Source organism: Anarrhichthys ocellatus, unplaced genomic scaffold (assembly GCF_004355925.1).
Source record: "Anarrhichthys ocellatus isolate YVR2014 unplaced genomic scaffold, GSC_Weel_1.0 scaffold36, whole genome shotgun sequence".
In the NCBI taxonomy this organism is placed as follows: Eukaryota; Metazoa; Chordata; class Actinopteri; order Perciformes; family Anarhichadidae; genus Anarrhichthys; species Anarrhichthys ocellatus.
Window position 1 is genome coordinate 1,110,007 of NW_022280066.1, and position 63,845 is coordinate 1,173,851.

The following is a 63,845-nucleotide window of genomic DNA, read 5'->3' on the forward strand; positions in this document are numbered from 1 at the left end:
AATTGAAATAAATCCATCTCCTTCATGGATGTCTAGTGCAGAAAGTCAAGTACATGTCAAAAAGGTCAAAGTTTCTCCCACAATCACATCAAGACAATTAAAGTGCATTCCTCTTCCTTCATGTCTCTTTTTGACTTCCTATGAATTGGCCAATGACAAACGAGGCCTATTAAAGCGTGTTTGCCCTAACGTGGCACAGCAAAGCCCCATCAATCCGTCTAATGGCCGACTCTTCTTTGGAGGCTTGTGAGCTTCTATACAGGCCGTTTTTCTGCCTTCAAACCTGTATTAAAATTCATCCTAACACTGTCCTTGAGGCTAATTTCTATTTTTATGGAGGTGTGTTTACCCGGGGTCGAGTAAAGGGCAGGTGAACGAGGTAGGGCGGAGGAGTAGCCGCTCCTCAGAAAAGGCAGCCTTTTCTCAGGGATTACAGGGTCGAGTGATGTGAACTGTGGTGTGTTCCAACAACTTTAATGCTGTCTGAGAATAACTTACTCTGGCTTTTGTCTGTTTCTATCCAACTCACTCCCAACTTGTTTAATACGGCAGCTTGGTCCGGACCTTGACATCACTTTTCAACACACTGGTCCCCCTTTAGCACTTTGACCTCCTCAATAAAGAGGCAGCTGCCCCGCCTCCTGAAGACCAGCTACTGCTGGGCCTAATAGCATCACTGACATTTTCAACATAGTACTGTGACAAGAGGGTGTTCCCACCTGCCTCAGACAGCCAACATTGTTCCTGTACCTAAAACGTCTGCTGTGTCCGGTCTAAATGTCTACCGCCCGGTGGCACTCACCCCATCTTTGAGAAACTGGTTCTCCAGCACATCATAAACAACATCCCAGCCAGCCTGGACCCTCACCAGTTTGCATACAGAGCCAAGTGTGCTCAGCCCCCTCCTGTACAGTCGCAGTACACCCACGACTGCTTCCCCTGACACGAAGAGAACTCTGTGCCAAGTTTTTGTTAACTTCTACAGAGGAGCAATAGAAAGCATCTTGACTACAAACCTTACAAACTGTCAAGGGATGTGCATTGCCCAAGACAATAGGGGCTCTACATCATTAGCACCCATCTATTGAGAATCAGTGATGTTGGTGTGATATTATATTGTTTTAATATTCCTTATAAAAGACAATACCTACCCCCGTTCACCATGCTGCCGTCTGGCGAGATGTAGAGAAGAATCAGCTGCAGTACCACCGGACTACAGAGCAGCATCTTCCCTCCAGTCACACTGATAAATTCATCCTCCACCCTCCACCACATGATATAGGTTTTGTTTGTGTTTATATTTCTTACATAGCAAAATGTGACAACAAAACGCATTTTGTATGAGAACAAATGAACCTTGTAACTTGTAACCTTGTATTACCTGATTAGGTTTAGGCAACAAAATGATTTGCTTAGGTTAGAGAAAAGATGGTGGTTTGGGTTAAAGGAAGTTAACTTACGTACTCGAGTCAACATTGACTTTTCATTTCACACGGAGCTCCTCCCTACAAGGACTTCTTTGCTGTTAATACGATGTCACCTGACTTCTTCCTTTACTACAGTCATAATTACAGGCAGTCAAGCCTGCTAGATGAATACGGGGAGTGTCATCGTTTGATGCATTGTGCCACTGACCAAGCTCCCGATTTTGACAAGTTGGTGAGAAAGACCCTGATGCATCTGTTTTTTTGGGCCATTTTTGTTGGGGGGGGTATTGTATTACCTCTTTCGTTACTTCATTTGACAACAGGCTTGGTACTCGCATTGGAAGTTGAAGCCACCTGAAAAGAAGCACTGTGCCGAGGAGAGCCGGGTAGTTTCATGCAACCTGGGATGTTAAAATAGACTGGTTATAGAGATTGTTCCTTAAAGTGCTGCAATGAAATGGGTCTTTAAACTGCAGTTAAAATTTGCTGTAAATAAGGTCTGTGAGTCAAATAATATTGTTTTAATAACAGCCTGCTCTCACATCACTGGGCTGTATGTACAATAGCACTGTGTCCTTCCCTAAAGCCCTCAGCCAGCAGTCGGTGATCGCTCCTGCTGCATTTCAAGGCTCGTACTTGCCTACAAGCAAAAGCAAATCATTTGCATGAATTCTACCAAGCCACTAAACAAGGACTGATTGGATTTAGCTCCAGCACCTCATGAGAAAGGAACTTGTGTTTGTGTACACGCCTGCTGATTGTATGCTATAATATATATTATTCCATGGACTGATTCATACACTACTTTTCCTTCAATAACAATGTGTTATGTGATACCACAATGTAGTAAAATCTCAGTAGCTACCGACACTCGTTTAACTGCTTCAGTCTAAATTGGGCGGGGTAGCAAATGGAAGCCCTACACACAATGTTGTTCTTTTATTTCATACTAAATAACTTCATATCAAGCTTGAAGTAGTGCTATCATATTATAAGTGGAATAGTTGCAAACACTTCTGGCACATAGAAGTGGGGCAGCCATGCATAGTGTAGTCCCCGTGTTAAACGGCCCTCAGTTTAAATCAGTCTGAACTATTACTTTATCCTCATTGTGTCATTTCACATCCATGTTCATCAGAGTGTGGAGGTCAAACATCACACAATGTGTTGCTGTTTACACACTCAGCTTGTTTCACTGCTAGTTTCTCATTTCCAGCGCTGCCCTGTCTCATGATCCAGTTTGAGCACAGTGTCACATGATGTTATTTTGATGTTGAATTCTGGGTATTTATTGTCCCTCGTGTGCACTTGTCTCTAGTGTGATGATGAGCAGTGTGCTCACGACGTCAATTCTTAGGATGTTGAGAAAGTTAGACGCCTGGGGAGCAGAATAGAGCGTGTGGGCTGGGAGAGGAGATTGCTGTGTGAACTACTGCAATTTCTCAAACACTAACCAAACCAGTACAGTGCAAATATGAAAGTTATGAATGTTCTCTTCTAACCCACTCTGTCTGCCATTACTGTGGAACATTTCAATCTTGTCCCTTGATGTGCCATGTGGACAGAGCTATAAAGGCACCGTAGGAAACGATACACTTTAGCAGCTTGCCCAGGGCAACTTAGTTACACTGAACTCCAGATGCAATAGGGGAGCGTCTGTAGGTGTTTCATCCATGGAGCTCTCTTATAGATGTGAATATATGACGCTAGTGAAGAGACGAGGCATGAGCAGAGCTGTGTGAATGTCAATGCTCAGTATTATATACGGTACACTTTATGGCTATGTATGAACCTGTAGACCTGACCGTCTGTATGCGTTTGTTTTTCTGCTCATCTTTCAGGGACATTGCAGCTCGGAATTGCCTCCTGACCTGCAAAGGGCCGGGCCGCGTCGCCAAGATTGGGGATTTTGGGATGGCTCGAGACATTTACAGGTACGACTGAATGACTGATGTAAGACAGCAGGCTAGATCACCTGAGTCTAAATAAGGTCTAAAGTGGGTTTAGGGCCAAGGCAGCTCGCATCAAACTGAGAAATAAGAAAATGTATCTTTGAAAAACAAACATGTGGAGGAACATCTAGTGAGCATGCACTAGATGCCAGTCCTAGGGACGGCTGGGCTGAACGATGGCAGTTGTATTCGAACATAGCATTTAAAGGTAAATATCAGAATCAAATTAGTTGTATTCAACATTTACACTGAATAAATACCCAGAATTTATTATCTTGATTGTGTTGCGGTGATGTCTCACCACCTAATGGGCCTCATCGCTGCACATAGGAAGATTTCATTGCCGTTACAATAATTGGCCGCAACAGAGAAAACTATCCTAGCCCTCCTAACCAACAACTATCAATCACTGCGTGCAAAAAACACTCATAGGAATATTCAACAAGTGTTATCTAATCTGGAAATCTTGTGGTTAAAGTGCAACTTAATGACGAGCTTTCACTGCCCTCTCTTGGTATGTTTCTATTGAAAACAGCCAGCAGCGGATGTGGTCTGTGTGAGGTCAGGTGTGTGTGCTTGGTTACAGCTATGATGAGATCTCCTTATTGGTCACAAGGAGCAAATGATGACCGTTGGTGTGAGATATAAAGTCTCCAGTAACAGTCAAGTTGTTTGCTCCCCTCATATTTCCTGCATTAGCACAAAACAACTTTGTTTTCTCAACAGTCACACCTTAACTGAGACGAACAGTTTTGAGTGTGACATTTTTCAACCACAAAATGCAAGAGCAAAACCACACCTGTTTCCCTAAACAGCAGGGAGAGAACTGTGATAGAGAGTGTTCCCTGTGCTAGTACAGTGATTTAGTTTATGTGCCTTACTCACTCACAAAACTATATATGTGACATATGATTGTTACCTAGGAGAGTGGTAACAGGACCATATGGGGTATCTTGGGCTGTTGCTTTGATAAGAGGGAGTGACTCAATGGGGGTGCAGTTTAACCAGAGAATGTTGAGGTGTGAAGATTCTCAGAGATAGGCGAGAGTAATAAAGACATGTCTTTGTGTGACAAGGCTCAGAAGATGAAGGGGGTGACTGGAGGGGTCAATGGGGAGCTTGAAACTGCTGATCAGTTGTTATAATGTAAATACCTGATGTTCCCCCCCTGTGTGCTGAGATGCTTATAAGCATGTCAGGAACTGAACTCTTGGCTCATCCTCTGCAGACTGCGCTGCAGTCAGCATGACGATGAAAGCCTTCTCTGGCCAATAAATAATTACTTTAAAGACAAACTTCTTTCCTCAATGTTTCAGTATTCAGTATTATAGGACTCACTCTGTACTATTGAATCGTTTTTTTCCCACCACAGAACTCAGTCCAGTGAGACATTAGTGCATATAGACTGCTTGGACATATAACATACAATATATAAGAAAGAAGAACTATCTCGGTGAAGTAGCAGCTCTGTTCTCTCTGTTAGTGCAAGGAACTAATTCATGACGACTTCTAAACTGGTAAATGCTGAATCACAGCTGTGAAGGTGTTTCTATTCTCCATCACAATGTCATCCCGGTGCCTTCATTTAAAACTACATCAGCTCACCTGAAGCCCCGACAGCATCTTATTATTCTTAGCTCAAACTTTTTAATGTAGCTACCACAATGTCACGTGACACCATCTAAATGGATGCAAAATCCAGCAGGGAAATCTCCCAAACCCTTTCATCTGGTAAGAAATTAGAGCAGGGGAGATATGTCACAACATCCAGCTGTGTCAACGCAGCACTTTCGAATCATCCGATGGAAAGTCACACGAGAGCAAAGTCACTCTCCGAGCATCCGGAAAAGGCTGTTGTGCAATACCCCTAGGGAGCCGCATTAGGAGCGCTTGATTTAATTGCTGATGTCAGTTTTCCAGGTGCCTGGATGTGATTTTCTTTTCATCTCTCGGCCCGGAGCCGCGGCGTCGTTACTATAGGGAGGGGTGGTTGTTTGGTGCGCGATGCCGTCGGTGTGTGTTATTTTTGCTCTTTCATGATGTGGCCCTCCTGCTACGTGACGTGGGACACGGGAGTTGTTTTGATGCCGTCGTGGGGGACGGGCGTCACAGTGAGGGACCAGGACCAGGCTTAATGTCATCTTTTTATATTCTGGGAGCAGAGCCACAGGCAGACTTGCACGTGGTATCCCACGGACTCCCTCTCTCGCGCACAAACGCCCTCATAAAGCCTCACACGCATGCTTGCACACCGGGGATGCAGCTGTAAATAAAAAGCTGGGTAAACAAAAGCTGCCGGTGAGTAATCATCCTGAGGTAAACAGCCGCCACTATGAAGAGAAATGCACTGGGCTTTGAGAAAAGAGTTGCATCAAATGACCATATCCTCAGAGGAGCTATTAACAACAAAGCATGACTTTAGGTTTAATTTATTAAGGCCGGCCTGGTGCGCACACATGCACACAGTAAAGGTAGAACAGCAACATTCCAGTCAATGAACAGACATAAATATTGGGCTCCACATTGTGTCCTCGCAGGTGCATGTTTTCTATCTTACTCTCCGTTCAACAAAGCCTGCTCTGTCTCTTACTATTAGTTTCTGCCTCTAATGCATCTCTATCGTCCAGCGTCCCTTCTGCTCACACAAGAAAAAGCACACACACACACGTATATAAAACACCTCTATTTGTGCTACAGATTATAGGGACTCTATGTAGGCTTTCAGTCTGTGTTGGTGCTGTTAGCAGTAGTAATAAATATATCCTGAGACCTCATGCTAAAAAAAAATAAAAAAGAGGCCGATCCACTGATGGGGGGGATTATCAGTCTAATCCTCTACATTTTACCACCGTCAATCTTTTCAAAGAACTCCATCATTTTCTAATCAGAATTAATCAGATGACGTACTGTAGAGCAATGTGCACAGGTTTCATGTCATCTGGTTTCCTTGGGGGCCATATCATGAGAAACTGACTTTTTCAGTGCTTGTGCACATACGTTTTGGTATCTGGAGTCGTTACCAACCTGCAAACTGAAATAAGAAAACCCAGTCAGTTTATCAAAGTTCAATGTGTAATGTTGTAAGGAAGCAGTATGTCCCAATTAAATGATACTACATGCAACAGTATGTGCTTTGTAATGGCAGCTTGTTTTTTTTTAAAGTGGGCCATTTGGAATGCAGCTTGAGAAATGCCTTTGCAAAGGTGCACCATATTTTTCTCGCAAGCCAATCAGAGCAGACTGGGTTTTTTCAGGAGAGGGTCTTAAAGAGACAGGTGCTAAAACAGAGTGTTTCAGACGGAGGGTTAATACAGGTATATTCAGACAGAAAGTATGACAGACAATGTGTTGTTTAACATTAAAACATGTGAACATGTTCCAGTACAAACCTAAAGTACAAACCCAAAAAGATGAACCTGACAATGAGCATAATGTGTCCCCTTTAAAGTTGTGTTTGACTTGAGATTGTGGTCTGTTTTTGTAAACTCCTTATCACTGAAATCAGCCTCTTCACAGCAATGAAAGCAGGATCCACTAAGAGCCCACTGCCACGGCTGTTTGATCTAATCGCATCTTCAGTCCGCTTCACGTCCCTATTTCTTAATGAGGACAGACGGGAAAACTCGAGGAATACTGGTATTCGGGGCACTCGATGGTGGCAGGTTTCAATCCTGTCATAGTAGGCGTAAACATGGAGGAGGTAATTGATTTCCATCACTCAACTGATCGTGTCATTCTAAGTGATAGATTAAGGCGTTGGGGCGGGAATCTGTGTGACTGGCCTGCGGTGGTTCGCAGCTAATCTGTCAAGCAAACAAGCTCAACTAGTGAGTGTTTTCTCTGCTTCATTGAATATGTGTAATTTTCTTCAAGGCTAACTTCTTATGCCAATACTTTGCTATGTATATATACTTTCCTTTTAGCTAGCTTGACAGCATATCATCTCTAACAATCTCTACCTGCTGCTCCCCTGAAGCCACAGCTGTAGCGACGAGTTGAACCAAAAGATCAGCGCTGGCTCTTGTTATTGTGGGAAATGCAGTTGTTTCTTATCCTTTTAACCTTTAAACATTCATTTCCATCATATTAAATATCAAACCTAATTGATGGCTTAAGCAAGTAAACTAAATTAAGGTTATTTTGAACGAGGAAGACTTGCTTCACCTGGTTCGGTTAATAAGCTGAGGCTCAGCTACATCTGTCTTAGCATCCTGGCTCTAGTTGTGTGTTATTTATGGTTTCATGCATAGCTCTGGCTTTGTAACGGTAGTCCAGACATTTTGCCCCTGGTGAGCTGGAGCACAGCTTGAAAATCCTCCTAAAGTAGAAGCAAACTAATGACAAAATGTGATGGGTCATGCAGCCCAAGCCCAAAGGCTGTGGGTGCCATATCTAAGGAGCTCAAGCTGCCAAAAACACAAATCTGGGTTTTTTTCTGCTGGTTGTCTTATATTTTACCCAAGCTGCTCTAATCTCTGATGTGTTGGCCATTCTTTTCTTTTCTGTAGTTCTTTGCTTTGTTTCTAGCTTTCATTCGTCCAGTGAACGCCGACTGAGCGTAATGCTCATCCTGCGCATTCACACCTGGGAGCTGCCCACTGTAATTACCGTCCTTATTCCTGTGCAGCCATGTGCAGCGTCCTGGTGCTTCTGGTTGAGTTTTTGAAGGCGGCGAGAAAGGGACTGTTACTGCTACTTCTTTACTTCCCCAAAAGGGCCAGGGATTTGAACTGGCAACCTTCCAGTTACAAACCTGTGTCGATAGCCTATTAGATAGTCCTATTTATTATGAAGCACTTGCCATGTTTGCAAGCAACTGTTTAGGGAGAAAAAAAGTGTCACTTTTATGACAAAATCACTCGGGGCAAAGAGATTACCTCCTCCGCAGCAGCAGCAAGCGATGCCAAATGAGGCTTTTCCCAGCCAAACACAGCCGACACCGCTTAACTCGAAGCTTGATGTGCGTCCATTTTTATTGATGGATGGGGAGCCGAGCAGCGCCCGGCTCATGTCTGTCCTCGCTGTGTGCCAGGAGCGCTGCGAGGTGACCTCCATCACCATCAACGATCAGATAGAGCGCACATCGGATTGTTTCTTTTAACAACGCAGAGCTCAAGGCGCCGTTGGAAATGGCTCGGACTGGAGGAAAGTCTGCCTCGTCCCCCTCGGCACAGATAAGCAGCTCTTAAAGGGTCTCTCACACCAACGCGTTGGGAAGCTGGAAATGCGATTGAATCAGAGTGCTGATACAGCAACTGATAATCCCTGATTTAATTGCCGCATGTTAGATTTGTATATATTTTTTTTACCCTCTGCTTTTGAGGGCAGTGGTGTTGCCATGGTAACGGTGCTGCAAAGTGCAGATGCCCGCTTTCATTTTACAGTTTTTCCCTTTTTTAATTATCAGTGGGCAAACAAAAATAGCCATCACTATGAGACACGTGGATAGTCATCAAGCATTGTGCTATTGAAAATGTGTGTCTGTTTGCAGGGCAAGCTATTACAGGAAGGGTGGGCGCGCCATGCTGCCAGTGAAATGGATGCCACCAGAAGCCTTCATGGAGGGCATCTTCACATCTAAAACAGACACGTGGTGAGAATCCCAATTCAACAGGCCTCAGTGATAACTGAGCTCACCCTCACTGTGATTTCACACTCAGACATCCCAACCTGCCTCCTTTAACCCCTGATCCATATGCTATTTATTTTTTCCAAATTCCTCGTCTAGTCTCTATCTCATTCTCGTCCTCTGCACTCATCCTTCAAAGCTTCGGCTCTGATGATGTTTTTGAATTCATGGGCTGGTCGTCCTTAGTCTCGCCCTCCCGTCTCTCTCTCCCTGTAACTAATCTGTCCTCTCTCATCATCTGCAGGTCATTTGGGGTTCTGCTGTGGGAGATCTTCTCATTGGGCTACATGCCATATCCAAGTCGCAGTAACCAGGAAGTGTTGGAGTTCGTAACCAATGGTGGAAGAATGGACCCACCGAAAAACTGCCCTGGGCCGGTGTAAGTGCATAGCTGCACACAGATGCCCAATGCATTCATATGCTCCGCACGACCACAAGCAAAAATGTGATCCCATGAGGTCAAATTAAGCTTCTCCATAACATAGAAAAGATGCTCAGTTGCATGTGACGCATACACAGGATGGGCAAGAAACGCAAAGGCAAAGATGAAAGTGTCTGATGATTGGCTGATATTGACACATCAATGAGTCGTGACCTAGAAGGCATAAGAAAATGTTTTGGGCGATGGCTCTCAGTGCTGTCAATATGGAAACCACATTAACAGTTTTCTTTCATGTCCACCTCCCAATTTGGAAGAAGTCGTGGGAGGCTGATGGAGAGCTTAAAAAACATTTCCATATATCGTATTTCTCACTCACTGCCTTGCATGCCAACTCTATTTTAAAACATATATGGGCAGACGCACACGCACACTGTTCACACCTGTTGGCCACGGCTTTGCAGCTTACTCATCTCATTTAGCGTCCTGTGTATTTCTCTCTTTGAAATAAATAGGCATGGCCCTGTGGTTCAATTTGAAGTTGCGAATCAGCCTCACAACAGGTGACACTGAGTACTGAAAGCGTTAGCTACAGTTGGAATCATCCTCACAGTTTGTCATCTTCTCTGCATCACCTATTAAACACAATCAGTCAAACTGTTGGGAGCCAATTATTAAGAATATTTTGTCAAGAGAGATAAATCTGGCATTTTTTCATAAAGTATTTTCAGCTTGTGTTTGTCTACCCATTCATGTGTGTCTATAGGTACCGTATAATGACTCAGAGCTGGCAGCATCAGCCTGAAGACAGGCCCAACTTCTCAACTATCCTGGAGAGAATTGACTACTGCTTACAGGTAACTAAAGGAGGAGTCTGCAACAGTGTAAACACTGAACTAGGGCTGAGCTATTTGAAGGAAACTAATGCGCAATATTGCTAGATTTCTATGAATAAAACTCCATGCCTGTACTGGTTGTCTCTAAATGATAACACAAGTTTGTATTAAGCGTAATCACTTATTTATGCATGAACAAATTGTGTATCACTCCAGAGTTCAACTTTTAAGTACTAAATTTAGTTTTATATTGGTAAAAATATGTATATTTACAACTGAGAAGTTGTGTACAGCCACAAGCCACATGCGTCTGTTCTACCGCAGAAAAAAACCGTGTGGTAAATTACACTGGATTGTCAGACATTTATACAAAACAATACTGGGAAAAATGTCTCAAAAATAATGCCATGCTATCAGCTAATGCTAGATTTCTTTTGTTCTTTTTAGATTATTATATATATATTCAAATTGTGGATTTGATTTAATTTCTAACATGAATGACACTACTGATAACACTGAAAAATACAACTCTGAGCTCTTGATGGTCTACCCCATTTCAGGACCCTGATGTGGTGACCATGCCCTTGCCTATAGAGTATGGACCCGTCCCCGAAGAGGAGGAGCGAGTACCCATGCGCCCTGATGACCCCTCAGCTCCAACCGTGCAGATGAATGCCCAGGTGCCTGATGGGGAGGTTCTGCAGCCGCCCCCATCCTATCCTACTGAGGACAACCGGAGAGGTGGGGAGCACATGGTGGAGACCAGCACAGCATCCGAGGCCACAGCACAGACGTCGGCCCAGTCCCAGCCGTACCTCCACCAGCACCAGCACCAGCAGCCTCACACGCAGACCTCCATCACCATGACCACCACCAACACAGTCACCTCCACAGCCAACTCTACACTCACTGCCAAGGGATCTCACGTCGCCACTGAGCCCAGCCCTGAGGGGGGACACATCAACCTGGCGTTCACCCAGGGCCACGTGACAGAGAAGGAGGGCCACAACGGGAAGAGCAGCAGTCTCTGGAACCCAACATACGGCTCGTGGTTCCTGCAGCAGAGACAACAGCAGCAGCAGCAGCAGAGGCAGGGAGGGGTAGGGGGAGCAGGCGGGAGTGGGGGCAGGGTGCCTGGCGAGGGGCAGGAGCATGTTGGCCGGACTGTGGCTGAGGTGGCGGGGGCGCTGGGTCTCCAGCACCAGCACAAGCAGTTCCAGCAGCAGCAGCAGCAGCATCAGCTCCAGCAGCAGCATCAGCTCCAGCAGCAGCACCAGCTCCAGCTGCTGCACCATCAGCAGCAGCAGCAGGGTCTTTGCAGACCTCTGTTACCCCCACCCCCACCTCCCACTGCCCAATCGCCTCTGCTTTTAGATTCCGCTGCCCTGCCCCCTGTTCCCCTCTACAGACTGAGACGGTTCCCCTGTGGGAACATCGGCTATGGCTACCAAGAGCAGGGCATGCCCCTGGAGGCCGCTCACGGTAACCCCAACCCCCCTCCTCCACCCCCTCCGCCCCAGCAGGGCATCTCCATGTCCTCCTCAGCAGCCCACCAGAGGGGGGTCTCCATTCCCGCCTCAGTGACCCTGGGTCGGTCGGGTATGTCCGAGGACAGCCGTCCACTGCTAGTCACCATGGGGACCGTACAGGACCCCAGGCTGCCCAGGATGGAGGGCCACAACGCCACCGTGCTTTAGCCCGAACGCCTGTACCGCTGGTCTTTTAGTTTTTTCAGGCCCCGTCTTTGGCGACTGGGTGTTCGGGACACGTGAGGAAACACTGCGTCAGGACAGAGGCGGTTTTACACCACCCCTACCGTCCAGCCATTTTGGTTGCTTCCTCCATTTCTCACTGAAACAGAGCTGAATGAGTCCATCAGGCTTTTCCCACGAGAACCCTGGAGGTGTGTTAACAATCCCCAATGGATGCTGAAGCACATCAGAAAAAAAAGTTAAAATTAAAAAAAAAAAAAAAGCTTTTGGAGGAAAGATGTAGAGTAAAGGCTGGTTTCAAGAGTTTCAAAAAATGTATTTTTTCAATGCTGGAGGGATCATGAGAGTGAGAATCCGATGGAGAGTTTATGGCACAGGAGGACACAAGGACAACTTTCCATCTGCTCGTGACCAGGGGCGAGGACATTTGCCATGTGTTCATTGACAGCTGAGGATGTCTCTGGACTATCCTTATATTTTGCCAAACTTGAGTCACATACTATGGTGACCAGTTTGACTGTAGCAACTGAGAAGTTGTGTGCAGCCACATGTGTCAGTTCTACCACTGAGCCCTCACACACATCCTTTTGGAAAACAACCATGTGGTGATTAACTTGTATCACACTGATTTTACACTGGATTGCCAGAGATGTTTATACAAAAAAAATACTGGGAAAAATGTGTTTGTTGATGTTTGCTTGCCTGCTTGTTTATTTATTCTTTTGTTTATTTATTATTTGGAAGTGGCTCTATAAATTATTCATGAACATGCTTCTTCAAATCCAAACAAATTCATCTTACATCAACTGGGTTTCACTTTAGTTTGTTTTTTTAAGATGAATGAATTTGTTCATGGTAAAAAGAAAAATTGAAATGGGAGAGATTGAACAATCCCCCCCAAAATATGATCAACCCTAGTTATCATCACAACACTGATGCAGGAAATGAGTTGTGTCCTTTAAGGTGACCATTAAAGTAGAATAGTTGGATAAATAGAGCACTGACGCAGGCTGGGGAGATTATTCTGACGTTAGAATAGAACAGATCGAACACGAGTCACATGTTACTATTGCTGAAGATGTGTAATAGGTCCCTATTACACATACTATCACATACTGTCGAGTTCACTGCTCCATTCTGTTGAAAGAGTGCACTGTGACAGTGAAGTTGAGGCTTTTTTCTTTTCTTATGGCTTTTTCTGTAACCTTTTAATTCATTTCTTGTTTAAAAAAAAAAAAAACAGTTTCTTTCCTCTTTTTGTCTTGATACAGAGACATAGTGGATATTGCTGAATCAATCTTAACCTTCATCTCAAAGCACTCTACATGTTCTATTATAGGATGGCTGTGGAATACAGATGAGTCCGGGTAACAAGTTTGAACGCAAACTGCTTTTCCTCCACATGTGATTGAAGTTTGAGTCTCAGTCCGCTCATTTTCACACACACGGCGTTACCACTCTGGGTTTAACGTCTGCTTTTTTTCACTATGATGGACGGTTACACACCGTTCATCTTTCAGACAGTGGCACGAGTGGGCGGTGTTGATATTAAGGTTGAATGGCGACGTGTGTCAGGGTTTTTTTTAATGCTTTTTAATGTATTTGGCAATCCTGTCGGTGTTTCTGCTGTGAAGCGACGACGAGCTGCCGTGATGCTCAGTGACTGATTAAGAGGAATGCATTCCTGTGGGCCAAATCAATGAGCGAGTTAATACTGGCAAAAAGGATTTTGCTTCGTCGCCGGTGTGTTAAATGCATTCATTCTGTGTCCATCCCCTCCACAGCTCATCTCCATTGTTTGATGTAAAAAGACAACCTGAACTGCACCTGTAAATGTTGTAATTATAAAGTATTGTACTATGGCTCTGGTAAAAGCTGTAAATTGCCCTTCAGAAGGCATTCGCCAAAATTAATAAATTACTATATAATAACCGCTTTGCATTCGTCTGTCTGCTGAACTCTTTGGGATTGGGGCCAAGTTAATTCGATTAATTGAAATAGGACATAATTCGGTGATTACATTTTTAAAAAAAGCTCAAACAGACAGAGCGGCTTGTCTAGTATAACATCCCTTAACTGCACACATTAGTCATGTTCATCTTAAAACTAACATAATAGAACAGAAATAGGGCTGTAAAATGCAAGATCACATCTTTATTTGCCACGTCTGTATTACTTTGGGACCTGTAGTGTGACGGCGGTAGCTTTAAAGGTTATTGGCAGCACAAACTGTTGTTGACACAAAGTGGTATTGGTGAAAGCTGCTTTAATGGATTTGAGAGGTAGGGCTCATTTAAACAATGATTCTTCTGTGCACCAATTTAAACTAGAGGCATCGTGAACCTAATGTTATAGTAGACCTCGCAGACTAGCGGAGTGTGGTTTAAGATCAGTCAAGTCTCAGTTCATCATCGAGATCCATCTGTCTCTATTTAAGCTCAGCAGACGAACACTTTAAGAGAAGTCTCACACGATTACTAACCGTCTCCTTGTGCCAAAATAAAAACAATATGAAAAAACAAATGAGAAACGGTGACTTGACTAATCAGGATGATTGTAGTCCTCCTGATTTTACACTTTTTATTTTAGAGATGACCAACACCATTGGTGTTTCTCTTTACATAAGGGAGCTCACAGGTTACCCAGCATGCCTTCCTGTCCCCTGGGGTTACAGTGGTGTTTGTAAATGTATTCTCTCAGCATGTCTGTCTTCTTTTAGCTAGCCGTGTGTGGCAGATTAAATGGTTTTTGAGAAGCTACCCCGCCGTGCTGCACTGCAGATTTGATTTATTATAGCCTAAGTTTCCCTTTTTAACAGCATGTGTTTCTGCCCTCGACTCTTCCCCTACCAGAAATAAGGTAAGAAATAGCAATCTGTAATAGAAGAGACATGTATCCAACTCCGCAGACAGAACAAACATGATGAGAGAAGATGTATAAAATTAACTGTCGTGATCAATTCATTTTACTAATACAAACGCAGTGCCGTGGCTCAAGGAGAACCCGGATTTCTTTGAAAAAGAAAAAGAGAGATGCAAAAGGGGCAAGACGAGAGCACGTCTCTGTAGACATGAGAAAATCAAACTGTGAAATGTCCGGCATCTTTATAAGCACCGACATTCAGCCCGACTAGAGATGGGGCAATGATACCAAAGCCTGTCTCACTACTGTGAAGAGCAACGTTTGATAGGGAGTGTCAGAGCTTGTGTCGCATGAGGACTACCCCGGCTGTGTTCATAGTCGCATACCGACAGACAATTCATGTCGGACGTAACATTGAGTATTCAGTGCGTTCACATTGTATAGTATTGATTACGGGAACGCGAGAAAGGTCTTGATGCATACTACATTAGCAAGGATTTCTGAATGTGAGACGTGAGCTTACTGTACATACTCGACTGCCCCACAATGCATTGCGTCTGGGTGCCTCGAGACCGGCTGTCAATCGTGAGAATCTTAAAGCTTATCATTAGTCGCGTTTTTATACGTTTACAGGCAAGAAAGTATCCATTTAGATTCCGACTACGTGGTCAGCTTACCCAAAGCCCGTTTGGAGATTTGCCCCCATTGTTTTAGCACACTTGAGAGTGAACAGTCTGCTGCTATGCAGAAGCTGCTAATTGAGTATTTAGTATGCGATTTCTAACACAGCCCAAGTGTAGCTTACTGTATATCGTTACAACAGCTTGTTAAAGCAACAGTGAGAAACTGCACAGCGAAGCCAAACTAAATAACGAAATGCAACGAGTCCTGAACACCAACTCTCCAGAGAGACACACAGCACATAGCTTTTATCCAGTTCCTTACTTTATGTATTCTCACTCCTTACACACACACATCACCAGTTCATTTGATGAACGTATAACGTCCATCAAATTAACTGGCAAATAGACGATATTCCTTGAATCCAGAAGACTACAGACAGTAGAAATACCCTTAGTTAGGCTCCTCTTCATTTATTCTTTCTATAATCTGTATCTATAAACTAAGATCCGACCCACGCCGTAAGAATTTATCATTACAAACATTGCACATGCTTGTCAAATCTGTGTCCCGTCTCATAACTAAGAGTCACATTTGAACTTTAACAGTCACATCAAATCGGTCACTTTGTTTGCTTACTACTATCTAAAAAATATTGCAAGAATCAGGAGTATTGTCCAAGGACATCTGGAACTAGCTTGACCATCTGGGTGTCCCCAAAAGTTATAACAAAACACAATGAAGCAGCATTTAGAGATCATGCAATTATGTTTTGTGGACTTTAATGCAACTGTTTCCATTCTAATCTGCAAGCAGAGAGCTACTGCTCTCCAGCAATACAGTCTCAAACTGCCCTAAACATACAGATTAGTATTCTGGGGACGAGAAAGAGGAGCACACACTGGAGTCCATGTTCCTCACCGTAGGAGAGAGCGATCCGGCCCCTGGATTAGAGGCCGTGAACATCTTAACATGCAGTGTTTGTTTAGATTCTGGTACAGCCACGACAGCCATGTTTGGGATCTTGCTAATAAGCGGGAGAAGATTTGAACTGCGTTTTAATAATAAAATCATTTTAAATCAATATTTTGTGTCAAACCAGTACAGCTCACTTTGGTAAAGTAGTTGTGTAATAAGGAGGATTATGTACAGTGAGCTGGTCATTATTGCACATAAGCCCCGACAGGGTGAATGGAGACCCCAGCAGGATTATCCCTGTATTGTAAACATGTCTACATGCAGAGGCTTGTGCAGCTGCCAGGGTGGATTTGCTAGCGATAGCAAACTGTATTCCTTGGGTGCCGGCTGTGCCAGTGCTGCTCTCCATCATGTTAAAAAGCAGACGGGAGTCTTTCTACATGGTCTCACTAAGATCATTTGTCTCCCATCAGGGATCGGCAGTACACAGTGCTGATGGTGCAACTAAGCACTTACCACACTGTGACGCAGAATGTCTGAGCTTTGTTTCAGCTCGTGTCTTCAGCTCATTTAATACTACTGACAACAAACCATTTCAATAAAAGATATCGGGGTTTGGGAATCAAACAGCAAAATGTTATATTCCAAAAGCATTTTGTCCTGCTATGATATTCAGACAGCAAGCTGCTTTCAGTGTCTCCATTAACAGATACAAGTCATTAAATTAAATAGCACTATGCTTAAGAAATGATAAAACCACTACTCAAACTTCATCTCACCGATAACTCATGAACATGAGCTCAAGCTAGCTATTGGAGCTTTTTTTCCTCTTTTGGCAGCAGCTGCTTCATAACCCGGATGGGGCAATCCATCACTTTCCCCTACGACCACGATGGACTTAGAGGCGTTAACCCTCAATTCCAACATGAGGTTAATGGAGGTGACCAAACATGACCATCTAGTCATTCCACGTATATTAAAGACCAGGGTAAAGCTACAGGAAACAACCATCCAAGAACATAACTAGAGACCATCTAGTGGACCACACCAGCCGGGCCCCTTCCTACCTTTTGGTACTTTTGCAGCAACCACACTCCTCTTCCAACTCAGCCTTTATTTTGATCTCAGCTGCACACCTGTGAAGTTTCCTGACTGTATCTTGCACCATTGTGATGCTGTTGCTGTGACAAAATCTGTCTGCAGACACATGGTAAAGTACTCTTCTGTGGCAGTTCCTGCTCCAGTACTCGTCTCCAGGATCAGATTTTGCCATGACGACTCAGAAGATGAGAACAATACCAGCCCCACGCTGTCACAGCTGGTTATAAAATGAAAAAAAACAAAAACAAACGTACACTGATGCTAAAACAGATCTATGAGAAGCACAGCCACAGGAAAACAGCCAATCATCTATAAATAAGCAAAAATAAAACCCTTCATTTGTTTCCATCTTGATATATTTGATCTGCAACTGTTTAAAATATTTATTGAAGTACTGTGGGGATGAAAGCGTTTTCAGAACCATCCAATTGCTCTGAACCTCCTCACAGATGACAGCAGCTGGCACTCAGTGCTCAGCACCTGGGAGGGGTCACACAATGACACTGCAGGGATAAGAGTTGATCCACTGTTCCACGAGCACAAAGAGATCAGCAGCGCCCTCCCTCCTCAGCAGCAGGCACCTTGGTTGTGTTCAGGGGCGAGGTCTGCAGTTCCTCTCCGCTGCTGTGATCAAACCGGGCATACGCTGCGTTCACGTCAGACGGGGACGGACGGTAGCGACGGGAGGGCTTCCCATGCCGACAACTTGCCAGAGTTCATGTCAAGACGGTCGTATGATTACAGAGTTGTGTATATGAAGATTAAAATACTGTGTGATGATGACATAACTATATGCAATGAATGAGGTTTTAATAACATTAAACAACAGACTTTGGCTGATGGATGTTGACATACACAGCACTGTTTTAAAGTATAACATGATAAGACATTACCTTAGAAATACCGGTCTCCCCCCCACCCATTGCTTGAACCTCTTCACCGGGTCTCTTTTAACCAAACACAGTTGGACAAATTGTCAGAGAGAGACAAAGTGCTGGCAAACATCACTCAGGAAATAGATTGTGGAGAATGCTCTGCAGCGGTGCCCACCCTGTCCGTCAGCTGTGAAGCGTATGTTCAACTTTACAATCTGCTTCAGATCAGACGGGACCATTATTACTTTCAAGTTGGAAAAGAAAGTATAAGTGATATTTCTGAATAAAGAGATAATTTAGGTAAAGTTTGTCATCCATCTATTGTGTTATTGATGTGTGCTAAAATCATTTTTTAAGATGCTTGTGCATTCAATCAAATCACTTCCTAAAGGAAGCTCCTGGTGCTCAGTGTCGATTAACAGCATTTTGAATGGTTACTTCTTTTATGCCCGTTATTACTGCAGGATTTGTTTCCTCGTTTCCTTTGATGTTTAGTGTTCCATTTCATTCTCACCTCTGAATCAATCTCTAGTTTGGACAAACGCTGCTTCCCTGGATCATTTCCCTCGGTTTGCTTTCTCCTGTTTGGGCTACAAAAAGGAGTAACAATAAGCATAGAAAACAATTTAAAAGCACGCTCTCAAACAACCATTTATTCCACAATCACGGCATAATAGAGTACGTCACCCACACTCAACCCTGAATGTGTGCGCCCAGGCTGGCGGGAAGCAAACAAAGCCACTCCAGCAGCAGGCTTTGGCTGAGATGAGGCCCAGTGGAATCAGATGGTAAGTGAACAGACGTGTAACCATTTCAAAGTGCTTGTGCTATTTCATTGTCATTCCCTGAAGACAACACTCCTCTGCACTTTATGAACAGTCCAAGGAAGTTTTATATTAGTGCAACTACACTATCAAGGCACAGAGCCAAAGAAGCAATAGAGTCATGGAGAGAAGAGGTCAAATTAAAATAGAATCTTTTATTTGCTTTTTTTATTTTTATTTTTTTTACAAATGTTATTTTCCAGAACATGAAAATGCATTAAACCAAATCCCTTTGTCACGCACTCGTACTTCAAATATACAGCTCAGGGATTTTATGAAAATAACAAATCCATTACCCATCATACCCATCACCCATCACCATGCTGTAATACAACTGGGACTGCAGATACACCAAAATAAGTAAAGTTCATGTTAGAATGAGATTAGAAATATAGAACGCTAACAAATGCCGCAGAAATGATGACAGAGATGGACTGAATAAATGAGAAGCTATTTTTTTTTTTAAGAAGGAAGTGTGGATTCAAATGTTTTTGATCTGCACTTTTGGAAAGGAGCACTTATTTCATCCGTTAGATCTGTGGCAGACATTTCAGACAACCTTGGGCCCTGACCACCGCTGCTTTTCAATCACACCGGACCTGACCGGACAGATCAATGAGAGAAGGCCATTGGAGATTCTACGCCTCTTGTTGTGGCCGACACGCCTTAATTGGATGGTACACGAGTGTTTTGCTGAATAGCGGGTCTGTTTTCCACATGCAAGATCGATGGCCTGCTCTCGGCCGAGTTGCCCAGACGGCTCTAATCAAATAGCAAACTAGACCCTTGAAACTTCTGGACGACTGCATATTTCCTGTGTCAAGCTGCTTTACTTAAGCATCTAATACAATTACCACTGGTCTTCAACAGATGTACCGATACCGTTCTGTATCACTCACATTTAGAAACACATTATTATGACAACTCTGACTGGTCTGATGCTCCGTCAGAAGCAGAGGTTTGAATCCTCAACCACGACACAAGTCAGATGTATAATCAGGCAAATTCATTGTGTTGCCTAAGACTATCTAAATGCCTCAACCATAGTTGAGTTGTCTGGTGCCAATTACAACGGAATCATAGCCGAAGGATAAGTAGGTGCTTATGGCACAATATAACCATCATTTATCTGTGGAGGGCTAGTCTTGTAAAGTCAGACTTGTCTTCACAGCGCTGTGTCAGCGTTAAAGACTCTGGCTGCAGACATCATTATTCTGGTGTAGGGGGAAAATATGCTCTGGCTCGTCTGCATTTCTTTAAACCGATCACAATCGTCTTGGGCGGCGCTAAGCTCAGGATGCAGCAGCCGGTGCCCTCGCAAAGCAGATAGCAAACTGGGGAGAGAATGCTGGCTGAAACAGGCAGCCAATGGCAGGCTTACACCCACAGTCTGCATCCGGTGAGTCAGACTCCTTTAGGGTTCAATGACAGTCTGTGGCAGAGACCGATGTACGGAGGACGACAACTTCTCTTGACGCCGTTGCATTTGATTGAGGTTGACGGAGGTTTCGGTTTAATTAAATCCTGTTTAATTCAGGTTCATTCATAAAGTGAAAATACAGTTTCGACGACCCTGGAAGAATCAATCCATTCCTCTGGTTTCAAAGTGCTCTTAATTAATACACACATGGACACGCAGACACGCACACTTTTGGTTAGAGAGTAGGCTACATTACCGCCTAAATTATCTGATAAAAATCTCTACTGCATGTGATCAAAATTAGCTTTTGGTATGAGAAACTATCCAGTCTCTTATTCTGATACATCATATTGATCGATATCGTTTCTTAGTGCAATCAGATTCAAAGTAGTGCAGTGTCTTATAGCTTAAGACTTTTTCACACCTGTATGCTGCCAATATTACTGTTAATAACAATTTAAAGTTTATTCTATAAAGTGCTTTGCCTCCAACATTTTTCCCAAAAATAAATCTAGTAGTCTAAATTTGAACTATTTTACTTTTACTCACGACACCTCTGAAAGAGTAGAGAAATAATACGCAACGCAAAGAAGAATGAGAAGCTCAAACTTCAAGAATTGAACACAAACAGAAAGTCAAAACATCTCAAATGTCCCTCCCAGGCCCCGCCCACCCTTGTTCCGACAGTCCTTAGCGGTTTTCATTCACCAAGCGAGAACCGTTGATGCCACGGTAGGTGACGCGGCTGGGGCGGACCAGCACGCCGTGGCCCGGTCGACAGGTGAAGTAACGGCGGCTGCTCACGGAGCCGTCGTTCTTGCCCGTAGGTCTTCGGAGCTCCAGGCCCAGCCAAAGGCCCGGGGCGAAGTCCGCTGTGCCCAGGTAACGGATGAACGCCATGTCATTTGCGCTGCTGAGCAGGACCTGCATGCCCACATGGAGACAGACCTGTCCGTCAGAGCCGGGCGAGGGGCTGGACCCTGCTGCGCTCCCGGGAACAACACCGATACCGCCGCTGAGGGTGTTCCACCGCCGACGGTGAGGGTTGGAGCGACTTCTTTTTTTTTTTTTTTTTTGAATTTTGGCAGCACAGGAAAAAAAAATAAAAAATACAGCAAGAAATATTTATGAGAAAAGGTATGCAGCGTGAGAGGATATCTCAGAAGAAAGTGGGAGATTGATGCAAGCTTGATGTTTGAGAGATTGATTTTCAAATCCCTGTTTTCTTTCCTTCTTATCACAGTCATGCATTGGCCATTTAAAAAAGGGAATCTTTGCGGACTAATACCACTGCTTCTTATCGGTATTGATTCTGCCACTGCTTAGGATGGAGCTGAAAGCCTGTGGAGGGTGAAATGTGAGGGCTGAGCGGAAGAAATAGAAAAGAGAGCCACACCTGGTTACAGGACTTCTTCTGCTCGTCTCCTTCGGGGTGGCGATGGCCGACGATGTGCTGAGACTGCGACGGATTGTCCCTGCATGGCAATCACAAGGGTCAAGTACTCCTACACAAAGTCTTGCATTGTGTGTGAGTGAGTGAGTGAGTGAGTGAGAGAGAGACACACACACACACACACACACACACACACTAAGGAAAAGGGATTTTCCTTAGTTGTCAGTTATAATCATCAAAATTAAAAGAAATAAACATTTGAAATATATCAGTCTGTGTGTAATGAATGAATATAATAGACCAAGTTTCACTTTTTGAATGGAATTAGTGAAATAAATCAACTTTTTGATGATATTCTAATTATATGACCAGCACCTGTATATATATCTCAGTCAAAGCTTGCAATGAATGCAGAACTCTCACCGTTGAAAGGATGACTGACACGCGAGGAGGAGAGCTCCGAAAGGCAATCGACTGATCCATGGATCCTGTGAACGGAGAGGAAGACACAAACATGAGCGTGACACGTGTCTATGGCCCTGTCTGCACCTGGCATTGACACGCATCACAAGTGGAAAGAGTAGACGACCACCATGAGGGATTGTGAGCCGATGACTCAAAGCACTTGTGAAGGTGGTCTGGGACGTTTGTGGCCACATATATATTTGTAGGGAGACGCTAATGCGTCCTGACAAGGACGCAACAGGAAAATACGCCATCAAGGCCGCAGCTCTACGTTTGTTCCTCTCTTTTCTCATCTCCAGTTGGTTCTCAAAATTCAGGAAGCTGGCTTTGTGCACGATTGCAGAAAATGTTCAAAGACCAATACATACAGTGGGTACGGAAAGTATTCAGACCCCTTTAAATTTTTCACCCTTTGTTTCATTGCAGCCATTTGCTAAAATCAAAAAAGTTCATTTTATTTCTCATTAATGTACACACAGCACCCCATCTTGACAGAAAAAAACAGAAATGTAGAAATTTTTGCAAATTTATTAAAAAAGAAAAACTGAAATATCACATGGTCACATGGACCCTTTGCTGTGACACTCATATTTAACTCACATGCTGTCCATTTCTTCTGATCCTCCTTGAGATGGTTCTACTCCTTCATTGGAGTCCAGCTGTGTTTAATTAAACTGATTGGACTTGATTAGGAAAGGCACACACCTGTCTATATAAGACCTTACAGCTCACAGTGCATGTCAGAGCAAATGAGAATCATGAGGTCGAAGGAACCCCCAAGGAGCTCAGAGACAGAATTGTGGCAAGGCACAGATCTGGCCAAGGTTACAAAAGAATTTGATTTTAGCAAATGGCTGCAATGAAACAAAGAGTGAAAAATTCAAAAGGGGTCTGAATACTTTCCGTACCCACTGTATATTACAAGTGCATCAATTACTGTCTTGCTTTCTTTTAATTTCATGTAGACTAGATACGGAAAGTGCTTTGTCTCCTGCCAGTTAAATACAACTACCCATTTGGTCTTTGCCAGCGGAGATGATGTTTTTGTGTTTATTTGCATGTAGAGCGAGGAAGCTGGTAGCTGGAGAGGTGCCAGCTCAACCTCCTGGGCACTGCCGAGGTGCCCTTGTGGGCGGCACCGAACCCCAAGCGGCTCCCCTAGGCTCAGTATAGTGGCTGCCAACTGCTCCTAATGCTAGGACGGGTTGACTACAGAGACTACATTTCTCTACTGTGTTCTGCTCTGTATGATTGTGTGAGACAATAAAAGCTGATTTACATGTGACCTATGAACATTTAGGGAACTTCATTGAGCCATCAACAACCTACTGTGCAAAACCTCCAGTGACACCGACTCAGGCTACATACACACCAATACGTTTCTGTTTTGAAACAGGGTTTTTAAACGAAGACGATCTACGTCCACAACGACATGATTTCCGTCCATAATAACATGTCTGAAACCGAGCATCACATGACTATACACCCGGGGGAAAACAGGAAGTAGATTGGTTGCTTAGTCACAGAACATAAAACAGAGCATTACTGTACTCTTTAATAGTAAAAGGTTTTGCTTGATACTTATAATCTTCCTCTATATACTCAGACAAATTACATGGAAAAAAAAGTTGTAATTTTCAAACTTAGTTACAAGGCTCTCTCACACACATCAAATTTACACTTACAAATGAAAGTTTTACTAGATTATGTGTCAAATTTGGTCAAAAACATCTCACTAGTTTCCTTGGTATAGTTTTCTGTTCTCTGACTCGTAGCTCTGCTGGGTGGCTGAAGTCCCTGTCGGACTGGAGAGCATTTATGCTTTTGTTTGTTTACAGTTTTTTAGTGAACTTCACAATAGTTCTGCAGAACAAAATAAGCATTAATAAGAAAAGGAAAGTCCTCTGTTTTGTGTCCATTGTCGTCCTCAAAGCTGCAAACCATGACTTCAAACGTCAGCACCGTAGGGCTGATAACACCGCTGGACACGCCACTCGCTAATCACTCTAATATTAGCTTGCTTCCTCGTATATAGGCAGTAGAACAATTATAAAATGCAGACAACAGCTGCCAGTATAGACACCAAGGTCAGCAACGGCTGTAATCTGTTATTCATGGTGAATTAACCTGGTGGTCGATCGATAATCGAGGCGGTTTGTTTTCTTCCGGTGGCGTGACTAATCAGGGAAGGACACGTCGTGACTGCTGAGACCCAATCAAGTAGCGCGTCTACGTCATCGTTTTGAAAGGTTCCCGTTTCATCCAGTCCACACTACAACGCAACTCACCAATTTTAAAACTAACAGCATCCGTAACATTTTCAAACCCTTCTGTTTTTTAGAGTTCCGGAGTTGTGGGAAGCTAGGCGTAAACATAGCAAAAGATCTGCAATGGAAAACAGAAACGTAGTAGTGTGGATGTAGCTTCACTTTATATAATCAACAGAATGTGAAGCAAAAAAATGTTGGAATGTTGATTTAAAATAACCCTTAAATACCACCACATATCTAACATTTTTAGGTTAAAAAAATGAATGAGTTGATTAGGCCTGCGTCTGATGATGACCCCTCTCTGACAACAGCAACAAGGAAGAAAAGAACATTTAAGCTGCTTGCACAAGAGTACCTGTTCCGCTTATTGATGCGTTCTTCAGCCGCTATGCGACTATAATAATGTTAGAGTTCTGAAAGCCATTCAGAGGGAGACTGCCAATGTCGAGGAATGAGCAAAAGAGGCAAAATAATAATGTTTTCTGTTTTTCTAAGGGAGGAATGGAAAGACCAAAAATAAGTGTGTGGCGGTGGTGGTGTTGGGGGGGGGGGGGGGGGGGTTTCCTAATGGGTTGTGATAGCTGCTGACAGAAGAAAAGAGAAGGAGAAACAAGTTGCTGGACGGAGATAATGTGAGATTCTCCATTAGACGGAGGGAAACCATGTACTCAGTTGCGCCCCGGGGTTAATTAGGAAAAACACAGTGGGTTAAAGACAACAGGGGAAGCAAGAAGAACATGCAGCAAAGGAAGGTGAAGAGACTAATTAGATTTAGGAATAAAAGGTGAATGCGTCAATTAACCAGCAATCCCTCAAGTCGGAACAACCAAGGTCTTCCCTTCAAATGAAACACCATGAGGATTTTAGAAGTCTTCTGCTTTTTACTGTTGTGGCTTTCATTCAGTTCTGGCACAACTTACACTTGAGGCATTGTGCTGTTTATGTGCAATCCAATGAAAAAAAGGTCAATAGGTTTTATCCACTTACGGAAAATGTGGAGCAAACACAAAACAATGCATGACGGTGAATAACTCAGTGGCTTGTGAATATGCATGACAGCCAGCGGTTTCCATATCCCCAGGATTACATGAGCTCCAGAAATAGCCACCTTCAAACATCTGTTGAGTCATCAATTTGTCTGTGTAGTGTGCAAGCCCGATCCGATATGCAGAAATCCTTAGGCCTCAAGTGGAATTTGCCTTTGTCCCTTCACTATTTGAAGAGGTCAACAACTGTGCCGTGTGGGTGTGGACCCCCATGGGACAGAAGTGTGAGGTAAAAAGATTCTTTTAAAGAGGCTTAGCGGTCTGAGGCAGGCACATATCCAAATTTAAGTACATCATTTGGCAAAACATGAAAAATCCTTTCATCTGAATCTTGAATGCAAGATAAAAGGCACATTTGGCACTGAAGAAACAACTCATACTTAAAAAGGCACAATGAGTAGGATTATCAGAAAAAACAATGCAAAGACTCTTACAACAACAATCCTTCTCAATCATCACTTACGACCCACTACGAGTGTGTGGCGGTGACTGTATCTGCACAGAACCTGCCCTCTGTCTGGATTTTCTTATTTTGATGCGTTCTGGACGAGCAGGTGCAATGTCGTGGGCGTGCATCCAAGAGGAAGCTAAAATAACGGACACAGCGCTGAAAAAAAAGGAAATAAAGCGAAGAGTGGACAAAGCTCGTCCCAAAACAAGAGCAATGTAATAGCTTTGGTTCGGGGCACTTTGTGAAAGTTCAAGTGTTGGTTTGTCCGAACACGGCCTCTTCACAGTAATGCTATACAATAGCTACCGTTTCTCTAATGCATCATTATGCTGTATGTACTGGGGACAAAGAGATTGTACTACAACACGATGCATGAGGCAAACTATGCAAGATTTTATTTTGCCATCAGTGTTGAAGAGCATAAAACCAAGTGAGTTCTGATTTGTTTCAACCGGACCTAGAGTTGGTCTTCCTTATGAAAGATGCACAGACGGGTGACCAATTGAAATGAATCAGGATGTGGAGCACTGATGAGAGATGTCAGAGCGATGAGTCATCCAGCGCTCTCGACCAGCAACATCAAAAAAACTAAATGAGGGAAGAGCTGTTTTCAGTGTTCATTGCTCCAGCAGAGTTCGAAAACAAACCGTGTTGAAGCTCTTTTGTTTCGCTCATCGGGACCGTTTCTGTTGGCTTTGCCTTCAATGCGTCACCTATCTGTATTTCAGTCCATGGTGGCCCAAATCTCTACAACAGTGGGATTAATAGGAAAAGAAAGTAGGCAAAGTGCCAACTGTAGATTTATTCGGCTGTTTTTCTATAAACAGGGCTCCAATATTGCCCACTGCAGCGTTATTCTTTTTTGAAGAACAGGCCGCACAATATGCACACTAAAGCAGAAATTGATTCAAAAAAAGATTTGCCACTTGAATATCATTAAGTCCAGCTAATCTCTCTTCTTATTTTTCTAATTCTCTTTTCATTTCTGTGGGATATACTAGCAAACATCTGCTTGGAACAAGAAATGATAAAACTATTTTTTTCATTAGACACCTTATGGGATGAGTGTATTTTAGCTGTGAGGGTCTTTTCAATGGAGCTCCCGCCAGTCAAAAAAAGGCTGAAACTTAAGTCGCACTCGTTCGACTGAAGAAAGGCATCCAGTAATATTCCATTAGGACTCATTCTAGTTACATGCAGGTAAAACATCACGGAAAAATGCACTTTTCAAAAGTGAGACGTCACTAAAAAATGGGTCTTTACTGTAATTAAAGTAAGTTACTAACACACAAGTGTTACAGAGCGATGAATGATTATATTACACTGCGTCTAGGAGAATCTTCTAAACTACTCATTGCAAGTATTGGAGATCAGTCTTTTCTTTAGTTCCATATTCTAGAAGCCGTATTTCAGTGACGCATGAACAAAGCACTCCAAAGGCTTTTGAAACGAGATGAAGACAAACTGTCACAAAAACATTGACTTTAAAGTGAAAACAAAAAAACATGTCAAACTGCTCACTTATGCCATGTTACTTTGTCTCGAAATAGACATTAAAAAACAAAATGATGACAAGAGGAGATATTGAGAATTCTCTCTGGCAGAAAGCCAGAGACAACACTGGTGACAGTATTTTAAACAGATGAACCATTATTGCTGACTTTGGATCAGATCTGTGGTCAAACTGAGGCCTTACACCAACTAAAGCCTCAGTTATAGTTTCCACAGGGAAGGTCTCACTGGCATGAGCTGATGGGGAATCGTAACGAGGAAACGTTTAGATACTCCGTGCAGGTTTCTCCTCGTTCTCAAGAAAGCGAAAAGTTTTCCATTTTCTCTGCCCATAGTGCGCGTAGTTAGAAAATGTTGGATGTGCGCGTTGAGGCATAAAAGCTGCCACATGAAACCCCCGCCGAGGGCCGGGTTTGATGGTGTGACTTTACTTTGGCAGGTGACCTATACCCATTTTATGCTGTTATCCATCATTAATGTAAATGCTTTACCAATGTGTCCGACATAATGTTTGCAGATGACACGACCTTGGTTCTTTCACACTCTGAAGCAGCATGAGCAGATTAAAGAGAATCAAACCTCATTAGTTTCTATGGCAAAAAGAGATTGTATAAAAAAAGATATCAAAGATCTCCCTTGAGAGTAAGATTATGCCTCAAATTCTATCACTATTTTCACCACATCGTTTGTTGTTGACAGTAAACGCAACACAAAGAAATGATAAATACTGCCTCACACAGTGAAAAGCAGTCAGACGTTCCTGCCCGGTCTTGCATCATATTTATATCAATTAAACAAAACTATTCTATGTACTAAAAAGGCAAATGCATGGAACATGTTAAGGTATTATCTTACTTATTCCATGACCTCTTTACCTCTCTAAAGTAAAATGATATTCACACATCCATGATCCTTAATGGATCATGGCGTCTGGCTCATAGCTAGGCGCCACATTAAAGTGACGAGTCATGCTGGGCAAAGGGCCCCGGGCTTCAAGTTTGACACCTCGGACTCCATTTACTCCCAAGTACAGAGGGCAAAATCACATAAGTCAACACGAGCACAAATGACACTGTCAAAGGAGCTCATTAGTGTCAGATGTATTGATGAGGGCATTGAAGCCCAACCTCGGGGTTCTCAGGGCATATTCTCATATTCTTTAAAAATCTGCTTAGAACTGACAAACTTGTTTTTGCCTTTGCAGGTGAAAAAAACCTTGCTGGCAAAAACCAAAAGGGACCATTAGTTAAAATAAAAGCTTAACGCTTAAAGAGCCTGCACTCACCTTTGAACACGAGACGGAGGAGCAAAGACGCCGTGGTTAGGTGGGCAACAGAAATACCTCACCCCTCCCACTGATCCATCATTCTTTCCACTTGGCTTGTCCAGTTCAATCCCTAACCAGAGCCCTGCACAGACAGAGAGACAGACCAGGAGTCAAACAAAGGGACCATTGAAGGATTATCGCATATCAAATGGCCTAAGATGAGAGATCCACCTTAAAAAAAGATCTAGTCATGAGTAAAGAAAGTAGTGCTTTAATCATTTGATGTAAAAATCTGATTGGTTAAAGGGACGTCCCCAAAATCTAAAATACATATTTTTTCTTTTACCTATGAAGCCGTTTATCAATGTAGATTATGTTGGTGTGAGTTGCATAATGTTGGAGGTATCCGTCGTAAAGATGTCTACCGTCTCTCCAATATAAAAGGAACTACATGGCTCTTGGCTTGTGGTGCTCAAAGTGCCAAAAAATGCAACTGAAAAACTCAACAGCAACGTCTCTTTCCAGAAATCATGATCCAGTAACTCAAGACAATCCCCAGACCTTGTTGGGATCAGTTTCATGTAGGAATTCTTTTCTTTCAACCACACTACAACTGCATCACCATGCAGAAGGAAGAGTTCATCCACTGATGGACGAGAGGCTGATGACAGCGCGAGATAGAAACATTGATGGCTGAGCTGTAAGGTTAGCTAGCTCAGTGGTGCTAGGTGAGCTAGCAGTGTCGAGTATAGATGAACTCTTCCTTCTGCACAGTGATGCGGTTGGCGGGTGTAGTTTGTTCGAAAGAAAATAGTTCCTACATGAAACTGCTCACAACAAGGTCTGTGGATTATCTTACGTAACTGGGTCAGGATTTCCAGAGAGAGACATTGCTGTTGAGTTTTTCAAATGTATTTATTTTGGAGCTTTGAGCACAACAGGCTGAGAGCCTTATAGTTCCATTATATTGAAGAGAAGGCAGACTTGATATTGACCTGAGGAAACCAAGTTCTACATTTGGAGAGAAAACTGCCAACCTGATCCTGATCGTTCCTTCATTTGTGTCTTTGGATAGAGCTTACTCAGCATTTATGAAAAGGAAAAACCCAATACCGAATATAAACTATGTCCAAAAGGTTTTTCTTTTATAGATGTTTAAGTTAATCTTGTTAACTTTCTTAACCCGATTCTTTTAATATACATAAAAAAAACACCTATTCTAACAGTTGCTTCCCGTTATCCCTTTCAAATAATGCAATTTAAAACAATTTACAATTCAAATGAGACATTACGTCGATGTTTTAATGGAAATAAGGCTGAATAACGTCTTTGTGGGGTTGAACCCAGAGTACACTGATGAAAAGCAAACATGCAAAACGTCTACCAAATAAAGATGCAAGTGTGATGTCAGCGGTCAAATCTCTGCAGGGAGAACAACACTTTGAAGAACTGACCTGGAGCGAAGCTGGTCTTTCCATAGAACTGGACTACACCTGTTCTCTGGCCTACCACCAGCACCCTCTCCCCCAGGCGCACCTCAGGGCCCCCGCACACAGAGCTGCTAGCTGAAGGGGTTCGGCTTCGAAGACCTGAACAAAAAAAATGTTTCACTCTTGTGATGATTTACTGCCATTGATTCCAATAGATCTGTATAATCGTGAGAGAATCCTGAAATAGCAGGGATCTCCATTGACACCATACAGTAAGTACAAGGACACAGACCTGCAGCAGTCAGTGCTGTGGTGTCAGGAGAGAGGTGGAGGGCCGGCGAGGGCGTGTTCCTGGGCCTGAGAGAAGCGCGCTCCCTTCGCAGCCTGGCGGGAAGTCGTTGCCTTGGCAGCGGACGGGGTCGGGTGCCCGGTGCATGCCGAGAGTCCAGTGAAGAGGACGAAGAGGAGAGCGAGCGGGAGAGGACACCTGTGGAAGGAAATGACAGAGGAATGAGTGAAAAGAAAACACTTGGACAGCTAATTAAAAGGAAGAGCCCTAGAAAACTGAAGAACACGCTCGAACTGTTGTGAACGCTGTTGTCTAAATCACGCGGCACAAACTGTGTGCCTCCCGTCTTAATACTGAACCCGTCATCCATCCACTGAGGCTTCCGTCAGGGATCTTTGTAACTCCGTCCTAACAATGAATCTCAGCCTATTATTCATTTTGCCATTCTATTCTTCTGAATGTGACAGTGCCTGCAGATCCAGACAATTACCACAATTTTTTTAGAAATCCAAGCAGCTGCGTCACATGATTTCTATGGCAGCTCAAATTTAAGTGAGCTCAATCTCTTGCAGTAGCTCGTCCTGGTCTCGAGGTCCAATTAAGGGCCAACATGCTAATCCCTCTCCTAACTTGAGGGAACGAGATGGGGGTGACCAATTTCACTCCGAAGAAGCCATTTGGACGCAGGACCTCATTAGGCTCTTAGCTTCCGCAGACCTTCACAGGCCATGAGTTCATTAAGTGCCCAACTCTTAGAGGCTAACTGATTAAATCTGTGCCAAAGTGCTTTAAGACAAAAGGGAAGATTCAGCTGCAAACAAATTGGAACCTGGATGGTAATTGGCGAAGAAACGTCTTAACCTTAGCCAAGAGTTGTTTACAATGGTGAGCCTTAGTTATTGGGCCCCCGAGTGGGGACGACAGTGCACATTACAGTGAAAGCTGCTGATTCTGTCATTTTTGGACGAGTTAATCAATCCCCCTTTCCCTTAACTGATCACTGGACTTGTGTGGTTTTGGTTTCATGCATGATCACAAAACTGACAGCACATTGTATTTTCAGATTGAGAAAAATATCTAAAATTTAGATTATTTATATTTTACAATAATCCGATTCGATTTTTTTTTTTCATCCGAATTATGCTTTAATAACAAATGCAGCACTAATGGAGGATACAAAGTACAAGTTCTATGTATATGAAATAAACCCACCGATGGAATAGGATGTTGGATTCAAGCATTACGGAGCACTGGTGATCAGAGACAGGTGCTGGTTAGGAGTGTGTGGAACCGAACCAAAGAGATTACATGAAATACTGCCCTGTTCTCTGATACACAGCACATTAAGCCCACACAGCTGGCGCTGCAGTACCCATCTTTGTCACTGAGGCGTCTCCCTCTGTGCCCCGATAGGAACCAGGTGGACTTTTTTGAGAGATAGAGATAAACCACACACACACACACACACACACACACACACACACACACAATGCAGAGAGGCAGTTCATAGAGTTCCTCAAGTTCGGAGAAACAAAGAATTAAACTGAGAAGACAGTGAGTTAAAGGCAGAGATAAAACAAAAAGCTACAGTGAAAAGATAAAAACAAGAGCAGGAGAGTGAAGAAATGCGACTAAAGGAGCGCACGACATTGTCGAGTAAGGACGAAAGACTGAAAGGCATTTTTTCTTGATGGAACTAAGAGAGTCCCTTTTACTCCAAAGCACACTAAAAACACTTAAATATGCTGAGACAAGCAGTTACACACAAAAGCCCCAATGACAGCGAATACAAAAGAACAAAAAGAAAACTACTTCAAAGGAATCTCGATACTCAAATAGAATACATTGAGAACAACATTTCTTGCAGAAGTAAACATAATTATGTTCTTAACTAGTTTATAGGACCAAAACTTAAAAACTTCAAGCTTTTTATATTGTTTGTTGACTTGAATTGAATCTACAAGTAAACGGACAAAAGCCTATTAGTTCTTTGACAGCAATAAGATCCACTAATCTAAACAGATTTAAGGAGAAAAATAATCACCTCTAAAGAGGGTTTAAATCATAGATAAACCTGCCACATAAACTGGCTCACATTCTCAACTCATTAGCATTTCACCTAAGTTTTAAACTTTATACTGCGCTTTGAAAAGGCGCAAGAAATCATCCTGGTATTTATTGATTGTCATTTGGATTTAGAGAGAGTTGGGAAACCCTCCCCTCAGAGGCAGAGCTGCATCTTTCCTTTGAACTCCAAAGACTACACCTCCACTCAGAATACCAAACACTTCTTGTCACTTGACCTTTAGCTTGCAGGGACCTCCTGGCTCAATCCTTCCATATACTGACAGTCACTTCAAGTGACAGACTGCAGCACATGCTGAGGCTTTATGAATCAAGCGGTGGTGCCTTTTGTGTTCCCACCCGCCCTTTGAGGCCCGAGCTACAGTTGACACATTCTAAAAAGTGGCCAGCGTGGCATAACTGTTGTGTCGGTCTCTGCTGGCTAGCCGGACGAGACAGTTCCACAATGACCCGTCCAATCCATAGATGTACGCGAGCGAGCTGTCTGCACTGGTCGATGCACCGGGACGCTAGAACGCGGGGTCCAGAGTTCGGGGCTGTAAATGGCTGACAAAGGCCCTGAGAAGTAGTTGGCCATAAATTTGTCTGGTTCCTGGGTTGCATCGAGGTGCTGACACACACCCTCACATGGATTGCATGCCCACACATACACACCTCGTGATGAATCGCTGCCATGTTATTCAGCCCGTCTATGCCCTGGTTATTAAAGCCTCGCTTAATTGGACTATCAATCACAGAATTCCATAGGCCACTGTGATCTGGACGTGACTGGAATAGCACCACAATACAGCTGTAAACCCAAGAGCGAGCAGGAACCACGAAATCAGACCAAGAAAGAATCCACTTTTCAAAGTATTCAAGGGAGATTAATAGGAAAGTCCAGATGCCCAAAAAAAATAAAATAAAGTGAAAAATAATCCTGCCATCTAGTGACATGGCTCCTAAGGGCTGGGAACGTTTTGGACTCAAAAGAGAAGCTGATGTTCTCATCTGGACATCATGACTCAGTCCCCTCACTGTGTCAGTACAGGCATCCATTTTGGTATCCAGAAGGACTTGTGTTCCCACAAGGAGTAGGAGCAACACAAAGGCTTTCTAATTCCGTCAAACACATTTATTTTCACTAGACTTAATACTGCTCATGTTGACAAATAAGATAGTTAATGCATATTTAAGATTCTGTCGCTTACTGATGCACTTAATGGAATACCGTTACGATCACTCCTAAGAGATGGAGAATGGACATTTTGCTCTCGTATATCTAACTGCCTAATTAGGAGATGATGATGTAAGATCAAAGTAAAGAGACAGTTTGTCTCTACCCTGGGATCCTCCAGGTTTACAATCAGTCCAAGGTGTTTTCTACCGATAACTCACACTGTGCTTGTGGAGAACGCTACAACCCCTGGCTTAGAGGAATTAAACAGCCTTTTGCTAATAATACATTGTGTTGTACATGATGACTACATTAGTTATATAGAGGGAGAGGGATGGTTGAGGATCATCACAATATCACACAGGATATGGACCCTGTTGTAATCCACTGAGTGGAGAGCGGGGTACCATTACCACCAATACTTCTTCAGCACGTCTTCCCCAAGGCAACAACAAAATGGACAAGCACCGGCCTCTGTTTCAATTTGATGCAAGTGCTCTACGCACATGTCCCAAAACCCCTTCAGTGAGCGCACTTGAAGGCTTATTCCGTAACTTCATTAACTAACAGTCAATAATATGAAGCCATTGATCAGACTAATATCGTTTCTCTGAAATGTTTGAGTTTTTATATGATATGTGGTTTCTAATAATGTCTCTACTGGTCTCCTCCAGGGGACTGTACATGAGATTACCTGTGATGTGAGGAAACAGTTTTCACCTGTGTTCACAAAAGGTTCACACATTTCTTCACCCTTGGGGCCCTACAGGCTATCCAGTTTCACAGCCTTTGTGGTTTGTGATATGACTTGATAATTTGTGCCAGAACTCCGCGGGCAAACTCATTCCTCCGATTCACTCTGCCTCACGCTGACGCACATGGAGCAGCACTGGAGCATCCCTAGCTCGCTCAGCTAACAACCGAACTCGTCGAAGGCAGATTTTGAATAGGCAGCAAAGTCGGCAAGAACTATGAGCCGTTTGCAACTGGTACTTTACCTGTGTTTATCTTTGAGGTGATGCGGGACACGTCAACGCGACGAGGGGGGCGTACGGGTGTGGACGCCTTTCTGCTGTTGGCTTTCAGTCTTTCCAAAGGTTTGCTTATCTTCGAGAGGGGAGCAAAGATTCCTGTGACACAAAGGAAAAGTTTTAACAATACAAGAAGAAGATTATTGGTGATTGAAGAGATACAGATAAGTCAAATAAATAAAACAGCAAAAAACACACTGCAAATGCTAACTTGAACACCATTAACAAAAAGGACAAATCCAATTTCCTGGGGTTAGATGAGATGCCACTAAAAACCTAATTGCACCAATTAAGCCCTATGAAGTCAGGAATGATAGAAGTCATTAACAGAGCGAGGGGTGAGTCAGAGGCCTGACCTACCATGTTTGAGTCGACAGGTGAAATACTGGACCCCGGCTACCGAGCCATCGTTCTTCCCCTCTGGTTTGTCCAGCTCCACTCCGGCCCAGAGGCCTCCAGAGAACTCGGTGCTACCACAGAAACGCAGGCTTCCAACCTGCGCAAAAACACAATTATACACCACGGAAAGTCAAAACAAAAACACAATTTGCAAAAGCAAGTCATGCTGCAACAGAACTGGCCAGTGCACCGAGCAGAATGTTCGGTGTTCTACAAGGGCAGAACCCCCATCTGAAGCCACGACTACATATTTTGATGAGTCTGTCAACTAAAGCAGCGGTAGAGACAAACAATATAAAAAGGGGAAAATGGAGATCAAAGCATTAGACTGTGCCAGAGAGAGCAGGGACGATAATAAGAAATTTGATTAGCCAATCTCTGCAATTTGACACACTGTGATTCTGTTGTCATTGTGGCACAATAATCAATCAATGGCTCTTTCTTTCACAGCAAATGTCCGTCTGGAGTGGAATTAGTATTTTCTTATCTTCATGTCTGTTTGCATCTATGCGTGTGCAGTTTGTTCCGAGGGCACACTGCTAAAGCCACACAAAAAAAACAATCAATTACTGAAATTGCATAGGGATTTTCAGGGACCTGATTACATAGCAGGAACTGGGACTGGTAATGGTGGCCAGTGGTTTTCTTTCAGTCGCCATTACTCTGATCAATGAAACCAAACTCTGAACAGAAGAAGTTACTCAAGAGATCTCTGAAACTAAAGATGCTAATGCTAGTTAGAGCGTACAATATGAAAGGCAGATGTGTGTCTTGTTGCTTTAATGCCCTCAATGTATTCTCAACTATTTCCATTATGAAACATTTCCCTTCAAAATGTGTGCAGTTATTTACTGCGCAAGTCTAAGCAGTTGGGCTGATGCTAAACTAATGGTGGGTAAAAGGTACCCTTACCACTGCGCCCTACACACCAGCAACATCATTTGTGGGGAACGAGTAATCTCTACCAAACCGACTGCCGTTGATCGGCCTGCAGACTACACGTACAGCACATGTTTTTATTGTGCTTTTAAGTTTAAATGAAGAGATCACTTCTTTTACTTCCACGCGGTGCTACATTCCTGCTGGTGAACAAATCTTTGCACCGAAATAAGACTTAAAATAAGGTTCTTCTTCACCTAAATTCAGTAAATTTGTGGAAAGCCCAAATCTTGATGGCAATGAATATTAGATTAGTTTTGCAGCCCTACCTGAGAGTACAAAAAGGCACTCCCTGATAGAATCAGCACGGGAGTCAAGAAAATCAAAACGCTGTTCTACAGAAAGGCTGAACTGTACCTGCTGGAATGTATTTTTCAGTGAGCTTTCAGGGAATAAGAGCAAGCTGATGAAATGGCACTGAAATATTAGAGATGTCACACTGCAAAATGAATGTTTGACTTTCAGAGGCTTACCACGTTGACTTTTCCAGAGCGGCAGCACTGGGCTGATATTCTAGGTGCACTCGGTAGCAGTCGTGCTGAAGGACTGACAACTAAACATTTGAACTCAAGACACAGAAATCATGTGACATAATGTCAACTACAAGCTCATGTTTACCTACATGGATGGTTTTAGGTTACTGTATAATAGGAGTCTCCGGTCCAGAGAGACGACATGAACAGTAAGGAAGCTCAACTGCATTTCGCTTTGGTTTTATCACGAATATTATTTAAGTGTGTCCATGTTTGAAGAGGGGAAGTGGAAAGAGCAGTTTGTTGGTACATAAGTGACAAAAAAATAATAATTCAGTTGTGTTTAGTAAGAATGATGCAACTCCAAAGACTGGCACTACAATTAGTCACACTGTGCATTGGAGTCAACTTTGCAGAGTGCCCATAAAAGTTACAGGCTTTTAGTCACATGAATCTCGTGTATTTGTGGTTATTGGCAAAGTCTACACGTGATGCGATAGGTCTTTCACCTGCTTTGTTGGATCACAAGGCAGATTCTGGGTGGACTGGGACTGTCAGCATGATAACAAAAGGCACACATCGGTCATTGGAAAAAGGTCGGTTTTGCTAAATTTAGTGCCGATTTCTGGGGTTTTCATTGCATTTTTGGAGCAGGAGCACCGTGAAGCCAATTGTCAAGGTTGAATTGTGCCATGAATGTGGTGAGAAAACTGCATATTATTTGACCTGTGGGTCTAAACCTCCACTGCTTTCAAAGCGCGCTTCTTGTCGAAAGGATTACACATGGCTTACAGCACCACACTTGAGTTGCACGGTTAGGTTGAGCAGCCACACTAAAGGACTCTGCATTACATGAAGGAACTGGGCAAAAAACAAGTTGGTTGTTGGATGAACTTCTTGGCTAAACTCATAGGAACGGATCGCTTTAATTAACTAAAAAGAAAGGTCGCTACAATAAAAAATAGCAAAAGCTGAAAAAACACCCGTGTAATCAGACGTGCAGATCGTATGAGATGCAGACGAAGAGTACACTGCCTGCTTTAAAACAAATACTGTACACTGTTAAATACTGTGCTGGTATTTGACTGCTTCAGCGTATCCATTTGGTTACACTTTATTAGCAATGTTTTAAAACTTACACTTGTTAAACTACCAGACATTTAACAGAATCACAACTGGAGTGGAATAAACTTAAACATGTTCAGATAAAAGTTGATGATTTGCCAGAGTGAACTGTCAAACATAACCCTGAATGCTGGAAGAATGGCAAAAGGGTGTTGCTTAGCAACTGGAAAGTATTTTTCACTTGGTTAGGGGCTGAAATAATTGGAGAGAAATTAACCAAAGCTTCCATGTTTGTTTAGCATAAAGCACAGCACAGCTGCATGGCACCGATGTGATGTGGCTGCAGGCTAGAGGCCGATTGTTTATCAATCACATTTATGTTATTGCTCTACTGGCCATTTGTGCTGTGCATTTTCTTTTTATGTGGCATCTGTTAGTACAGTAGGTGTTTGTAAGACATGAATTATATCAATACACCCATGGAAAAAGATCGCTGCACTCTCTTAAAAAACATGTGCCAGGAAGCTCAGTGCCAAAGTAACAACATCTGTGCTGTGTGTGCATTCGTGAGTCGGCTCCCTCTCCTGTAACTCCTCTGTAGTCATACACGGAGAAAAACATTGTTATTGTGAACATTTGATAACTGCAGAGACTTGAGTTCCATCCATATGCAGGATGGGAAGCTGGTGAGGGATCATGTCCCTGAACTACAGGCCCATGCTGGTCTGGCTTCTGTACAAAAGAGGGGGTGGACTAGAACAGTATGAGTCTCTCCACACTTTAGGCCCTCCTGATGAAAAATGCATGTACCAGTGCTACAAATGTGTACGGTTAGTGTGGAGCTCTGTTAAGATGAGCTATACACTTTCACTGTTGGCTGAATGGAATAGATGCAGCACTCGTTCACTGCTGCTAGGAGGGACTGGAGAAGAGTACGCTCATTTCAATTCAGCTTATCATCCGGCTGGGGAAGCTTCCCTCTATTGTACCACTTTGAGATATGACGAATGCAAAAGGCGGACATTACGATTGTTCTCGCCTTTTGATAGTGACCTACCACACACCTTCTGTCCGGCTATCACCACGCGGTCCCCCAGTCGGATTCCCATGGTGGCGAGCTGTATCCTGGCCTTGTCGGAGAGAACAGGAAGGGCCTGGGCTTGCAGCGTGAGGGGCAGAGGGGAGCTGGGTCTGGGCAAAGCCTGCCTCAGCAAAGTCCGGAGCTCTTTGGCCACGGCGGCTGCATCCGCCATCTCCAACGGCATGTCGAGGGGGTCAGGCACCACGTCTGCTGGGCACTGCCCTTTCATGTTCTGGAGGACGAGACGAGGGGAAAAAAGCACAGAAGATCCAATGATGAAATGGTGAGTCGCTTTTTTTGTATTTGCCAGCATGCCAAGTAAATATTACAGAAATGATTACTACTGATAAATATCAAGTGCAGAATCAACCTCACGTACGCTACAAGGACATCAAAAAGTGTTAGCGTTGCTCTCATTACACATAAAGTTCAGTGATCATTTCTGTAACGAGGATGCTGGGCTTGACAGAATCTTTAATCTTATCTCTGTTCCCAGAACAACCCCCACCCCCTCGAGTTTCAATGCAGCTGATCAGCAGGCAGACAACATGGAAGTTCAGTGAAGCGGCTCAAAGAGACTAGAGGCAGTGAGAGTTGAGACGGAGTCAGCAAGCCCAAAGTGGAAGTGAAGGTGGAAGGCTGTGTGGGCGTGACGGACGAGGGGACCTCTTCCTGCACCACTCTGCTGGAGAAACACGCGTGGTCTTTGATAACCTTCAAAAATAGGAGTTTGCCTTTTTGTGTATTGAAACTTTCTTAAAATCAATCTGAATAAAATACTCATTGGCTATTTGCCTGTTACTCTCTCATACATACGGCACGTGTGAATTGTAATAAGATACATTTGAAGATTATATTTTTTACAAAGTTGTGAGCTATAGAACAGTTGGATGATTAACAGCAGTCCTGCAGTGAATCCTGCCTCTAAGGAAATTAAGGTGTCAATTAATTTCTGTGGATTATTTCGAGGACGTACTGAACTGCTGATGTTTTGTCTGATATCAGTTACGTACATGAAGAGGACAGAATATTTGAAAAATCGCAATATAGTGCAATCCAAAAAAAAATAAAAAAAATCCATAAACTGATTTAATGTGAAAACAATCAATCATGTAAATGATGTGGCTGTTTGGAAATTCCATCATTTCTTATCCAGACATTCAAATTGAAGACCGATACAAAATAACCCCTCAATCAACCTCTATAAAATACAGCGTCCAGGAGTCAGAGCATAAGCACGCATCAGAAAGAAAGCTATGAAAATGGAGGACAGAGCGCAGAGAAAATGCAAATATAGCAAGGTCAAATGGCAAGCGGTCAAAGCTTGTTCCAGAACGAGTGAATCTGGGGTTAGCTTTCACCGACCGGCGAGGGGCCAACTTTTAATGTTGCGTCTACAAACCGCTCCCTTCAAATCCTACTCATTGCTCCTTTAACCGACCTTAGTTCAATTCAAGAACAGCCATGGAGTCAAGATGAAGCTACTTGTAAAAGTTGATTTCTTCCACACAAAAAAAGCATGGATGATAGAACTCTATAATTGTTCTATTGGTTTAACTTGTTAAAAGTCATGCATACATCACAATACATCAACATAGAGCTCATGGGGGCTTTACCTGAAAGACTTCCCAGCACATACTAAACAGTGGCTCACTTTGAATCTGAAACTGGAACAACAGAGTATGCAATCCACAAAACACAACTTGCTACTTAATGAAAGTACAAAGAATTGCTATAGCCATTAAGCCCCATAAGATGTGTGGTAAGGTAAGCATGAAAAGGTCAGCAACATTTATTTCTCCATCCTTATGAAACCATCTACTGTTTAAAATCCAAGGTTCATTGTGACGAATGTCTGCTGAGTCAGAGAAGGGAAACATCAGATCAAAGCACTTCCCAGTCTGACCTTTACAAAAGGAACAGAGAATTTCTCAGCTCTGGTCTCATGCTTTATACTCTACTGCCAGCCACCACCAACATTTTTCAAATGCAAGTGATACAATTTGGTAGGTAGGGCTTTCAAGTACATCACCAACCAATGAGCATGCTACTGCTATATGGTGATAGTGACGTAATGCACATTTTTCTTTTACTCAAGAAAGACTGGCTTTACATGTTCCATGCAACACAAAGTGGCTTTTCTAAATACTCTTGGTAAAATAATCACTGTATAGTAATTTAGTATATTCAATATCATGACTTTGAAACGCCCACATGATGGGTCTGCACTTCAACTAAGATGGGTTGGGTCACAGTAAACACAGTGGTCCTTTCAAACTATGAAGAGGATGTCTAGGGTGAAACAAAGAATGGCAAAATCAGAACTTGTCAAAACGGATACAACATTTCCTTGTAAGCAAGGAGGTGATAACCCTTAATAATAAAGCAGACAGAAAATAATCTCCCCTCAGAGGAATCTAAACTTTTGCTTGGCAAGATAAGGAAAAAAATATTTTCTGACACAGAAAATCTCTAAATAAAAGGGTTTAAAAGACAACAACAAGCAGGTTCCTATCAACCACTGTTGACAAGCTCTCCAAGCTTAGCAGTCACACACTAAAGAATATAGAGCCTCTGCACTCATCTCTGAGGATGGGAACTATTGGATTATGGTGCACAGTGCTTTGGTGGCCTCCAGTGGGAAAATTAGTACACACAAAAGAAGAGGCACCATTTTGTTCAGAAATATGTTTAATTCATTTGGAAAAAAAACATTTAATATACCAATGACATATTGAGACATGGAAATTCTAGTATGTGTAGAAACTGTCAATAGGCTGTATAGCCTTGATGCCACATCACCATCTACAGGCAATCTGATGTACATCCTTCAATTCAAGGCAACAGGGCTGTTCAACAAACCCATAACCAAGGATTTAAATAACTGCAACTGAGACGCAGAGACAGATGTATCAGAAATATGTCTGGCAAATTTGCATTGCAAACTATTGTTTTTTTGGGTGTTATCTGCCAGCTGTGTCAGAAAATGGCAAAAAGGAAATATGCACAAAAAAAGAAATGGAATAAATGTGAGACCTCAGAGAGAAACTCAAAGACTGCAATCTTCTGTATTTTTAACTGAGCATCAGCACTTCTTTTGCAAAGGTCTCCGTCAAATCGAATGGATTCTGTCACGCAGCAAATAAAGGAGCCACGATTACATCACATAAAAAGGCTTTGTAGATTTGATGGTGGGAGAATTGTGGGAGTGAATTTTTTCCCAAGCGAGTCCTGGATGAGAAGCTCTGTGAGCAAATACAAGGGGCAGAAGCAGTATCATGAACACCCACAGCCGTGCAACTAAATGATGTTCAGTGACTGTCAGAAGGTTTCTATCTTTAGGACTGCACAGGGCTCGTCATTAACAAACGCCCGCTTGCCCAAGGCAAATAAACTCTGGGCTCGGGCAAGTGGAATACCTCACGCAGGTGTCCACTCATTCATAGTGTCCACTCATTTAATGTGAAGAAAATGTGATCGACATGAGTTGCTTTAAATTGTTGTCAAGGAAAACGGAGGACCTACTTCATTGACATTTGTGTATTTGGTTGTCAGACTGCACTCTTTGTGGGTTGATAGCCTATTTATCCAACATTTTGGTAATATGATGCCTCTTCTATTGTGTATGTAATGTTTTTTAGGGTTTGATTATTATTTGGGCTGGTTGTTAAGATGCGATTGGGCTGGAAACCGGCAATCTGATCTGACAACACTGGCTAACGTTAGCGGTTAGCTTTTAGCAGCCGGTTGGCAGCACAGTCCTGGTTGGCTAAATAGCAGCGCTGACAGCATAGCAACATTTGAAACAACTAACTTAATCAAACAAGTAGGCTTATTACATTGTAATTAATTGTCATGCATGCTGCTCAGAGATGGCACAGATTCTCTCTCCAACACAGACCTGCTTATAACGGAGCTAACAGCTAACATCAATGAGGTTGCATTGAGCTACGGTGGTTCGTTCAAGCTCTGAACAGTAAAAACGAGGATTGGGCGATGGTAAATGACAACATTATCATGTTACATGTGTTCAAATGTAATCTTGTAAATCTCGTGAAACTTGAATAAATACAGTTCTTTGAAGGAGATGTTTTCACAGCAATATGAAATAGATATTAGAGAGTGAATTTGTTTTTATCATAGCAAACATGTATACAAATATACAACGCACAACATATTTCCAAAAGATATGAATTGTGTGGTTTTTATGCCAATAACCACTATGACGATAAGAAAGCAAAAATGTTTGACAGGGTTTTTTTGTCCAATAGTCCAAATTCCTGTTGATTTTATATATTTATTAATAGGCCTAGTTTAGTGTACAGTAAGCTGTCACTCAATCATTAGTTCATTTAATAATAAAAAATACAAATACTCATCAGCAGTCCGATATATTAGCACTGTACTTTGTTACCCTTTATAGATAGGGCACAGACAAATATGAACAACTTCATAAATATTGGAGGACTGTGTCAAAGCAACCTGTATGTTCTTTACCAGCACTCTAAATGCAAACTATTTCCATATTTGAGAAAGATTACAAAAGAATATAGTCATTAAGAGTGACTGTGTGTCATATACTCTCTCTGAATTTGACTAACATTTTTTTACTATACTGTATCCATAAAAGCATACTCATCTGTAGTAAAGATAGCAAAACCTTTTACTGCAGCAGCACTGCAGGCTCACAATGTTCTCATCAAGGTTAAGAACAGAAATTAGTGTTGATTAGTATCTCATGGAACTTAGTAACTGTAGAAAAGTCTTCAAGTAAATAAGAGTAAAGGATTAAATTGAATTGTTCTGGTGAAAGAATTCAAAGCATATGTGAGAAAACAATGTGACTTACAATGCATCCATGCAGCAAATACAGAACTAGAATGTGACTTACTCTGAAAGCAGGGTTGGCTCCCAGCTGTAAGAGACATCTGACAGCTGATATGCACAGGTTGGACCCAGCGATGTGCAAGGCGGTGCCGAAGTCAAAGTCACTGCAGGTGGCATCTACCTCTACAAAAAAAACAAAAAAAAACAGAAGGTAATCAGGAGATTAGACACTGACATGATCCATTTTCAACTATCATTTACACTCAATCGTCAGAACGCTTTGGATCCTGCCTCACAACCTGCCCCTGTAGAGTCTGTAAGTATTGCTACATTAATATCAACCCCATCACACTTTGGACAGATTACTGAGAAGGGACTTACACAAGGATTTATCCAGATAACTCAAAAGGTACAGCTGCATCCTGCAGCCCCAGGTCTATTGGTGAGTCATTGCTACAGCATCTGGCAGCTGTTATCAGGCCAAAAGTGTTCCATTACTTTACATTTCATCCAAAGCAACTTACAATAAGTGTATTCAATAGGTATTCAAGAGAACTACTAGTCACCAGAAGTCAAAAGTGCATCTCCTTTTTTAAACAAGTATCTAAGAGCATAAACCAGAGCAACAGTACAGTGCAGAAACAAACCAGTACGAATACAATAAGTGCAACAAAATAATACGTTTCACTTATTGTATTCGTAATACAAAATAAAACTGTAGTGAACAGGGCCTTCCATCTCCTGGTCTCTTGGGGGATGCTGGGACCACTCCGGGTACAGGCTATAATACAGGACCAGGTCAGTAGATTCAGTAGAGGCTGTTCTTTAGGCTTCGTCTCTCTACTCACTACAGAGAGCACACGAACCGGCCATCCAGTTACATATGCCATTTACGTTCAGTAGTAGCAGCTGATGTGACCTACTGCCGGCAACATTTGGCAAATAACCAGTGAAAGAAGCGACAGTCGTGGTATTTATTTATCATAACTATTAGTTGATTTCTTGAATTAAAAAAATCGTCCTCTGGGGAAAAATCCTTTGCTTTTATCCCTTTTAGCTCTCTCTGCTGCCGGTGCACAAAGAAAGTGCTTTGGTTGCTGGGCCTCCCCTGGGTGCATTTATGGCCATTTAAAACAATAGGTGTACTTTAAAACACGCGTAAGGCGCTTTAGTGCATTTGGGCCCTGAAGACTCACCAAGCCTGGACTTGAGATAGCATGTTTCCTTTTATGTAAACTGTGAAATTGATAAACACAATGGATTGAGCATCAATTTAGTGCATCACAGTATCCAAAATATAATAATCAGAAAAACTTTTAAACATTAGGCTTCAACAAACACACCTAAACACAGTTTACTGTGCAGTAATTTGTCCATATTAATCTGTAATTACAGGAAAAGCATCCACTCTCTCCTATCTGTGCAACATTTGTTTACTGAAGCAAGCTGTCGGTCAGGGACCTTCCTCCCCACACCCACAGATTGTGGTGCACAATGCTTTTCCCATTATTCTTTGTTCCATCTTAACTACAGCAACATCAACACGGCTTTATCTGCTGAATGGTGATTTCTATAAATTGGACATGTGACATGTGAAATAAGTGATAATTAAAAGAAATGTGGTCAATCTGCTGTCCAAGTCTATCCACACTGCATCATCAAATTTAGAAAAACCCCAGCACCAAAATACAACAGCACTCTCTGACTGACACCTACCACAAAAAATACATGCCAAAAGGTTCTTGAATTATATTATAAGGCTGCATTGCGGGGGTGTCGTATTGGATTAGATTGAGTGTAGCTGCAGTGGGTACGCCTACGAAGCTGGCAACTCAGTATGTTTACCGCAGGAAAAAGATAAATGGCCGAGGCCTTAATCGCCACTGCAGAAATGTTTGCCTGTACTGACTGCAGGGAAAGTCTCACCTCCAGGCTGCGAGGCCTGCAACACGACCCGGATAAGCTGGGGCACGTCGAAGTACGCAGCGTAGTGCAGGGCCCTCATGTTGGTCCAGCGCGAGCGGAGGTTGGGATCTGCGCCCAGGGCGAGGAGCTGGCGGGCAAAGCCGGCAGACGTCTCTGCGTCACCTGAGGAACAAAGCAGGGATACATGTACGTGTGGGGTGAAGTAACAGACAGTGCGTCAGCTCTAGAGACTGTGTTTAAGGAGAAGCACCAATGGATAGCGGTGCTTCTCGAGTCTTACAGGATCGTGTTCAGTGGTCAGAGTAGAAAGTTAAAGTGACAAAAGACAGAGTAGATGTCTCAGCTGTGTTTATTCAACAGCCCTGTCGATATACTAACCAATGCCCGGGGCCCCGGCCTTGCAGCAGTAGTGCAGGAGGCTCATGTCTGTCAGACCGTCTCGGTCGTTCACACCGCAGCCTCTCTTCAGGATCTGTGCGAAGACGACATGTACAGTGTGTCACTAAGGACCGCTGGTGTCACTGCGCAGAATTATGACATAATAGGCTACAAAGTGAAACTCTGGAGCACTGATCTGATGAATGACAAGTGAGCTGGGCGTCGTCTTTAAATTTGGAAGAGAATTGTTGGGCAAACTGACATGGAAACAAGGCATTTTATTTCTCAAGGGTAGCCGTTATTAAGTGAGAGAGGGAGGGAAAATAATCTCCTGCTTTTACCCTTGAGACAAGTGCTTCCCTGCACAATTTACTGCATTGCAGCTATTTTGTGTAACTCTGCATGGTGGTGGTGGTTTGGGGGTGGGTTTGCAGAGGCTCATTTCATTCTGAAGTATTTTCAGTTATATTTTGTACTTAGCATAGTTTTGTATTGACTTGATAAAAATTGAATGAGTGGAGTTGTGAATTGCGACCTTTAACAGACAGAGAAGAGTTTGTATTGAAGCACACAGACGGTGGAAAAAGCCGGATGGCGTCACCTCATTGCCGATGAGGTCGATGTTCTTCTGAACCTGGGGCACCCACTGCCTGAGGACAGCAAACAGCTCTGGTATGGTGGTGCTGGGATCCAGAAGAACCTCCTTGCACTGCGGCTCGCTGGGGTCAAAGAAGGAGAACTCTGGAGGTAGCGAGATGACAGAAATGACAGGTAGTTTTACTGTAATGCGAGTCATCTTGGAACTGGAAACCCGAGCGCTTAATGTTCCTCTTTCACCTGTATATGCGTGTGAAAAGAGCATGTGTGAAACACTGCAGCGTGGACATACATTAACTTTCTGCAACACACTGTTCAATCGATTCAATCAAATGAGTAATCTTGGGAAATGCCCTTTGCTGTGCCTGCAGATGAAATCAGATGTGACGGCGGATGGCATGCTAGGAACCAAAAGAAGAATTAGAGAGCTCAGCCTCTGAGGATGAAAACAAATAGCCTTGGCCTTCCACAGTGAACACTTTTTATTATTTAACCAGTGTCACACCTTATGCATTTGCTTTACTGACTGCATTACATAGAAGGGGGGTCAATTTAGAAGCCATTCATGTTGACGAAGGACGACATGACTTCACCTATGCTATATAAAAACTGATCATTTTGTCTACACTCAACTCCATTATCAACTATTACCTGTTTAGGAATATATAAATATGTTTTAAGTTGTATAATCAAACACACTGGACTGCATAAGATGAGAAAAAGTAAAACTGGAACCAACTAATTAATCTATATGAAAATATGTTTGTTTAATTATTATTAAAGAATGATGCAATGATATATTAGAGCAAGAAATAGATACACGTCACCATAAAACTAGAATCATCGTCCAGCATAGTTATTGAGGGCAGTTTCAGGACTTTGATATCTCATCCCATCAGGATAATCATCATCATTGATGATTATTATTATTACGGCTTCAATCTTGATTAGTCTCACCTGGTGGTGCACTGATCAAATGACCAACAATGGTTTTAATGTCATCAGCTGATCATTATTTCAACTGCATGATCTGAAACAGATTCCAGTCATCAAGCTGTTTATGTCCCCCTGTTCACAGTGTGTTCGGTACTGCAGTGAGGCCGTTAATCAACCTGAAATGTCACACGGCTCCTCTGTATGTATGCACTGAAAGAGTGCGCGCGCGTGTGCGTGTGTGTGTCCTCACCACAGTCACTGGGCATCGGTGCAGAGGCCACCTGGTGGATGACGGACCGCTGAAGGGAAGAGGCCCAGCCCAGCACGGTGTCTCCCTCAACGGGCTCCGAAACATCCTCCTTTGTCATCTCCCCCTCAGGGCCTGTGGCAAGAGTGATATTAGACGACCTATTCTTAGACCACGTGTAGGTCTGATTCCACTGACTTTAGGAATCGTGACTTCATAGGAGGTTTCAGTAAATCTGACAGTATCCCACTAAAACAGTGAGCTTCTCAAGTAACTGTACATGACTCAGAAAACAGGGTCCGATTTCACCTTAAATGTCGAGTTAGACTAAAATATAAAGGCAGCAATATATCATAGTACTAATAGCTTTATTATTGTTTATTATTGTCCGTTTTAATCAATTTGTTGCTGCATTTAAAAAGGGTCTACATTTCAAATGTAATTCCTGTTCATTTTGTTTCTTTACCAAGTTGCTGGTACACAATTCATTATCTCAATAAGAAATAACAATGAAATAAATGTATATCTATGCATTCATTTGTTACATTTAGTTCTACAAAGCTAGGAAATCAATGTTTAAGTCACGCCTAATGATGCCTTACACATTAAAGAATGATCCTAGTCTCTTCGATAGAGTGAAGAATACAGCTTATTAATTAAACACAGGTATCTGATCCGTACTCAGTATATGCAGACACCCAAAGCCCAGGTATCAGTATCGGGACTAGAAAAGTCAGATCAGCACTTCCCTATTACGTATACTGCAGAATCCAAGTGCAACACTAAAAGGTGCAACTATTACACACAGCAGAAGACCATTATTACCAGAATATGATGTGTGCTCATTTTTATAGAAAAGGGTGAATGTGAATTAATACATCTAAACTGTCAAACCGACAAGATCACCTGATATTTAGGCCTAAGGTTTGGAGACAAAGAAAGTCTGCATTTGAGTCAAAGATAAACTTTTCTTTTTGGCAGTAGAAATTGAGTGTTGATTTTAGTTTTCCTAAAGACTTCAAAACAAATGTGTTTATGGGGACCATATGCTTAACTACTGGCCTAATCTTGACAATATAAAAGGAACACAGGACGCTGGGGAAAAAGGACAGAAAACGTAAGAGGTTCAACTACAACCACACACACACACACACACACACGCACACACGCACACACAGAGTCTAAAAGCTAACAGACCAACCAACACTCACTGTCATTGTCTCTTTTATCCTCTTTCTCGTTGATCCTCATGAGAGCTTCACAGTCCAGCTAAGCTAAAATCAAGACACACAGACTGGGTCCAGCAGAACATCTAACCAAGCTGCTTCTCAAAATATCTCCAAAGCACAATCCCCCCCCCCCCTCATTATACCCTGTCGATCCCCTCGCTCCCTGGTCTAGTTGTTACTTACAGCCAGCTGTCACTTCGGACTCTCCCCGGATGGAATGTCACTCTCACTTTCCAGTGGTGTGCACTGCCGACCTCTACTGACACCGCCTCCAGCTAGTCAACCATAAGACCCACAATTCAGAGAATGTGTCTGCAGGGCGACAGTGCAGACAAACACAGAGTAAAAGGGCAGTGGTTGTGTCTTTCACCGTACAGGCCAGTGTCCCATTCCTCTTGACAGCAAACGTCCACCCTACTAAAGCACCCATTGGCAAAAGACTAGAAGCAGAGTGGGGGTTTCTGGTACTTTTTCACAGCACACATTTTGACTTATCCAAGTAAGAAGAGCAATGGTCTTACTGTTAACATTAAAGATGGCCCCGTTCCATTCAAGTAAGCCACAGAGCCACGGCAGTGCGACAGTGAGCCAGCATGTACAGAAATCAAGGCTCTGAAACCGAAGCAGCTAAATGGAACTCAGCCGCTCATCATGACTTTTGTTGTATTACACCTATGCTGTTCCCACTGTGACGTGTCAAAATGTCCCCTGTGAAGACTTCATATCCGACTATTCCATGGACTCCCTCCTCGGGTAAAGGTCTTATTGCTGGAAGTTATTTTTTGTTTTTTTGAATCCAGTATGATGAGAGTTCATGTAAGATTTGTAAACTACCTAGTAAGCGGTCACTAATTGCATCCATTTAAAGAGGATAATCACTTGAAATGTCATAAATCCCACACCAATATCAGTCCAAAAAACAAACGTGACATAGATGTCATTACTTCTAATACCTGAGCTGATCCATGTGAAACACAGAAGATGAGTTGTCATTTTAGTCAGTGGTCCAGCACCAACTTTCAAGCTGCTGAAGAGTGAGGCGAGATATTCCTGATGCCTCTCTGACTGGAGATTAGGACTTTGCAGTGGGACTGTTGAGACAATGGCCTACTTCTTCATTAAGCCTCGCCTTGTTTGTCTGGCCCATGATGTCACCCCGCTCCCACCCTCACAGCTAACGAAGGGACTACTGCGACATATTTCACACCAATAACTCAGTTCATGAGGGCACCCATTGCTTTGTACTTGTGACTACTTGTGCCGCACATGCAAACAACCCCATTTTCAGAGATGGGCAGTATTTCTATTACTTGTATTTGAAATACGTATTTCAATTTCTTTTGAGTATTTTGTAATTTGTATTTGATAGGGCCGATAAAAAATCGAACGTAATTCGTAACAAAATACTTTAGAGTGGAGTAATTTTGTATTTAAAATACTCAAAATACTTTCTCCACGAATCAAAAAACATTTCACGAGTTCAGTCTTCAGATCTTCAAGTTCAACGGATTGTCTGTCAAGTTAAATATTTTATCTGAGTGTGACAGATGTCAACTAGCTTGATGTATAACTTATGTCTGGGTACATAGTCTATTGTACATACATGGTGATGGTTATAATATCAAGCTCGATGCTAACATGCTAATGACGCTAGCATGCTGTCTAGGCTAGTGCATAGCCAGTGTTTAGCAAGTTAACTTATCAGTCGAGTAGCTAGCTATAGGAAGAGGGCGATTGGGAGCTTGTATGTTCATGATAACCTTATCAAGAGACGTCTCACCATCTAATCTTGCACTGTATTACAAGTTATGCCAGTGGCGGGCCATGCATTGTATGCCTGGGCCTTCACTGCTGTCCTGCAGCTGAAATACCACCTTATAACCACATGATGGCGCCACCGCTATTCGTTTTTAAGGATGCAACTATATACGTCTTCGTATTAACCCGTTCGGTACGAGGCTTACAATACGTTTGAATAATACTAGAGCACTTGGAAAATGCAGAAGTTTAAATTGAGGAAATTATAATGTTTTCTGCACTCATGTAGGACAGTGGTTCTCAGATGGTCTGGCTGTGGGACCCACCATCATTCCTTAATGACAAGCCGCAACCCACCGAAATTGTTTTAGGATTTTACATTCACAACTCGAACATAGAACCTACTGCTCTGCAGTGTCTTTCCTCGTCTCAGTCCCCTGTGTCATGTTGTGTGGTACATCTCACTCCGGTCAGGAAACTTGTCAGAATGCCCATATTTGATTGGCTGAGCTGCATCACGCGATGTGATTCACTACCCGACTAAGCCTCTGCTGTTAAGTTTCGTTTCACGATAGTCACGTGCTCGCCCACTGACCAATCACAGCACACTCTGCACCTCGCGGCACAGCTGTACATGGAAACTGAGCTGCACGTAATGGTGACGTAGCTATAGGCCGGCTAGCAGGCGCTGACACGTCAAAGAATACGCCCAACATGTCAAACTAAAGATCTGATTGGTTGAAGACTGACAATCAACAATATCGTCCCCATTCACTTAAAGTGCAAAGGGATGCACTTGTGAGTCTGCAGCCCTCGGGCCTCTGTTCTTACCTAGAGACACAGAGGTGAAATCTGATTGGATGAAAGCTCTACTTAAAACAAGCTGCACTGGAAGCAGAGCAACTGAGGAAGACAGTAGCTGTGCAATGAGAAAATAAGATAATGGGAAAAATATTTTTATAAATTTTACATGTAGTGTATTTATGAAACATTAAATTATAAAATAGACATAACTTTGTGATTCTGTTTAGGCCAGCAGAGAAGGCCTTGCTGGCCCTGACGACCCACCACTGAGTTATGCTGTATCTTCTCAATGTGAATGTCATAATGCCATATCAATTACTGGCAGATAATATAGTTCACAGTTAGCCAGGCTATGATAGTAGATGTCCATTTGTTCAAAAAAACATTAAATATCCAATTTATTTAAAAGGCATATTATGAAAGTATTCTTAGTTTTATTATTTCATACATTTTACAGTTGGCCAGGTGGACATGTCTCAGCAAGATGATGTTCAAGAAGGACCATCAACAAGCACAGATGTGCTTAGTTACACTGACATTCTGTGACTGTTCTTCCTTTTTGTGGGGTTCACCAGAGCTTTGTGTACATTATATATAATTATATTATATTATATAGCCCAAACCTGAATGCTCTGCTATACCAAATTGTGAGAAAACGGAAAATCCAAAAGTATTTCCTATATTTTAAGTACAAAATACATGTATTGTATTTTGTTACATTTTCTGGCACCAGTATTTTGTATTTTATTTTGATACATTTATTTGAGGGGTATTTTGTATTTTGTATCAAAATACATTTTGATGTATCTTTGACCATCTCTGCCCATTTTGTCTCAATGTGAATCATTTAAATGCCGCGTTCGCACAGCATTCATCACAACAAAGTTTGTTGTAGGATTGCAGCAGTACAAAACATTCCCTCAGAATCACTGCTTATTATCTGGACAGAACACCAAATTAAAAAGTAAAATCTATAGCCTCTTGATTACAATGGAGGTAGTGCTGTGGAGTACGACCTATATTGCACAGGTGAAACAAATTGTGTCGAAGGTGACTCAGTTCCATTAAGTGTCCGCCTGAACCATCACATTGGGCCAGCATGCACAGTACCAGGAGCTGGCTCTACTAAATGCAATGCAGTCAGCGTTAGTGTCATCACTCACACCTGTGCTTTTACCACTGCGGTCAAGTCAGCAGACACTCAGATCTCCGTGGTCAACTCAGCAGACACTTCAATTGTAGTGCACCTATACGATGAAACTTACGGTAAACGCAACCAAACGGCACAGATCGAGAGTGAGCGAAGAACTTTGCAAAGTTAGCGGAAAGATTAACGTGAGAACTTCCGGTTTTCTACAGACGAACATCCGGTTTTCAGAATAAGATGCCAACAAAGTATACATATTGCATAATGAAATTAGATTAAATGAATTATATTCACATTAAGTATAAAACATGCTACCTGCATCTCCTGAGTTAAAGGGAAAATACACCTAAATTGTGCATAAAGTGTCTTTATTCTTTGATTTGAGGGTTGCTGGAAGTTAATAATACCTGACTGACGGTCAATTAAGATATTTTACAAAGCAAAAACTCTAAACTGAATTTGTATCTTCAAATGGCACATTTTTTAAATGTTTACGGTGCTATAAAAATGTTTTTCTCAATAATTCCACACAACGACTAATGCATATATGTTCAGGACAAAAATGGGTAATATCACAATATTTAAGGTGCTACAAAAATATTTTTCTCAATAAGTCCAGACAATGATTGACATGTATGTGTTGAGGACATCGTTGACTCCACCCGTACTGAATATTAGACTTTTTTACTGTACCAATTAAGAGATATTTCAAATTAAAACTCATACATTTGTACCCAGAAACAGGTACATTTCTGAATATTTGAGGTGCTATAAAAACTATTTTCTCAATAATTCCAAACAATGACTGATGCATATAAGTTGAGGAAATCTCTGACTACACATATACAGAAAATTAAACACTTTTACTGAGGTAATTAAGAGATTTTTTAAAGTAAATGTCCTACATTTGTTCCAAGAAATATCCAATAACTGAATATTTGAAGTGTTTCCTCAATAATTCCAAACAATGGTTAATGTATACAGGTGCATCTCAATGAATTAGAATATCATCGAAAAGTTAATTTATTTCAGTAATTCAATTCAAAAAGTAAAACTCATATACGATATAGATTCATTACACACAAGGTGATATATTTCGAATGTTTATTTCATTTAATGATGATTATGGCTTACACCTAATAAAAACCCCAAATTCTGTATCTCAGAAAATTTGAATATTACATAAGACCAATTTAAAAAAGTTTTTTTAATACAGAAATGTTGGCCTACTGAAATGTCTATGTACAGTTTAAAGTATGTACTCAATACTTGGTCGGGGCACCTTTTGCATGAATTACTGCATCAATGCGGCATGGCACGGAGGCGATGAGACTGTGGCCCTGCTGAGGTGTTATGGAAGCCCAGGTTGCTTTGATAGGGGCCTTCAGCTCATCTGCATTGTTGGGTCTGATGTCTCTCATCTTCCTCTTGACAATACCCCATAGATTCTCTCTGGGGTTTAGGTCATTCAAGAATTTGGTTGAGAATCACAAGGAGTGAACTGCGGCTGGAGTCAGTGCTTCAAGAGCCACCACACACAGAGGTATCCAGGACATGGGCTACAACTGTCGCATTCTTTGTGTCAAGCTACTCCTGAACCAGAGACGAAAGAAGTGTCTTACCTGGGCTAAGTTGCCTGAGCTAAGTTACCTGGACTAAGGAGAAAAAGGACTGGAGCTCAGTGGTCCAAAGTCCTCTTTTCAGATGAAAGTCAATTTTGCATTTAATTTGGAAATCAAGGTCCAGAGTCTGGAGGCAGAGTGGAGAGGCACACAATCCAAGTGTCTTGAGGTCCAGTGTGAAGTTTCCACAGTCAGTGATGATTTGGGGAGCCATGTCATCTGCTGGTGTTGGTCCACTGTGTTTTATCAAGTCCAAAGTCAGTGCAGCCTTCTACCAGGAAATTTTAGAGCACTTCATGCTTCCCTCTGCTGACAAGCTTTATGGAGATGCTGATTTCATTTTCCAGCAGGACTTGGCACCTGCCCACACTGCCAAATGTACCAATACCTGGTTTAATGACCACGGTATCGCTGTGCTTGATTGGCCAGCAAACTCGCCTGTCCTAAACCCCAGAGAGTCTATGGGGTATTGTCAAGAGGAAGATGAGAGACATCAGACCCAACAATGCAGACGAGCTGAAGGCTGCTATCAAAGCAACCTGGGCTTCCATAACACCTCAGCAGTGCCACAGTCTCATCGCCTCCGTGCCACGCCGCATTGATGCAGTAATTCATGCAAAAGGAGCCTCGACCAAGTATTGAGTGCATACTGTACATGGACAAACATTTCAGTAGGCCAACATTTCTGTATTAAAAATCCTTTTTTTTTTTTTTTTTTTTTTTTAAAATCGGTCTTATGTAATATCTAATTTTCTGAGATACGGAATTTGGGGTATTTATTAGCTGTAAGCCATAGCCTAACCATCAAAATTAAAAGAAATAAACACTCGAAATATATCACACTTTCGATGATATTCTAATTCATTGAGATGCACCTGTATACATCAATCATTGTTTGGAATTGTTGAGGGAATACTTTTTATAACACTTCAAATATTCAGAAATTACCTGTTCCTCGGTACAAATGTATGACATTTACTTTTAAATATCTCTTAATTGGTACAGTAAAATTGTTTAATTTTCAGTATGGGTGGAGTCAAAGATGTCTTGAACAGATATGCATCAGTCATTATCGGGAATTATTAAGAAAATCCTTTTTATAGCACCTTAAATATTAAGAAATGAACTTCTTGAACATTCAAAAGAAGGACTTATATTTTGGAAAATCTCTTAATTGGGAAAGTAAAAATATTTGATTCTCAGTATTAGTATAGTTAGAGATGTCATGAACACATATGCACTAGTCATTGTCTGGAATTATAAAGAAAACTTTTTATAGCATCTCAAATATTCACTTATTGGATATTTCTTGGAACAAATTAATTTGTCTATTAATTTAATGGACATTTACTTTAAAAAAATCTCTTCATTACCACAGTAAAGATTTTTCATTTTCTGTATATGTGTGGTCAGAGATTTCCTCAACTTATATGCATCAGTCATTGTGTGAAATTATTGAGAAAATTGTTTTTATAGCACCTCAAATATTCAGAAATGTACCTGTTTCTTGGTACAAATGTATGACTTTTAATTTGAAATATCTCTTAATTGGTACAGTAAAAATGTCTAATTTTAAGTATGGGTGGAGTCAACGATGTCCTCAACACATGTATATCAGTCATTGGCTGGACTTATTGAGAAAATACATTTTATTACACTTCAAATATCCATTTATTAGATATTTTCTCGATTCAAATGTATGAGTTTTAATTTGAAATATCTCCTAATTAGGACAGTAAAAATGTCTAATTTTCAGTATGGGTGGAGTCAACGACGTCCTCAACACATATATATCAGTCATTGTCTGGACTTATTGAGAAAATACTTTTTATTACACTTCAAATATCCATTTATTTGATATTTTCTCAATTCAAATGTATGAGTTTTACTTTGAAATATCTCTTAATTGGTACAGTCGAAATGTCTTATTTTCTCTATGGGTGGAGTCAACGATGCCTTGATTACATATACATCAGTCATTGTATGGAATTATTGCGAAAAATATTTTTGTAGCAGCTCAAATATTGTGATATTAGCCTTTTTTTGTCCTGAACATATATGCATTAGTCATTGTGGGGAATTATTGAGAAAAACATTTTCATAGCACCTTAAAAACTTCAGAAATTTGCCATTTGAAGATATAAATTCAGTTCAGAGTTTTTGCTTCGTAAAACATCTTAATTGACTGTCAGTCAGGTATTATTAATTTCCAGCAACCCTCAAATCAAAGAATAAATACACTTTACGCACAATTTAGGTGTATTTTCCCTTTAACTCACGAGATGATGGTATCATTTTTTTATACTTATTGGAATATAATTCATTTAATCTCATTTCATTATGCAATATGTATACTTTGTTGGCATCTTATTTTGAAAACCGGATGTTCGTCTGTAGAAAACCGGAAGTTTTCACGTTAATCTTTCCGCTAACTTTGCAAAATCCTTCGCTCGCTCCCGTCCTGTGCGGTTGCGTTTACCGTAAGTTTCAGCGTATAGGTGCACTACAATTGAAGTGTCTGCTGAGTTGACCACGGAGATCCGAGTGTCTGCTGACTTGACCGCAGTCTTTTACCTGTTATTACGAGCCAACGTCTGACTGAAAAGGGTTTAATAAATATCACAACCGCAGAGCCCCGACACACAAACGGTACACTACTAACACACGTGTTGTCACTGCCTAATTAGACCCTATTATTTATATGCACTTGGTGACATCCGGCAATTGAAAATACCTGTGTGCACCCCACTAGTTTACTGCTACACAACTCTTACAAGTTATTTACAGATAGCTACGCAAACATTGTCCAGCAGTAGTTTGATAGGTTATTTATATTGCTTATTACAACCTTTAATATGACCATTTCCTGTATTAACCTAGATTTTAGCTAGCGTTAACTTAGCTAACTAACGTTAATTGTTCCAGCCGAAGAGGTCATGAACCGACCACTCCCTCGTCTTATGGGTTGTTGACATTGACACTGTTGCAACTGAAGCTACATCAGCTTATTAAATGTCCTTATATAATTGATTTCCAGTCAACTTCGGCTCTTAACACGTTTATTATTCATACTAGCATAAGATAGCTGACAGTGACGTTTAACTGGCTAGCCGGCTAGCATATGTTAAAAGACGGCTTTTAACAGACTATATCGTATTTTTTAGTGCATGCGTGGTACATTTAGGCAGTTAGCAACCACAACTATAAAACCACAAATCCCATGCATTGAGGAAAAAGTTGCCAAGTGCCTCTCTAATGTCCACTCACGTTAGCTCCTCAGAGGTAACCTTAATGTTATCGAGCACAAACACTGGGCCAAGCATTCTACCCGCTTGAAATGCACTTTACGACTGCACATAGAAATAAACGTCACGTAGAGCTACCAGTACACAAAAAATAACGTTTGCATTACCTTCACCTGGCCGCTGGTTTCAATTCGCTCATGGGGAAATTGACTGGTTAGTGAGTAGCGGTTCTCACTTCCGTCAATTTAATGTGTTCTATGTAGCTAAAGAACACACATCCTGTTTCAGCATTTCGATTTCAGAATAAAGGCGTTTCACACTTTTCCGGTCTTCAAAATAAATGTGATAAAACTACAAGACACACCCATTATAAACTTCAGTAAATAAAAACAAGGGTGAGCGTTTGAACTGCATGGTAAACAGTTTCAGATTAAATGTATTTTTGTATTATTCCTTTCACACACATACACTGTTGCCCTGAATATGATCAAGCAAATGCAGTGCCATGTTTAAGTATATAGCAATGATTGTACATGGGGATACTTTTAGGTAAAAAAAAACATCACTTAACCTCTGCAGAAGTGCGCAAAAAAGCTGTTGACTTTTGTTGAGTGTTTCTGGTAAAAAAAAACAGGATCTTAAATATTATGTAGGCCTAACCTCCTGGACATTTACAACAGAAATAATTGTCAGCAAGCATAATATGCTACCAACAACTAAATAAATAATACCATAATTCATAATCAATACATGTGACATTAGCCTATACACCTCTGCTTAGATGTGTGGTGCAGCTACATAAGCTGAAGTGTAAACATCTTAACATTGTCAAAATGCGTGGTGCTTGGTAAGAGCGACATCCTCACTTGCTGGTTGGTGATGTACACGTATATTAATTGTGGCCATTTGCATTTTATTCTGAAAGTGTTGTTATTGGCCCTCAGCTGGTGAGGCCACTTTTTTTCCCCGCCGGAACACCGTTTCCATGGAAACGTAAAGAAAACGGGCACAGTACTGTGCAGTGATTTCCTCAACACACTCAGCTAACTTGCGCATTAAACCAGGATTGTATACCACCGGAATGGACTTAAACAATGTCAGGCGCGTGTCCTCCGCGGGCTACCGGCTACCGGAACGAGCCTACGGGACCAGGCCGATAACGACCCAGCAGCCGGCGGACAGGACGCGCCACGCCGGCGCGGCGTCCGCGGAGCCGAATCCAGACAGGCGCGATCCCGTTAAACAGGACCGAGTGTGGAGAGAGGCGGTGTGGGGCGAGAGGAGAGGAGTGCGGGAGTGGTGAGTGTGACGGCCAGATAATCACTGTCTTGGTAACTAATGATGATGGCGGATGACAAGACTTTATTACTATTATGTTGATTACAAACTAAAATGTTGGAGTCCATTGAAGTTGTGGCAGTATTGATCACTGAGGCTATACCGACCAATATATTGTGGCCCACAGGGAGAAGAAGTGGAACTTTCTCAGGAACTATGATCAGATGGTAAGGACCGAATGTGTGTGTTTGAATTTCACTAATATTGTTGATTCCTAAGAACTCATCTAAATCCTTCTTTTCGCTCTAAACCTGTTCAATCAACATGCTCTGATATCTTTCTTATTTAACCAACAGCCTTATAGCTCTTAAATGTGCATGAAACATGGGAAATATCGACCACTTGTTATTACACTACACAGCACACAGCACTGCACTTCCCGTTAATTCTTTATAATGGTCCACCAAATCTGTGTGCGTGTGTGTATGTGCTTGTGTGTGTGTGCGCGCGTGCGTGTTTGTGTGTCTGTATGCGTGCGTGTGCGTGTGCATGTGTGTGCGTGTGTGTGTGTGTGTGTGTAGGGCCAGTTGAAGCCGGAGGAGCCTTTGCCCAGCTACGTGTCGCTCTTCTCCAACCGCGTCCCCAACACCAGCAACCAGCTGGTCGGCAGCAGGCTGTCCTCTCCGCTGGGGAGCGAGCTGGTGAGGCTGGACAGGCTGTCGCTCTGGAGCCACCACAAGCGCATGCAGGACCCAGAGATGCTGCCCGGCTAGACCTGTTCACCCGAAGAGCTGTCACTTGGAGCTTAGATGGGGTTGGCATGGGGGGGGACACTCGCCATAGCTCATGCTTGCTGATGCTGTCAGAATATATTCTATTTTTGGTGTTAAATTGGTTTTATGTTTTTCATTCAATTTTTAAAAAGCTGTTACATATTGTTACATGTTTACCAGGAGCTCTAAGCTACAGTTCCACAGAATTATATTCATAAATTGTGTGATTTTCACTATGATGTAGCTTACCTGCATGTTAACGTGAGTGGCAGCATATCTCAGGTTGTTGTAGGCTACATCTGCTTTAAAACAATGCCATTATGTATGATGCTATGTTCTAAACTGCCCCTTTTGTCTAAATTTGAAGAAAAAAGTGTTGGTCCCCAAACAAATTGGAAACGCGTATATGATCTGGATCGAAGTCAATGTCTCATTCAAATAAAGCTTTCGCATTTTATAGTCTGGGTGTACTTGACTGAGTTTAAATTCTAGATGACACCCTGTGTGCCCTGTGTGAGCACAGCAGATTATACCACAGCGTGCATGTAGCATTTGAGTAGTAATAGTACTTCGATGCTTTCCATCATGTGACCTCACAATGTCGCCTAGTTTCCAACATGTCGAAAGGCAGACTCGTTTGAACGAGAAGACCGGAAGAGAGAGAGAAACATCTCATGTTCTGAAAAAGAGGACTTCAAATACCTTGGTCTAACGCAGAGGTAGCCAACACGGTGCCCGCGGGCACCTGGTCGCCCGCAGGGACCATGTGAGTCGCCCGCAAGGCATGTTCTAAAAATAGCACTAGGTCCCCATGGAGCTCCGTCTAAAAATTGTAGTTTCTGTTCTTTTTGAGTCTCAAACGCTTGCATTCATGTAGATTTTAAAAGGAAGAGGCCGCCGCACCGCACTAGGTTTTCAGGTTCCGAATGGCGGGAGCTTCCCGTTGGCACCGGACGCGCCGCCCCCGCCGCGACCGCACACCGTCGTCAGGTCCGTCAGTCCTCGGAACAGGCCGCGAGGCAACAACTCGTGGGTGGCGGGGGTAGAGGCGAGGCAACGCAGTACGATTGAAAAGGCCCAGACTAGAGGTTTGAACGCAGGCGACCAAAGACGCTCGCGTGCCTCGGAGGGTTGGATCCCCCCCTCGGCTATAGACACGACTTTTTACTAGTTTCTTCGTGGAGAAAAAGGTACCCAAAAAAAAGCTGGTGACTAAAGACTACAGGCCTGCATGCAGGCTTCATTGCGCAATGCAAAGTTGACCCAGACTTCCCAAAATGTGGTGATTAGTACTAATGTAATAGGATTCATTTAAAAATGTGAAAGAGTTGATTTTTTTTATTCTACATAACAGATAATTTGTATAAACATGGGACAGAGTTCATCCATCCATCCATTTTCCACCGCTTATCCGGGGTCGGGTCGCGGTGGCAGCAGGCCAAGCAGGCCGACCCAGACCTCCCTCTCACCGGCAACATGTTCCAGCTCATTCTGGGGGATCCCGAGGCGTTCCCAGGCCAGCTGGGAGATGTAATCTCTCCAGCGTGTTCTGGGTCTTCCCCGGGGTCTCTTCCCAGTTGGACGTGCCTGGATAACCTCCAGTGGGAGGCGTCCAGGAGGCATTCTAATTAGATGCCCGAACCACCTCAGCTGACTCCTTTCGAAGCAAAGGAGTAGCGGCTCGACTCCAAGCTCCCTCCTGATGACCGAGCTCCTTACCCTATCTCTAAGGCTGAGCCCGGCCACCCTACGGAGGAAACTCATTTCGGCCGCTTGTAGCCGCGACCTTGTCCTTTCGGTCACGACCCAGAGTTCGTGACCATAGATGAGGGTAGGAACGTAGACCGAGTGGTAAATTGAGAGCTTTTGAGAGCTCCCTCTTCACCAAGACGGTCCGGTGCAGCGCCTGCTTTACTGCTGCAGCCGCACCAACCCGTCTGTCGATCTCCCGCTCCATCTTACCCTCACTCGTGAACAAGACCCCGAGATACTTGAACTCCTTCGCTTGAGGTAGGCACTCAGTCCCCACCTGGAGGGAGCAATCCACCGGTTTCCGGCAGAGAACCATGGCCTCAGATTTAGAGGTGCTAACTCTCATCCCCGCCGCTTCACACTCGGCTGCAAACCGCCCCAGTGAATGCTGGAGGTCACGATCCGAGGAGGCTAACAGGACCACATCATCTGCAAACAGCAGAGACAGAGTTCATGATTTGTTCAAAAATGTTACGAAGGTAGTGGTTAGTACAAACGAGTCATGATTTGAAGATATGACAGTTAATGATTTCCTAATTTTTTTTAGAAATTATCATTTTTACAAAAATATAACAGGTGAGATTTTGAACAAAATACACAATCATTGTTAATAATTATTGTGAGGAATAATTAACATTGACATGTGATCAGACTCTTCACATATATTATTATTGTTAAAAGGTGATCTGTGCAACTTTGTTGTTCATGAAGTTTGTATCAAACAAGTAGCCCTTCGTACTGCTCAGTACCCTTGAAGTAGCTCTCAGTTTCAAAAAGGTTGGTGACCCCTGGTCTAACGTGTGTGCTCGGCTGAGCCAATCAGCGTTCAGTGGATGTATGCGGAAGTGAGGTGAAGAACAGCACCGGCTGACACGAAACATTCACAGAATAATAAAGGGAATCAAACAACTGCCCCTTCAAAATAAGTAGTCTGGCTAAGGCTAGCTTGCTTCAAGAACAATTTGGAAGAAGTGTCGCTTTTGAGACTTACCGTACATTCAAATCTCCATCTTTTGCTTTTACATTTTTACTGCATGAAATATTTTGGCAGGATTAAAAAAAAAGAAAAAGCTCTGCTCTCTTTTACTTGGAAAGTACGAAAGGGAAGAGTCCTCTAAATGAATCCACCTTGACGGTGGTGACAGCGCAGCAGCAGCAGCAGCATCTGGCCGTTTCTTTTAGCTAAATCCTCTGAGATCTGACAATCTAAAGCTCATATCTAGTTATTTCCGTGTTTGGAAAATGTCGTCCGATACGTTGTTGCACGCTGCCAATTTCAGCACGCTGGCCGTGTGCATGGTGCTGAAGTTCCCCCAGATTTTTGCACTGATGCGGGCGAAATCATCAGCTGGAGTCAGCCTCAACAGTCTTCTCCTGGAGTTGGTCGGGTACGTGTGCGAGTTTTTCGCTCAACGCTGTTGCTACATTGATGTTAAAAGGGAAGTTCATTGCGACCTATTTAATAAGGTAATGCAGTGCATTGTTAGCCAGTATTCAATGCTGGTGTGGCTGTGATGCCTTCCTGTTCATCACGTGGTGCTGCTCTTGTGGGAAGAACCCCGCCACCAAACTCCATTTCAAATGTTTGTCATTATTATGTCCTCGATTGAAGGTAAACGCAAACACATCCTAGGACGTGATATAAAACCGCTACTGAATCCCTGATATATATTGATAAATTAGGCATATGTTATATTCGCCAAACAAATAAAACGTTATGAAAGCTATATTATTTCTGTAGCCTACCACCCTCACTGCCCCACTGTTTGCCTTTGGCGAAATAAATAAATGAAATGCACCGAGGATTCTTCTTGGTGCTAGTAAGAGTATATAAAGCCAGTTTCTGTTGTAGATGTGGTGTAATATAGGACATGCACATTAGAGATAATCTCCAGGAGTTTTGAGGTGCACAGTTGAAAAGCTGTTTTATAATAACACATAATCCCACTGTGGAGGCTTAACACTTAACTAGTGTGCTGTTTACAGAGCTGAGCATTTTAGTGGAATTATCGAGGACATGTGGCCTCGGTTGGGTCTGTTTGTCCCAACATGTGTGTGAAGCAGTGAGTTTTAATCTTCTTGTGTCTGCAACAGAAAGCACAGACGAAGAGCTGGGAACAAATCCGCCTTTCAGATTTACAGCCAGAATTCCCCATACTATTTCAACATGTTGGTAGGTTTTTACAAAGGTTCCACTTGGATCATGTCCGGTGTGGGTGTGTAATGTCCCCGGCTCTCAGGGGCCGGTGCCTGACAGTAGCTGCAGTGGTCTCCTCTGTCTGCTGTCCCTCTGCACGCTCCAGTGGAATAGCCAATGTTTGTACATGAGATATATATATATATAGATATATAGATAGATATAGATATATAGATAGATATAGATATATAGATAGATATATAGATAGATATAGATATATA

General features: G+C 42.5%; 3 protein-coding genes across 7 annotated transcripts in view; 2 read left to right on the forward strand and 1 right to left on the reverse strand.

The window, feature by feature from the left end:
* Positions 1-13,866, forward strand: part of alk (ALK receptor tyrosine kinase) — a 383,896-nt gene extending 370,030 nt beyond the window's left edge. Inside the window, exons 18-22 of the mRNA XM_031866715.1 lie at positions 3,269-3,361; positions 8,871-8,972; positions 9,253-9,387; positions 10,154-10,244; positions 10,784-13,866. Coding sequence (XP_031722575.1) covers positions 3,269-3,361; positions 8,871-8,972; positions 9,253-9,387; positions 10,154-10,244; positions 10,784-11,920 — 1,558 coding nt within the window. The 3' untranslated portion in view covers positions 11,921-13,866. The remainder of the gene's footprint in view (positions 1-3,268; positions 3,362-8,870; positions 8,973-9,252; positions 9,388-10,153; positions 10,245-10,783) is intronic.
* Positions 13,867-19,294: 5,428 nt separating this feature from the next.
* Positions 19,295-57,870, reverse strand: LOC116394006 (CAP-Gly domain-containing linker protein 4). Of its 5 annotated transcripts, none has more exons than XM_031866767.1 (15): positions 57,792-57,870; positions 47,823-47,954; positions 46,641-46,780; positions 46,040-46,133; positions 45,662-45,823; positions 43,800-43,918; positions 38,892-39,140; positions 35,312-35,447; positions 34,919-35,050; positions 30,683-30,877; positions 30,415-30,549; positions 28,979-29,102; positions 22,373-22,437; positions 21,953-22,031; positions 19,295-21,610 (listed from the first exon to the last, which is right to left on the reverse strand). In XM_031866767.1, exons 2-15 carry the CDS (start codon positions 47,938-47,940, stop codon positions 21,247-21,249), a joined length of 2,112 nt encoding a protein of 703 aa, XP_031722627.1. In that variant the 5' UTR covers positions 47,941-47,954; positions 57,792-57,870; the 3' UTR covers positions 19,295-21,246. The 5 variants fall into 5 exon arrangements, with proteins under 5 accessions (XP_031722627.1, XP_031722623.1, XP_031722625.1 ...); XM_031866763.1 differs by having other exon boundaries at positions 19,295-21,613; XM_031866765.1 differs by having other exon boundaries at positions 19,295-21,613; positions 47,823-49,360; positions 57,792-57,841.
* A 738-nt stretch (positions 57,871-58,608) lies between these two features.
* On the forward strand, positions 58,609-60,331 carry cimip5 (ciliary microtubule inner protein 5). Its single transcript, XM_031866817.1, has 3 exons — positions 58,609-58,923; positions 59,090-59,129; positions 59,484-60,331. The coding sequence occupies exons 1-3, from the start codon at positions 58,706-58,708 to the stop codon at positions 59,673-59,675; spliced, it is 450 nt and encodes a 149-aa protein (XP_031722677.1). The 5' UTR covers positions 58,609-58,705; the 3' UTR covers positions 59,676-60,331.
* Positions 60,332-63,845: the final 3,514 nt, after the last annotated feature.

Coding starts and splice junctions, on each gene's coding strand:
- LOC116394006 (XM_031866763.1), bottom strand. CDS start 47,940: ATGACAAAGGAGGATGTTTCGGAGCCCGTTGAGGGAGACACCGTGCTG. Junction 46,134..46,640: donor TCGACCTCATCGGCAATGAG/GTGACGCCATCC, acceptor GTCTTCGCACAG/ATCCTGAAGAGAGGCTGCGG. Junction 21,614..21,952: donor AGAAGAAGTCCTGTAACCAG/GTGTGGCTCTCT, acceptor AAAAAAAAAAAG/AAGTCGCTCCAACCCTCACC.
- cimip5 (XM_031866817.1), top strand. CDS start 58,706: ATGGACTTAAACAATGTCAGGCGCGTGTCCTCCGCGGGCTACCGGCTA. Junction 58,924..59,089: donor AGGAGAGGAGTGCGGGAGTG/GTGAGTGTGACG, acceptor TGTGGCCCACAG/GGAGAAGAAGTGGAACTTTC. Junction 59,130..59,483: donor TCAGGAACTATGATCAGATG/GTAAGGACCGAA, acceptor GTGTGTGTGTAG/GGCCAGTTGAAGCCGGAGGA.